At 33.8% G+C, this 72,089-nt stretch overlaps 1 protein-coding gene across 1 annotated transcript; it reads left to right on the forward strand.

Annotated features, from left to right (window-relative positions):
- Positions 1-20,164: 20,164 nt before the first annotated feature.
- LOC149175883 (respiratory burst oxidase homolog protein A-like) lies at positions 20,165-32,361 on the forward strand. Its single transcript, XM_089419778.1, has 15 exons — positions 20,165-21,279; positions 24,184-24,346; positions 24,447-24,495; positions 24,838-24,951; positions 26,131-26,550; positions 26,809-27,192; positions 27,710-27,805; positions 27,891-28,006; positions 28,181-28,289; positions 29,193-29,308; positions 29,416-29,578; positions 29,677-29,874; positions 29,995-30,123; positions 31,094-31,172; positions 31,909-32,361. The coding sequence occupies exons 1-15, from the start codon at positions 20,595-20,597 to the stop codon at positions 32,028-32,030; spliced, it is 2,943 nt and encodes a 980-aa protein (XP_089275904.1). The 5' UTR covers positions 20,165-20,594; the 3' UTR covers positions 32,031-32,361.
- Positions 32,362-72,089: the final 39,728 nt, after the last annotated feature.

Below are 72,089 nucleotides of genomic sequence, written 5' to 3' on the forward strand. Positions count from 1 at the left end.
GTATAATGTTAAAAGATGGAACCTCGTTCTCTTCCTAGTGGTCCAAAATTTAAGATAGACTAGTAGATATCTGGGGCTAAGGTTTTTGCATGCCTCAATCCTCAATTGGTGTTACATTTTGGACTTTATAGAATGTTATTGAAAGTACACATATGGATAGTCCCATATGTGTGAGTAATGGGGGTTGATTTAGCATACACTTAGTATCACATTGGTCAACAAAGTAGGTTTCTTTGTAGGAGGTATAACTTATGCATACGAGCTTCAATTTAGGTGATTTTTGCATCATTGGAAAGGTCTTACTGTGTAGAATAACATTAAGAGATTGTGGCTATTTTTGTGAAGTTTTCACCACCAAAACCACCATTTGATGCCTCAAATGGCGTTGGAGTGTTATAGACCCCAAAATTTGAAACTAGAACCTAGCACTAAAATGATTCCTACAAGCCAATTCCTCCGAATTTTCTACCTCGAAAGTGCTAAGATAGATGAAAAATTATATAATGATTCATTATAGATCAAGAGGCAATAAGATTTTGTAAAAGGAAAATGTGCATGTTCTTGAATACGTCATTATCATTTCTTTGACCATCAATTTCACCCAAATATCCAAACAAGAAGCATAAAAGCTATAATGTAAAAAATACGACACAATCTAATAAACAATTTACACCAACAAAAATAGATCCAAATAAGTTATCTCCACTAAAAGAAACATACGAATAATGGTAAGTGGCATGACACTATTCATATATCCAATCACAATGAATCATACATTATTACTTGCTCTTGAATATTTAGCAAAGATTTGTATTCCTTGATCCTATAGTGTTATTCCTATTATAATTCACATAGGTTCAACTTAATAATCAAGAACAAGTAAAATGGTGGAAAGGAAAATGTTCATTCTATCAACAATCTTTGCATTTTAGTGTTAACAATAAGAGTAAAAAATAATTTAATCTCATTAAACACCATTTAGTGAGTAAAGTTACCTACCCAACTCCACCCAAAACCCTACAAAATTGTATGGATTTTGTGTCACACATCACGTTTTAAGTAAATTTATTGTGTTTTATCTCAATGATGAATTAATTTTTAGTAGGACATAGAAATAACAACTTCAACATGATGCCAATACAAATTCGTTTAAATACCAAATCTAAAACTTCGTTAGAATACAAAATAAAAATGAGGAAAGGTTTTCACCTTGAGGGGTTTGATTCTTATCGACACTTGACAGATCCAAAGTTTAGATGGATCTAAGCTAGTTAATTGTTGAATTCAACTTTTGATTTTTTAACTTTTAATCATCTTCAACTTTTATCTTTTTATCTTTTAGTCAACTTCTATCGTATTAGCATAACAAACGTTTATTACATAACAGATCTCCCTCACATTGTGTTGTAAAATGCACCTCTCAAAAAATACTCACTTCATGTATATGCCCTTCTTAAAACTTAAACAACAACAAATGTCATCATCACATTTATTTATTATTATTTATTTCACATAAATGTGTTTCTCAAAGAAATCTATCAGATACTCCCCTTATTCTAAGGATAATACTCTTCGAAACTTAAGAACAAAACAACAATTAATTCACTACTCACAAACATGTCACAAAGTAAAATTTTAATCAAAATGGAGAAAAAAACATAACTTTCTTTTTAACCACTCAAATTGCACCCAATTAACAAATATCATCATCACATATATTTAACATACATCCATTTATTAAAAATACATGCACCCTATTGTCTTTAGGTTATATATATATATATAATTAATTTCATCAAACATTATCAAATACCCAACAAGTGATACCAACTTCATAGACTCACAATGTAAAAAGTGTCACTCCTATCAAATCAAGTATCCTTAAGACTAATTAGAAACCATTATAACTATTTAATGATTCTAATTAGATAACGACAAACAAATGGGCAGTGGGCTTGAATGATTTTGAAAAGCTTTGATCTTAACAGTTAAGGTTAGAATGAATGTTAAGTTGATATTGTAGGGTCAATGTGTAGATCTTTGGGACGTGACCACGATATGGTTCCAAACTTTAGTTGGTGCCATTTATTGCACTGATGAAAAATAATGTAATGCCCAAACGTTGACCTCTATGGGTCTTCTCTATATTTATTCATCGAATCTTAAAAATGTTTAGTCTTGTCTATATCTACAAAAGCGTAGTTCTAGAAGAACGTAGTTGATCGTGGGGCCCTTGCATTCTTAATGTCTAAGTATCAATGCAACTCAAGTAATAGGTTGGAAAATTTCTATATATGAACAGTGAGAATCCTCACACGAGTAGTTTGTAGTTATATATAAAAATAAAATATCAAAAATAAAATGAAAAATAATCTATTTGATTACGTATTTTAAGATGTAATGCTTTATATTTCTACAATAAAGAAGATTATACAAAATGGGGTTTTGAAATCTTAATTCATTATTTCTTAAGGATGTGTATTATTGATTTAATAGTGATTGATTTATGATTTTTAGTGAAAGATGTGTCAAAATTATAAATTTATAAAATAAAAAATAAATTTATCTTTATAATAGTAGTAAATTTATTTAAATATATAAATATTTATTTTCTAATATTATTTCAAGATATTTTTATCATTTTGAGTAAAGTTTTGATGTGAATTAAATTGTCATGACTCTAAAGAATTATGTTTTAGTCCAGATCCTTAGACATCTTCTGGTTGTGTGACACTAATGATCTTTCTCCCCAAGTGTTTTGCATGACCTGGTTTTACTTAATCTTGACTACACCTTCATTGTTTTTATTTAAGTGGGATGAATATTACTTAACCAAATATTACATCATATGCACATACACAAAATCACCCAATACAAAATGTAACAATAGATCATATGGGTGACTCTCTCACCTAACACCTAAACAATAGAATAAGTGTACGATAATGAAAAGAATTTCAATATCATCCCACCAACTTATAATAATCGCAACCCATGCCAAAATATACAACAAGGCCTTTCTAGGCCAAACATCAAAATTCTAGCCTAAACACCAAATTTTGTTTCACTTGGCTGAATAACATATTTTGATACAACTGAATGCTAAATTTTTGTTGCCATAAGTCGACTCTCACCATGTGTCGATCCAACGATCACCAAACTTTGATTCAATGTCAGACACCAAAATATACCACCAACAAGTGCCTTTAACTGACTTGTGTTGTGGAGTAGGCACACTACGTACAAACTATCAAATGAGAACAATGTCCACACATCCACCTGTTTGGCATGACATGGTCTGTAGGCGTTCCAACCCTCAGTTCATTCGAAACTCCGATTATGTGCGAAGATCAATTGTGATATGTAACCTACAATCCATCTTTCTCTCCATCGATCTACCTTAACTTGTTCTAACTCTCAGCTACTTATATGGGGAAAAGTGCGGCTAACCAACTAACACATTGGTTTAGTCAATTGCGTCCCTCCACATATCAATGCTTCACAACCATAAGCCAACCCAATTAATCTCAAGGCATGATCATTTATTTTCCAACTAAGGCTTCGCTTGGTTGTGATGTGTCCATGCCAACCTGCCAACTGATTCATCTCTATGATACATCTCCATGCTCATGCACATGTCTAAGGGGCTAATGTGTCCCATATCTTTCCACATGTTGCTTTCCTGAACATGTCATCATGTAGGTATGAACCAATCATGTAATGGAGTCGGTCGCAACTCCTTGTCGCATAAATCATCTCGTCACATGATGGTAGAAACCCAAAATTTGGGCATTCTGCACCACATTGTCTTTTGCAAGGGCCTGACTACTCATCTATGTGCACCCATGCTATGCAATTTACTTGTTGCATATCAACATGACACTTTGTGAATTTATTATGTGGACCAAGTGCCTTGGACACTTGTCTCAACTGGGGAAGAAACATGTGATATCGTATGTTTCTTGGGCGCATGCTAGTCGAGGCCCTAGGGGCATTACATCATCCAACATTCCAAGTCATTTCCATCATCGACAATCTTGGTTCCACTCCATCATGATGCTTTTCCTTGAACTCAAAAATATTATGCACCCACTTCCACAATTATTTCGTCATCTGCCAACCATTCTCTTCTATCGGAGCATCCTTGCATTTGAAAAAATCCTCATGTCATCAATTATTTTCAATCTTGGTGATAATATGTTCCAAGATATCCTCAACCTCCATCTCTAGTAAATTAATAATCAAATCTAATGCATTAACTAAACTTGAGTCATCTATTTTTGTATGGCATGGTATCAATTGGCTAATATTGAGGGCAAGATGATGATCTTTGAAGTGAAATGGTAGTTCCAACATATAAGAAACTTCCACAATCCTCTTAAGTACTCTAAACAGGTCCTCAAACCTCCAAATGAAAAAGTGATCTAGCCATCCCTAATGGTGGCATAAATTGATCCTTTCTCAACTTGATGAGAACCAAGTCCCCAACATTGAATTTTGCATCATCTCTCTCACAATCCACCAATTTCTTCATCGTATAAACTACACTCATAAATGAACTCGAGCCAACTCTATCCTCTCCTTCCAAATCTTTGTGAATCCTAGGGCCAATGGACTCCTCCCATAATAACCCTGCATCACAAGGTGTGGTACCATCAGGATTTCCCATTGATTAGCTCAAATGGAATATATCCTATCATGTAAATGTTTTGCAAGTTATTAATGAATTGTGTTGCATCCAAAAGATCCAACCAATCCTCCTAATCAACTCTCACAAAGTGCCTCAAATAGTCCTCCAATAACCCATTGATGCACTCTGTCTTCCTGTTCATATGTAGATGAAAGTTAAAATTGTGCAACAATGATGCCTTGACAAGATTGAACAAATACGTCAAAAAATTCCTAGTTTTAACCTCATACCTTTTTTTGACACAACGCTCAAAGGAATACCCCAATGCTTCACAACATGTGTGAAAAATAAGTTTTCCAACTCCTATACTCCACAAGATTCCTTCACTAGAAAGAAGACCACATACTTGGAAAAATGGTTGATCACAACCATAATTCCATTGCACCCCTGTGATAATGGTAGTTGTGTAATGATGTCCATAGAGATACTAACCCAAAATATCTCTATAATCAATAAGGGTTGTTAGAGACCCACTTGCATCCTAGTGTCATGCTTTTCTTGTTGACACACGATACAAGTCTAGACATACTCAACATATTTCTTGATACATACCCAAAAGTATCATGTCTCTAGAAACCCCAATGTTCTCTATTATTCTAGGTGGACATCCCAAGACATGTCATGACATTACTTTTCAAGAGCTCCTTCCAAAGACTACCTATCCTGGGAACATAAATGTGCTCACCAAAATACAAGAGGTCATCATGTACAAGAAAACCTCCTTCTCTTTCCTTCCTTGACCTACTTCATAATTTTCCTCGCTATTAGATTTGCATGCAATTCATCTCAAATCTTATTCAGAAACTCCCATCTAATTTGAATTTGACTCCTATGTGATTCATGCAACTCCTCCTCCTCAAGTGCAACAAGATTTTCCTTTCTACTCAAGGAATTTTCTATAGCATTAAATTGACCTGGCCTATACTTGATGTTCATGTCAAACTTGACCAGAAAATCATATCACTGTGATTACTTTAGCAATAAATTCAGTCAAGTCTCAGAATATCTCATAGCAATGTTATCTATCTTAAACACAAATGGATTTCGAAACAAGTAATTCACCCATGCTCATAAGAAATGCACAACAATGATCATCTCCTTCTTGTCAATTAGGTATCTCCTCTCTTGATCTTGTAACTTCCTACTCTCAAAAGCTACCAAGTCTCCTTCTCGTGTCAAAAATCCCCTAATGGAAAAATCTAAAACATTTGTATGTACCTTAAATGGTTACTCAAAATCTGGTAGCTTTAATACAAGTGTTGAGACAATACTGCATTTTAACTCCTCAAATGAAAGTCTTCTCTTCTCTGATGGAATCACAATTACTGATACACCAAGACTTGCAGGTGTTAGTAAATGTACGCATCGCCATAGTTAGCGAATCCTCGACGGGTAGTTAAACACATGTCCTAAAACACACGAGGAGTGTTGGATTATCTAATGCCTAAGAATCTCCCACCTAACATGAGCAGGGGGTGTTTCAAACTCGAGACCTTTGACTCTGATACCATTTGATGGAATCACAATTATCATTACACCAAAACTCACAATTGTTAATAAACAGACACATCGATAGAGTTAATAGATCTTTTAGAAGTGATTAAGCACATGTTGTGAAACACATAGGGAGTGTTGGATTATCCAATGCTCGACATTCTCTACCCAACTCCATGCCCTCTCATTCTTCAATAAATCTGTGAGAGGGGTTGCAATCTTGGAATAACCTTCTATAATCTTCTTGCAGTAGTTTCCCAACAAAAACCCTCACATCATGCACATTTTGCGGCTATTCCCAATCCTCAATTGCTCCGACCTTTATGGGATCCATGTGGATACATCCATCACCTATCACATGCCCAAAGAATGGTATCTCCTCCTACTAAAAAAGACACTTGGGCTTTTTAAAGTATAATTGATGCTTTCTCATTCCCTTAAAGACCTCTACCAAGTTATTTTATTTCTCTTCCATGTTCTTTTTATACACAATGATATCATCAATATATGTTGATACAAACTTGTTCAAGAAGGGATGAAGCACACCATTCATCAATGCGCAAAAGGTATTAGGTGCATTACATAGGGAAAAAAGAATCACTAGGAACTCAAAACTCCCATACCTTGTCACTATGGTCATCTTCATCTCATCTTCCTCTGCAATGTGAACCTAATAATACTCCCATATCAAGTCCAAATTTATGAACAACTTAGCTTTTGCTTATCTATCAAAACAATCTGATGGAAGTGGAAGAGATATATATTCTTCATTATTTTCTTGTTTAAGGCTTTGTAGTAAAGGCACATCCTTAACACTTCTATGTCCTTTTTTTGGAATATGATAGGGGCACCATATGGGGATCTCGAAGGACATACAGAATTTGCATCAATTAGCTCTATCAATTGACATCTCAACTCCTCCAATTATGGTCCCAACAATTGATAAGGAGATATTGTTAGTGGTTGTAGTATCCATTCAAGATATATAAAATGGTCAATGATATGCCTCAACAACACTTTTGGAAATACCTTTGGAATCTGTTTTGCATACTCATCCAACATGTTAGAAACTATAATGGAATCAACATCCTCTTCAACCTCTATAATCACTAAAGTAGATAATTGTGTATCTAGTTGTCATGCCACTCTCTTCATGCTCAATTTAGATACCATTAACACCTTTCCTCCAGGACTTCATGTTGTTTTGCACAAAAAACATGTATAAGAAACTCATACAACCATAGTATCAAAATGATTTGGTTCCTCTTGAGAAACTCTTTGTTAGGCCCCCATACTACTAGTGTAACCCCTTATTATTATTAGTACAACCCCCTTATTATATTGATGTACCCATGTAGTGCCCATATTGTTAGTATTGTGCCCCATAAAAGCCCACTATTGTTATTATTGTGCCCTTACATTATTATTGTTATGTCGGCTCTGATTATATTATGACCCCTTAGACTCCTATATATAGAAAGGAGGTCTTTTCATTTGTATCATCCAAGAATCATTCATTTGTGTAATGTAAAGGAGGTTGCCCCCTCGAAGAGGCTGAATTCTAAAGCGTTCATCTATCTTTTCCATCTTTTTGTGAGGTGGTTTCATAACATTTGGTATCAGAGCTTTGGATTCTAGGGTTTTGCTACTCCAAATAGGTCATCATCGAATTTTCACTATAACTCTTTTTCTGTGACATTTCAGAACCGAACAAAAAAACCCATTTGAGACGAAATCGCGTTGAACCTTGGATCCGAATTTCAGAGCTTTTGGCGCTATATTTGCGGAGATATGATATAAGGAAGTCGGTCTTTTTGTAGACCCTTGAATTACATTCCAAACAAGTGACCTTGGGAAAATCGTCATAACTTTTGTTTTGAACATCAGATTGCAATTTCGTAAGAAGTCGCAGAAAGGCGACGGACTGTAGTTTCCTGTGTATATTTTTTAGACTCGAAGGTCAAAACAGTGACACATGGCACTTCATACAATTTCGCTCTTCTGAAAAGGTATATAATCAGGTTATCTTGGGAGATTGTGCATAACTCTTTCTTGCAGAATCTAAAGTCGATCAGACTGGTGGCATTTGAAAGAGGACACAGAGGGCTACCGTAGGTCACAATTTCATAACTGGAAGAACCGAAATTACAGAGTTATAGTCATTTCAAGATCGAGCTCCTAAAATCAAGAAAAGGCGATATGACGAAGTTTGATGGTAAGGATCCGGTAAATTGGATACTTCACAAGAAGCAATATTTTGATCTACATGGTGTACCACTATTACAAAAGGTATGTATTGCATCTTCATATTTATAACCGCATCACTTTTTATGGTATAACGGGCTTTGTTCTCGTAAACAACTTGTTACATGGTCAATTCTCATGGAGGAAATGATAGCACATTATGAGGATACAAAGAGAAACACCTTCTTTAGAGCAACATCACAACAATTGGAAAGAGTAAAAGGCTTTTTTGACATAGTGGAAAGTAAAATTATGGCAACAAGGAAGTCTGCCTCTCACATCTATAAAGATGGAAGTGTTGTTTCTCCTAGCCTTCCACAACCTACCAGGGTTACACCACAACAATTGGAAGAAAAAAGAGAAAAAGGGCTTTATTACAATTGTGATAGCAAATGTACTAAAGGTCATAAGTGTGCTGAGAAGAAATTATTTTACATAGAGTATGAAGAGGAGGAAGAAAAGGATCAAGAAACATCAAAAGAAGAGGATATACGTCAGGACCCAACCCCAAAGAAAGAAGAAATCAATCAAACCATATCTTGTAAAGCATTGGCAAGAATTACCACTCCTCAAACTCTCAAGATAGAAGGACATATGAAGAAGAAAAAGCTGCAAGAAGCGAAAGATCACATCGAGAAATAAGAAATGAATCCAACCAATATCTTGTAATTCATTGGTCAGAATTACCACTCCTCAAACTATCAAGGTAGAAGGACATATCAAAAAGAAAAATGTTCAAGAAGTGAAAGATCACATCGAGCATCAAGAAATGAATCCGACCATATCTTGTAAAGGATTGGAAGAAATTACCACTCCTCAAACTCTAAATATAGAAGGACATATCAAGAAGAAAAAGGTTCAAGCAATGAAAGATCACATCGAGCATCAACAACAAGTTCTCCAACTTTTAAAGGATAATGCCATTTTGGTGCAAAATCGAATGAAACAATAGGTAGATCAACATCGTAGTGAAAAATGCTTTGATGTAGGTGATTGGGTATTTTTACTACTACATCTCAAGCAAGCTATCTATGAGAAGGAAATGTTGGCAATACTACATGCACTTAAAAAATGGTGACCTTACCGAATGGGAAGACACTTCAAGGTAAAAATGGATCATGATAGTCTTAAATACTTTTTAGAACAACTATTATCTTTAGAAGAACACAAAAAATGTGTCACAAATATGTTGGGTTATGACTTTGACATCATCTATAGAAAATGGAAGCAAAATTTTGCTGCAGATGCACTCTTAAGAAAGGATGAGGATGTGGAAGCATTGTTTTGTGTTATTTCTAATATCCAACCAGATTGGATAAATGAAGCAAGGGATGAATAGAAGAAGGATGAAGAAGTATGGCCACTTATTCAAAAGTTGCAAAAGATCCCAATTCTAACAATATTGCCAGAAATTGAAGAGGAAGGAAAAATCATATTGGAACTTGGAGCAGTCACAGAAACAAGAACCCAACAGCTACGAAATTGATCAATTTTAGAGTATCTCATCCAATGGAAGAATGTACCCGCTGAAGATTCCACATGGGAGGACAAGAATTTTATACAGAAGCATCAAGAACTACTCAAGTGTTGAGGACAACACTTTTTGAAGGAGAGGGGCATGTTAGGCCCCTATACTACTAGTGTAACCTCTTATTGTGCCCCATAGAAGCCCACTATTGTTATTATTATGCCCTTACATTATTATTGTTATGTCGGCTCTAATTATATTTTGACCCCTTAGGCTCCTATATATAGAAAGGTGGTCTTTCATTTGTATCATCCAAGAATTGTTCATTTTTGTGATGTAAAGAAGGTTGCCCCCTCGAAGAGGCTGAATTCTAAGGTGCTCATCTATCTTTTCTATCTTTTTGTGAGCTAGTTTCATAACACTCTTGTCCTAATATCACTCCAAGGTCATCCCTTTGCGTGACTATAAAATTTATGCATCCACTCCATTTACCCATATGTAAAAAAATTGTTAAGGCAATCCAATTGGCTTGACCTTCACCCTGTACTTTACAACTTTTAGCGCAACCTTACTTGTGTTTACATTGAATCCTAATTCCTATGGTACACCCATCCCCATGAAATTATGTGATGCACCTATGCCCATAAAACACAACCATGCATGTCTCTATCGTGTTTTCCTCCCAAGGCCCCTATTCTCATGTGTGATGAATCAAATGAACAACGACAACCATGATCCAACATACTTCTCTAATCGCACATATTTCTAGACTCTATGTAATTCTCCACTCATATAGACATTTGACTATGATACCACCTTTCACAACTCTATAGAATTACATCTTGGCCTAAGCCCTCAAGCATCCTCTCGCCCTATGGCACCAATACTCTTTTTCCCCTAGTGTTTTTCATAGGAAAAATTCATTTAATACAATGTGCAACTATAGATCATGTGGGCGAATCTCTTTCCTTACACACAAACAATATAATACATATATGATAATGACAAGAATTGCAATATTAGTCAACTAACTTACAACAATAACTACTTGTGCCGAAATATACAACAAGGCCCTTCTTGTCCAAACACCAAATTCTAGCCCAAATATTGAATTTTGGTTCCCCTGATTGAACACTAAATTTTTGTCCAATCAAACACCAAATTTTGGTTGCCACAAGTCAACTATCACCATGTGCTAGTTTGGCAATCACCAAACTTTATTTCACTTTGAAACACCAAAATCTATCACTAGCATGCCCCTTTAACTAAAACCTACACTGTGCAGTAGGCACACTGCATACAAAATGTCAAACAAGAACAAGTCCTGCTCATTCACTCATTTGGTAGAACACAATTTGGTTCATCTGAAGCTCCAATTTTGTGTGAAGTTTGGTTAGGATCAGTGATTTGTAATCTCTCTTGCTCTCAGTCGATCTGGTCAACTCATTCCAACTCTTGACTACTTATATGGGGAGGGGCATGGCTAACCAATCAATGCATCAATTCAGTTGATCACATCTCTTTGCATCCAATGTTTCATGACTTTAAGTTGGCCCAACTAATCTCTGTGTGTGCACACTCATCTACTAGTCAATGCCTCATTTGGCTGCAACGCACCCATGCCAACTTGCTAGCCAACTCATCTTTGTGACATATCTCCATACTTGTGCACATGTCTAAGGGGACAACGTGTCCCACATCATTCCATATGCTACTCATCCAAATACACCATCGCATAGGCATAAACCATTTGTGCCATGGAGTTGGTTGCACCTCCTTGCCACACAACTTGTCTCATCACACAATAGTGTACACCAAAATTTAGGCATTCCATGCCACATTGTTTGGTGCAAGGGCTCGATCACTCATTTAGGTTCCCATGCAATGTTACTTGTCCATTGTGTCTTAACATGGTGCCCTTGAATGTCTCATGTGGACTGAGTGCCTTGGCCATCCATCTTGGCTGGGGAAACAACATGTGATATCACACACTTCTTAGGTGCACATCGGCCTCGAACGTTAAAAATGTTGCATGAACCTTGCCAAACAATGTAAAACTCTCTATTTTCCACCATTAAATTAAATTCCTTTAAATTTATCCAAAAATATTTTAAAATAAAATAATCTAAATTATTTTCTTTAAATATTGTAAAATCAGTTTTTTTTTTTTTTCCATAATATTTTTTATTATTTTACATTAAAAAATTATTATTTTTATAACAAAATATATTAATGCTAATATTTTTTACAAATGTATCCAATATTTACCTAAGAAAAACATTATTTAATAAATATTATTTGAATTTTTAATATAAACATCAAACATATATTTATTAAGAATGAGATAACAATTTAATGTTTAAATTTTTTAAGAAAAAATATATATATATATATATATATATATATTTCAAAATTTTTATTATATATATACACACTTCTAATTAAATTAGAGATGATTTACTTTTAATATAATATAATAAAATATTATTTTAAATTTCTATTATAAAATTAATATATTAATAAATATTTTAAACCCAAATGCGGGTGTCACTGCTGAGCATTTATGAGGATTTACTCCTCGCAAGTAGCTGTCCCTGCACCTGGCTCGCGGACGCGGATCCCACAATCCCATAACATGCGATATGAATTCGCCAGGGTACAGAATAATGGTCACACAATTGGTATTCAATGCGCGCTCGGCTCCAAAGACTATGCGCGGTGATTTATCCATGGCCTGGTGTCTGGTTTATGCAATTGCCCTCGGCTCTTTCTACCTCCGCCCGCTATTCTTCCCGCACCCCTGCTTCGTTCAGGCTGATTGGAAGCTCATCTGGATTCTAAGTCTGGCCTGGTCCGCCTGCGCTTAGCCCTTTCCCCTTCGGCTCTGCCATTTTCCCTTCCTTGGTCTCGCTAATAATTCCAAAATGGCTCGTCGTCGTGGAGTCTCTCGCCGTGGAGGCACCACTGGTAATCGAGGCCAAGCCTCTCATTCTGCTCCCCAGAACATTGTCCCTATCGCTTCTGCCTCCCCGTCCTCTCCGCCTTCTGGCCATGCTAGGCCTCTCCCGCACAACTCCTTTCAAACAACCCACTTCACATTCCATAGCAGGCTCAATAAGCCCGTGCTGTCAGCCAGCATCACTGTAATCCTTGCTGAGGAGGAGGATACGCCCAGCAGCTCGGCCCACACCACCACGTCTCAGTCTCAGGATGATAGTGTCCTTCAGGGGGAGATGGTTGGGGTTGTTTTCAACGACGACAACATGCAAGAAGATGGCATTGTACCTGAAGCTCCTCAACCTCCGGCAGACTCCAATCAATGCGAGGTGCTTGCATGTGAGCCGGTTCATCCTCCAGGCAGCATTTTGAATTTGGTAATTCCTCCAGATGGCGGTATCGCGGGAGATGCAGATAATGAGGTCGTCACGTGGATTGCCTCTTCCAGCCAGGTGGACAAGGATGCTCTCGACTCTCCTAAACATGTTTAATGATTCTAGTTCAATGCCTACTATTGGCATTCTCGCCTCTGCTCTGTTTCATTTTATGTTATGCGTCTATGTTATGCGTCTCTGGGTACTGTTCTTGTTTCAGTTCTTATTTTTGTATCGGTGCGAGCCAATATAGTCTGATGAGCAGTAACAAATCATGGCTCAGTAAGCCTTATTTTTGCTTTAATTTTGTATATGGCGGTTACGACAGAATGCTTATCAGCAAAGCCATAGTCGGCGATAGTACTGTAGTGTTAGACATAGAACTGGTTCACTTTCTTGTCTGTCAGGGACTTACAAATAATGTTTCAAGGTCTCTCAATCCTGGAAGGGCGGATAGAAGGATCTGTATGTATCAGAATCTCTGGTTGAGGGCTGGCTTCTGCCTCCTCTGAGGTCTTGACCTCTTTGTACATATTCTTTCTCTTTTTTAATAGAAATAGTCTTTACGCCAAAAAAACAAAACTAAAAAATTTAATAACTTATTCATATTTTAAAAAATAATTTTATCATAACATAATATATTATTTAGTTATTATAATTAAAATTACTTTAATAATAAATTAATCCAATATAAAATGATGAAAACAAATCTATTTCAAAATATAAAAGTTCAAAAATTATATAACAATAATAATTGACTTTATACATGAATTAATTGCATGTCGAAAATGATCTATTTTCTCATTATCCTTTTAGGAATAATAATGAGGTATATAAATTTATGATTTAGCTGCAAATCCATAATGTTGCGTGGACGAGCCTATGGAAGTTAGAGGTGATTTAACTTTAAATGGTTTTCAATGATATTGATCTTTAAACTAAATAATTATATTTTATTTAGTTATTATAATTATAATTATTTTTTAAAATTTTATTGATAACTTATAAAATTACATAATTGAAAGATGGGGAAACTAAAATAATGAGAAACCAAAGTGTAATGTAATTTTAAAGTTAAATAAAATATATTGGAGTATAGTGTTTATGAGATATTGATAGCTTGTGACCAAAATTTATTACAAAAATTTGTTATAATGGTCATAGAAAAAAATACAGCGTCTTTTAATATAAAAATAAAGGGAGAAAGGTTTTTGATTTTACTATTTGTTTTTAGAGGTTGAGCCCAGAGTAAAAGCCATTTCAATATGAGCTAAATGTTTCTTTATTTCAACCAATTGCATTTGAATTCTCTCAAGTTTCATTAAAATTTTATTCCACACATCCTGCATTCCAAGGGAATCTTGCTAAGAAGCACCTTCAAGTGCTAATATAGGTCTATCATGTCGAGGTACCAATTCTTTTTTGCATCATGTGTTACTAATATTCAACACCTAGGTCACAATCTCCTTCAACATTTCCTAGTCAAAGTGAGTCCAATGCTCATATAAGATCTTCCTCTAAGATATTGAGCTCAAGATGCACTGCTAGAAGAGTCTGGTTGTAATAGAGGCGAGCATAAGATTATGTGTGAAACCAAGCTCTTGCACCACCTGAAGAACATTGCCTCCACCACTCCTATGACATCTTGCACGCTGGTGGCTCATGGTGATAGAGGGAAGGAAGCAATGTGAAAGGTTAACAAACTAGAGAACCGAGGAGCCAAGAGTATGTAGTTAGGAGAAATATTTGATACCTCCTAAGCCAACTAATAGATTTGAAACCTCTCCCTTAGAGCTTAGATTCCATTTAGTGAACAATTGAGAGAATGAGAGGAAAGAGCAAAAGATTGTCCATAATAGAAATAGAAAAAAACTAATTTTAAAACATAACAAAAAAAACATAAAATCTAGAGAACAACCATCAACCCATCACAAGTGAATTGGCTAAAACTAAAACCTTCCCATACTATAAAATAACGAGAAGCCATAAAACTTAATGTATTTATGAATCAATGTTAATAATATATATATATATATATATATTATTTATTTATTTATTTATTTTTTTCAAATAAACCATTTCCACTATATAGGTATGTATGTCCTTTGATAACAATGGTCAATGCTCAACCACCTCCATCTTTTCATTAATCACCTCATTGGAGAAATTATAATTACTTTTATAATAGATTAATCTAATATAAAATTGTATCTCACAATATATAAAAGTTTTGAAAATTTTATGATCTTTAAAATTTAAGAATACTAATTAACTTTATAATAAGAAAAATTATCTTATATACTTTTCATTATCCTTCTAAAAACAATATTGAAGTTTATAAGTATATGATTTATGTGCAAGTCCATTCATCAAATTTTTGAGTGGACGTGGATGAGCTGATGCCTCAAAAATTTTCAGTGGGCGTGGATGAGCCGATGCAAGTTATATGTGATTTTTAATTTTTAATTTTAAATAGTTTAGAATGATATTGATGCTCCAATGAATATAGATGAAGTTAAATTAATAATTAATTATAAATGTAAATATAATTAAATTAAAATTTTAAGTTATTAATAGTGGTAGTGATAATAAGTTTGTCTTATGGATTAATTACATGGTATAGAATTGGTTGACTTTTCGAACCAATTAATATGGTTTATTCTCAAAACAAATGGTGAAAAAAATCAGTGTTAACAAAAATTTAAATAACATATTTGTGTCTTGAATTAGCCATTAGAAACTGGCCATTATAAACCAGCTATTAGAAAAGGGTTAAAGATAGTTAACGAAAACATAATATTTAAAAAAATTATTAAGAATTAGTTAAGGGAAAATAATATTAAATTATATATTAATTATTTAAATATAATATCAAATTTATTGGGTATCAAATTAGAGTTTATAATAATATAATATGTTGTAAAACTAAAATAAAGTGATAATAGAATATTAAAAATTAAAAATTAATTTAATTTTTTTTATATGTTTAAATATTTTTATTATAAAGTAATAGAAAATTAAAAATTAAAAAATTAAAAATTAATTTAATTTAATTTAATTGTTTTTATATAATTCTATTTTTATGTTTAAAGAATTTTAATAAAAGTAATTTTAAATTATTATAGTTTTGATAAGTAAAAAAGTTTAAAAAATAATATTGTAAGATTTATTATCAAACTGTGATTTAATGTCCTTATACATATTATAATATATATTTTGAAATTATGATTTAATGTGAGTGTAAGCATGACAATATAAGAGAGTATTTTTTATTTTCAACCTTCTTAGTGTCACAAGGATGATAAATTCTTTTGAGCCATGATATTTTAGGAATAGTCCACCCTCTTTTTCACTAAAAATCTTGTGAGAATTTATCCTTATTTTGGAACTGTTGATTTTCTTCCTTATACTATTCACAACAAAGAAACACTTTTGATCCTATGGATTTGGGTCTCTCACTTTCTTATAATATCTTAATTTTAGTTGGTTATTGCATTACTATATTTTCCTAAATTTAAATGCGAGTATGCTTAGTAACGTTATTATATTGCAAAGTGGTCTCTTTCTTTATAACCAATGATCTAGCCAAGACTTGGCATCCTTATGCCAACTTGGTTGGAGTTGCAAATGATTTTGATTGGATTTTGGATCAATCTTAGGTAGCCTCTTGTCTTCCATGTCGTTTATCTTAGTTTGGTTCATTAAATACCTAGCCATAACCATGCTTTTGATGGAGAAAAGACTAAACACTTTTGATTTTATTATTATCTTTTATCCATTAATCTTTAAAGATGTTGCTACTTTAAATTTCATAACCATATGAAATAAAAAGAATGATGAGAATCTCAAAAAGAAGTTTCTTCTTATCTCCTAGATAAATATGAGCTATTATATACTTGTTTTCAAATTTATATTAAATTTTCCACTTTCTTGCTAAATGAGTTTATCTCTAATGGTTAAGAGGAATGATTGTATCTTCCCAACTACAAGTGATATGTTAAAACTTAAACTCATATCAAGTATATTGTTAGAATGGTTGGATGATCTTAAACTTAAACCTTAATTATTGTTATAATGGTATATCCTTTTAAATAAAAAAGCCAAAAATCCAAAACAAACAAACAAACATTTCCTAATCTTAAATTGATTTATACAACTTTTCAAAATAAATAAATAAAATATTTAAGTTTTTATTGATTATTTTTAAATAATTTTTTATAAAAATTTTAAAATTTAAAATATTATTTAAGTTTTTATAGAATTCTATTTTTATGTTAAAATAAATTTTTGAAAAGCTTTTAAAAATTAAAAAAATAATAAAGTTTTTACAGAATATTATTTTTAAGTTGAAATAATTTGAAGAAAAGTATTTTAAATTATTATAGCTTTGACGAGTGGAAAAGTTAGGAAGATTGATAGTATAAGATATATTTTAAAATTGTGATTTGATGTATGTGTGCACATGACAATATTTTCAAACTGTGATTTAATGTGGGTGTAAGAATGACAATTTAAGAAAAAATGCTTTTCATTTTCAACTCTTTTAGTATCACAAAAATGACAAATTCTTTTGACCCATGACATTTTAGGAATCATCCAACCTCTTTCACTAGGGAGCTTGTGAAAGTTTATACTTATTTCAACAATAATGATTTTTTTCCTTTACACTTGTCAAAACAAAGAAATACTTTTGATCATCTCCATTAGATTTGATCACTTCCTTGTAATTTCTTAATTTTAATTATTTATTGCATCACAAATTTTTCTTAAATTTAGATGCAATAATATGCTTAGTATTATTGTTACTTTGAAAGTTGTCTCTTCCTTTATACTCCATTGATCTATCCAATACTAACATCCTTATGCCAACTTGGCTTCCATGAATAATCGCAGGAAGCCTCTTGTATTCCATGATGTTTACTTTGATCTTCCATATGAAATACTTAGTCATAGCCATACTTTATTGGGGCAAAAGACCAATTTTTTTTGGATTATCTTTATCTTTTTGCATTATTCTTATGGATGTTGCAACTTCAACCTTCATAACCATATAAAATAAAAAAAATGACAAGAATCTCAAAAATAAATTTCATCTCTTATCTCATAAATATAGATTCCTAATATACAGTTGTTTTCAAACTTATAATAAACCTTCCATTTTTTTGTTAATTGGGTTTATCTTTGGTAATTGAGAAGAATTATTGTCATCATCTCAAGTACAAATGACATCTTTAGCCAAATACAATTTTAAGGGCTAAAATTATTAGAAATTTGAATATTTTTACAAAATATCACTAAAATTTTTAGAGATTCATATTATGGACTAGTAAGATTCAATATTGTTATAAATTTCAGGAATAGCACAGTGTAATGTATGTGATGATGAGAACTCCAAAGAGAGCATTGTCTTTGATGATGGATAGAGTTCCAGTTCCCATCCGAAACGTTGGACGAATGACATATATTACACATTGTTATTGCTGAAATCTATAACAATATAAATCACTGTGAAAGTCTCCAATCACACACAAAATTTAATATTTCTAAACTTTAAGATAAATTTCCATAATATATTGTTGTAATGATTCAAACTTAAACATTAAACCTTAGACTTATCTACTAGCTATAAAATCAAATATTTAAATAAATTTAAAAAAAACGAAAAACAAACCAACTAACAAAATTGTTATAATAAAAAAGACATTTCCCAAAATATAAAATTGTTAGAAGAATTACCAGGCTGACTTAGCAATTGCAAACCACATTTCTTCCCAATATAAAATGGTAACCAAACCCTCCCAAAATAAATTACAATTAAAAAATAAGCAACCCTGGAGTTTTAGGTAGAACCAGTAGCGAAGACAGGTCATGGTTTTGAATCATTATGCCATGCTTCCTACGAAAGTGTCACTAAATTCAAATGTTATTTTTTTAGTCCCTGTGCACAATAGCAGCAATTTTAAACGGTGGAGCATTATCCCATTACATGTTCAAGGGTATCCCATGGAATTTGATTCGCAGGCTGAGAATATAATATAATCTACCTTGACACATATAATATACCTAATATTTAGTATTTAGCAGACAATTATTGGTTTGATATTGAGCACGTCATACATGTGTCATGCATCACATGTTCTAGAATTTACTCCCATGATTGAAATCTGGCCGACACTGTTGAAGATATTTTTTTCTTTCTGGTTTTTCTTATGATTTGGTAGGTTGGATAAATGTAGGTGTGGGATGAGAACTGCCCCTTGAATATTTCGTAGGTTGGGAGAGTTCGTGGAATTGCTTTCAGAGAAAATATAAAAAGAAAACGACAGGGTCTTCTCACTATTCGTCTGTAACAATCAGAATCAAATCATCAGTTTAAAAGTGTAAATTAGTTTTTTTGCTTGATGTTTAGTTTCGGGTTTAGTGTTATAGGTAATGGGAGAGGTTGAAGATGGAAGTCATTTTGGAGATTAAATTGAATTAAGTTTGTCAATTGCATGAAGTTTAATCTGGGCATAGGGTCATAGGTCATCACGAAAGTTTGAAGATGAAAGTCACTTTGGTGGAATTAAGAGGTTTAGTCCCTGTTATAGGGTCATAAATTATGAGAAAGATTGAAGATAGAAATCACTTTGAGGAAATTAAACTTTCCAAAATACATCTAACTTTAACGAAACTTCACAAAATTCTAATAATAAGCATCCCATTATAGATGAATCAAGTCTTTTTCATCCCATACAATTACTAACCCCAACCTCTAATCAACTTTGACACCCCACAAGTAAAAAAAACAACAACAACACAAACTGTCTGTCGTTTACACCTTTGAATTCCAACGGTAAAATATATGAAAGGGCCTTCGTTGTTGCCTTGCTTTGCTGTTTTCTGTGTAAGGTAGCGCCGGCTATAAGCGCATGAGATGCGAAGCAAGCAATCAATCTCCACCTTACACGACTAGCCCATGTAACCGAATCTCAACAACTACTGCAATATTAACATATTCAGGGTGGGCAATGCCAGGGGAGGGAAGCGAATTTATTTTTCTGCAAGTAATTGGGTAACGAATTAGTCCAGACATAATTATATTCAGGAAATTGACTGGGAATTTCAGAGAGAAAAGGAACAAGAATTCAAAGTTCAGCATGAATTCCTTCAGCCTCTGGTTTTCAACAACAAATTCTCACCAACCTGCAGGGGTGTGGGGCTTCTGTATCGATTTACCGAATTGGGTACTTTGAGATTCTTGAATTGTCGTTTGTTTCGGCACCGGATTTGAAGCTTTCTCTGCAAGTTTGTTCCTTGTGTTTGTCTGGATTTTGGGAAATTTACTATGAGGACGCCCAGTATTGCGAGCGAGAAGGATTTGAGTGGACACCATGAAAGAAAATGGAGCTCTGGAGCAAGCAGCTCTAGGAGATCCAGCCTTGGGGCCAGGAGTATGGACATGTCTGGTGAGAATGGGATTTTTCCTGTGTTTGGCATGGACCCAAGAAATGATAATGATGAGGAATTGGTGGAGGTCACTCTGGATGTTCATGACAATTCTATTTTCCTACGCAGCGTAGCCCCTGCAGGCCAAGAAGCCGCTGACTCTGCAATGCTGGCCATTGATGGCCTGGAGCGGAAAAGCTCCAGGAATTCGAGTGTTAGCAGGAGTGCTTCCAGCAGGCTGAGGGACTTCAAGGCCGAGGCTTCTTCCAGGGCGAGGAAGCTTTCTCAGGATTTTCTGGCTGAACTGAAACGTTTGTCTTGGAATCATTCATCCTCGCAGCGTTCTTTAAGGCAGCAGAATGCAGGCAATGAGGATCTTCTGGCTGCCAGGAATGTCAGGAAACAGAGGGCTCAGCTTGACAGGACTAGATCCGGAGCTCAGCAGGCTCTCAAGGGCCTTCGGTTTATCAGTAAAGCGACAGGAAAGTCTGATGGGGATGAGCTGTGGATGGAAGTGGCTGCCCAGTTCCATCGACTCGCCAAAGATGGTTTTCTCTCGCGCTCCGACTTCGCTCAATGCATTGGTAATTGCTTTTCCATAGATACTGTCTGCTCCATTTTTGCATTGTTGAATAGTTATGCATGTTTTTCAGGGGAGGGGAGAAAATTACTTTTTCAGAGATACTGTTTGTTCCAATTTTTGGTTAGTTGCAGAGTTCTGTACGTTTTCCTGGAAAAGGGTGAAATTAATTTTACACATCAATTTCGTGCTTTAAGTTAATGATTGGCTTACTGTCTTTACTATTCTACTATTTTTTTGTACCAGAAAGTGATTCAAGGGACAGAATGTAAAGATAATAAGCCAAATTTCGGTCACTAAAGTTAATGATTGATTTACTGTCTTTACTATTTTCTCCTCCTTTGCACCAGAAAGTGATATTCAAAGGACAGAATAAAAGCAATAAGCTAAATATTAATCACTATGCAATAAGCTAATGGTTAGATTACTATCTTTATATCAAAGAACAAAATCCAAATGCAATAAACCAAATATTAACACCATATAATAAGCCAATGATTAGCTTAAGTCTTTACAGTTTCTCATTTAGATCAGAATAAAATAATATTCAATATACAAAATAAAAAACAATACACCTATTATTAATTTAATGCATAGTGTTTAATATTTACGAATAATTTTTACATATAACCAAAAAAAAATTGTTTTTTAAATAAATTTTCACAATAAAAAAGACATTAAATGCCATTAATTACTGTGACAGACATAAAGTCACTGTGAAACAACAAGGTACAATATGGGATGTCACTGATAACCATGACACTTATTATTATTATTATTTTTTTTAGTTTTTACTCTAATAATGTAGTTTCAAAGTGTGGTTCAAGTTTTTACAGTAATAGTTTTTTTTATCTATTTTTTGTGCATCAGCAAGGTGCATTAAATGTCAAGGTGCATTGAATTATGAGTCAAGAAGGCAACAGTATAGTATTTTATCCATAATTTTGGTAATCTCGCAGGTGCATTAGCTGTCACTGAGAGCCTTTATGAGCCTTTCAATTAATGATTGAGATTTTGCTCTGGAAATTACAGAATTAATTATTCTATTACTCTTGGAATACTTTGCCTTGTCTGCATCTCTACTCGTTAAAAAATTACATAGCTAATTAATATGTTATTTACTCTGGTAAATTAGGATCAATTAGTTTGATCAACTCGTTTTTCCCTCTCCTCAGCAAGCGGATTTAGGTGAGTTTCATCCATCTCTCAGAAACTTTATAATTAACGTGGTGCATAGATTACTTAGAACTCATAAAACCATGAGATGTTGGGTAAATATTATAAGTTTGAATATACAAACATTTCATAAAGCTGATTTCAGGGTTTTATTTTACTCTAAATTTATGTGGATTGCAGATTCACACACGTACAATGGTATATAAAAAGTCAAAATACCCATTAGTGATCTGAAATAATTTTATTTTTACTATAAATTTATAACGATGACAGATTTTGACATTAAAAAGAAATAAAATCAAATAAAAAAATACTAGTTAGATATCTAAAATTTATAATCAAAATAAATATGTCACAACCTATTAACAATTTTTAATCAAAATAAATGATGTGATAATTTTTGAGGGGTGGATAATTTTTGAGAGGTGGATTAAGTGGTGAATGGATTACTTAGAATGGATAAAACCATGAAATGTTGGATACATATTATAAATTTAATATACAAACATTTCATACAGATACAGTTCATTTGAGGGTTTAATTTTACTCTAAACTTATGTGGATTGCAGATTCACACAACTGCAATTGGTATAAAGCAAAGTCAAAATACCAATTAGTTGTTTGAAATAGTTTAATTCTACTCAACTTATTGGGATGACCGATTTTGACCTTAAAAAGATATAAAGTCAAATAAAAAAAATACCAGCTAGATATCTAAAATTTATAATCAAAATAAGTATCATAGACAATTTTTGAGGGGTGGATAATTCTTATAGACAGATTTATGCATTTTACCCATCAAATCCACTTTTGCTACCCATCAAATCCACTTTTGTTTTCACTGGTTGATTGGCATCAATTAGTTTGAGTAACTAATCTTTTCAACTTGGAGACACATACATCTTATTTGTCAAATCCATCGCTGAATTTTATATTTGAAATTTTTGCAATAAAAAACAAGTCTCATCACCAACTCTGGCCTCCTCCTCAGCTTTCTGTGGAGTATTGTTGTCTAATTAGTATTAAATTTGAAATTGTATTATAAGTTCAACCATGGTTAGAGATTTTTCTGAACTATAAATAATATTTCGGGGAGGAGAAAAAGTGTCTAAACTTTTAAGAAATGGTTAAATAAATAGTATTTTGTGTAGGAAATGTTATTATAGAATTCATTGATAGTAAATTCTTCTCTTTATTAGAGATTTTAGTGTGGAAGTTTTATAAGTTTGTGTGATAGAGGAATTATCAACTTTAGTAGATTGTTCTTAAAGTTTAATATATTATAATTTATATAAATAAAATATTAATAAAGTTGATTTAAATAAATATTTAGTATTTGTTTGGGTTAGGTTTAGTACAATTATTTTAGATTTGTTTTTTAGTTTTAATGAGTAATATAATTTTAGTTGAAATTATTATTATTATATTATAAGAGAGCTTTTATGTCTGTGTAGAATTCGCAGCCCAAAAATGAAAACATCTAAAATAACAAAAAATAAACTCAAAAATAAAAATATCTTAAATAACCATAAATAATCTCAAAAATAAAAACATCTAAAATTTAAACTCTTCTCAATAAATTATGTTTTTTTTTAATAACATTTAATTTTAATGTTATATGTGAAACTAAATTCTCACTTCACTATTTATGTTCAATCTCTGATCTAAAATGTTTGTTACATGATCGTTATATATATGAGGGGAAATTTATGTGGACGCATTGTGTGTTTAGGGATGAAGGATTCGAAGGAATTCGCGGGAGAGTTATTCGATGCATTAGGTCGCAGAAGATACCGCTGTAAGATCGACCGAATAACTCTGGATGAGCTGCGCGAGTTCTGGCTGGAGATGTCGGTCCAAAGTTTTGATTCTCGACTCCAACTATTCTTTGACATGTAAGTAGTTGCTGGCGCTCCAATTTTAGGCAAAGGCCGGTGTTGAGTATACTCGCTACTGTATTTTCTCAGTTTACTTCATTGAATTTTGCACTTTCAGGGTAGATAAGAACGCTGACGGAAGAGTGACAGAAGAGGAAGTTAAAGAGGTAAGCGTTTAACCTTGGTGTACAGGTTTTCTGTTGCGCATCTTTATGTACATAAGATCGATTGAACTCGCTGGGGATTCTAGAATATTGTCGAAAATATCTTAAATTAGATGGTTAGAAGATTAATTGTTTAACTTTGTTTCATATAATTTCTAAATATTCTCAAAATTTATAATGGACCTAAATTCAACATTTTCTTTCATACTAGATTCCGAAGAATAACTTCTAAATATTCTCAAAATTTACGATTAACCTAAGCTCAGCATTTTCTTTCATGCTTGATTCCTGAGAATTAGTGCAATCACAACATTTCTATGACTTCTTTCGATTGCATTTGAATAGCTTATCATGTTGAGCGCTTCTGCGAACAAATTATCGAAACTCAAAGAACAGGCAGAGGAGTATGCCGCATTGATCATGGAGGAGCTTGATCCAGAGAATTTTGGATACATTGAGGTAATTGCCACTACTTTTCTCAGACATAGAATTTCCATAGCTCAGCTGCCATTTCCTTAAAGTTATTTGCCCCCCTTATTATATAAAATCAACACTCAAGTTTTGAAATTTTAAGAAAACATTGAAGTTTTGAACTTTCAAGAGGAAAGAATACTAGATATAGTGAAGCTAAAGTGACAATAATGCTGGTTAGGTGATGAGTATAATGGCAAATTCTGGAAATATCTCAAAATCTGTATCATGTTAAATATTTTTCTTTTATCGTCAGATTTTAAGATGTGCCACATAAATCCTGCAATCCTTATAAGTTCAACAGTGAAATAAAAATGATTTATCATAAAAATCACACTTATCATATTTATTTAAACTTTAAATATATCTTCCTGTTTTGCAAAAAAATATCAAATTACCAGTAAATTGGTTTTCAAATACTGACTATGTGGCTAATACTTCTTCCTGCTATATTTTCGAAAAATTATTTCAACTTATAATATATTTATTTATATTTTAACATACGATTTATATAGTTAATTTTAATAATTTAAATTTTTTATGTTAAATACTATTTTATTTTCTGTATTTAAACATTAAAACATATATTATATAAAAAGTACATACATGGATATTAGAGGATAGTTATATATACATATATTTTTATTGATATATAACGTAATAAGATAGGTGTTCTAAGAGTTAGTTTTATTGATTTGTTTGAGTTATATTGATTGAGTTATTTTTGGTTGAAAAGTTAGGATTTTAATGTTTTTTCAGGTATTGAAGGTCAGTATAGATTTCGAAGTTCAAAAAAAACAAATAATGAATTTTTTTTTTTCCATAAAAATGTTTATGAGTAAAAATATTCCTTTATTTTCGTATCGAGCATTGCAATATTTTAATCCTATTTAATTATTAAAATGTCTTATAACACATATTTTCAGGTATTTTATTTTCAATTGCTCAGGTTCTCCTTATTATAAAATTGAACTTTTTAAGTTTCCTCATGTAGAACATTTTATTTAAAAACAAAATAAATGATTATATTTTGCGCTCTCTTTTCACGACCATACGATGAAACTTACCCTGAATTAACATTATTTTTTTTCTCATAATGTCTGAGAAGTGGACTTCATACTCTTGGAATTGTGACTAAATTTGGAAATTTCTCTTGAAACCTTACAGTTATGGCAATTGGAAACCTTGCTGTTGCAAAGAGACACTTACATGAATTACAGTCAAGCTCTGAGCTGCAGCAGCCAAGTTGTGAGCCAAAATTTTGGGCCAAAGAAGGAAAATGTAATTCAGAAGGCAGCTACCAAAATCAGGATCTTCATGGATGAGAATTGGCAAAGAGTGTGGGTTGTTTTCCTCTGGACCACGGCAATGATCGTAATTTTCACATGGAAATTCTTTCAATACAAAGACAAGGCAGCTTTTCATGTTATGGGCTACTGTCTATTGATTGCTAAAGGTTCTGCCGAGACTCTGAAACTCAACATGGCGCTCATATTGCTTCCAGTCTGTCGGAACACAATTACTTGGCTCCGGTCTACTAAGCTTGGATTGTTCGTTCCCTTCGATGATAATATAAATTTTCATAAGGTTTGTAATTTGGGAATATTGTAAAATTTTATAAACAGGGTTTGATTTCACAATTATTCCTCAAATTCCGAAAAAATTGCAATCAAAATAAAGATATCCTAGCTGAGCACTAATAATATGAGGATGAAATGTTAAGCTTTTAAGGGATTCGGTAGTCATATATTTTTCTTTAACCACAAAGATCTTCGAATCCGAATTGCAGAGGGCCTGCTTTCTCTGTGTGCTATTAATTCAATTTTTCATGGTTAACTTTTACAGACTATTTCAGCGGCCATTGTGATAGGAGTGATACTACATGCCGTCAACCATTTAGCTTGCGATTTCCCTCGTGTAACCCACGCCTCTGAATCAGAATTCGCAATTATAGCGCAGTACTTCAATTACAAAAAGCCGACATATGCAGATATGGTCAAAGGACCAGAAGGTATAACTGGGATCTGCATGGTTGTTCTGATGGCAACTGCATTCACACTTGCAACTCGATGGTTCAGAAGAAATGTTGTTAAGCTTCCGCGACCTTTCAACAGATTGACAGGGTTCAACGCCTTCTGGTATTCACACCATCTTCTGGTGATTGTATACATTCTGCTCATCGTCCATGGGATCAGGGTCTACCTAGAGCACATATGGTACAAGAAAACAGTGAGTTTGAGCATTTATTCATCTTTAACAGTGAATTTATTGAAAATTTAAATTTGGAAATTTTCTTTTTTTTTTAAAGTACTTTCCTGTAATCTATTTTAACCAGCATGGAAATTGTTTTAATCAGCCATTTTCATATAGATGGTAAATTCTGGGAATAATATGGAATTTGATGGAGGGTAGAGTTCAAACAATTAACTTTAACTTTTCTTCTGTCCATTACATTCAGAAATATTTTCAGAATCTGCAATTCAATTAAATTTAATATTAAATATAAATATAAAGATCAGTCATACTTATTTAGATTGTAAAATTTGAAATTGAAAATAATCTGAAATTTAATAGACAAAATAAAGGTTAAACAATATACTTGACTTCTGTTCATCAAATTCAAAAATATTTCCATTTCCAAAATCTACTATTCAATTAAATTCGGTACTAGATATTAAATTCAGTATTTTTAAATTTTTTTCCTAACCTTACTTTATTTATTACATCTGTATGAACATATGAACAGACATGGATGTATCTTGCTGTACCATTGTTACTCTATGCGGGTGAGAGGACGCTCAGAGCTTTGAGGTCTGGATATTACTCTGTACAAATATTGAAGGTAGGCAAATTCAGATTCAAGTAAATATTGTTTTCTGACTTTCCATGAAGGAGAAAAAATTATTGATATGTTTATGATTGGCCAGTTCTCAATATATCCTGGAAACGTTTTGAGCGTTATAATGACCAAGCCACAAGGATTTAAGTACAAGAGTGGACAATATATATTTCTGAAATGTCCTGCAGTTTCACCTTTTGAGTGGTGAGTGATTTAACATATTTGTGTCATGATTCTAACATGATAGATACTAATTCATTTAGATTCTAAATGATCTTACCTGATATTTGTGTCATGATTCTAACATGATAGATACTGAATTTTAATTCTAATTTAGATTCTAAATGCTTTATTCATATTCTTCATCTTTTCCAACAGGCATCCATTTTCCATCACTTCAGCTCCCGGGGATGATTACATTAGTGTTCATATTAGGACGTCGGGCGATTGGACAGAAGAATTAAAACGTGTTTTTGCTGCAGCTGATGTAAGATTTATTTAATAATAATAATTAAAATTAGTTGGAAATGATTATGTTTGTTTCGATTTTCCTTCCCTTTTGCTTCTCCTTATATTTTTATTACTTCATTTTGGTTAAGGGTGTGTATCTGAAAGTACCAAACACAGTCATGTTTTAAAACTTTGATGATTGGACCTAAATGGTGATATAACATGATGGAAATTGCATAAGTGGACAAAAAGATATTTTTACTATATTGTTGTAATTATTTAGAAATCCAGTTGGTCTTGATGGTAGATTTAGACATTCAATTGAGTAAATTTAAAGTGATTTTGCTCCCTGCATCTTGAATACAACACATTTGCATACATATAATATTTCCATTATCTGATACCACATAGCTGAATTATATATCAGCAATTTTATTTTTGAATGCAAGCTTCTGTGTGATTAGAATTATTGCATACATATAAAGATATTCCCATTATCTGATACCACAAAGATGAATTATATATTAACAATTTTATTATTTGAATGTAAGCTTATGTGTGATTAAAATTATTTAAAGATCTGTTTTCTGGATTTATTACATAAATGCATTAATTATGTGATTAATTGCAAAATTAACTAATGTGATTTATCATTAAATATTAGTGGGTTATAAATTTTTTAATTAATACATTTATATTCTTAAAAATATATATATAAACAATAATATTTTAATTTTTTATGAAATCAATCCTATAATTTTAATTCTGTGATTAATTGCAAAATCAACTAATGTGATTTATCATTAATATTATAAACTTTCTAATTAATACATTTATATTCTAAAAAGAAAATATATAAACAATAATTTTTTTTTGATGAAATAAATCATAAATGTGGATTGGATTGGCCAAATTTAGAAATTTATATTTTGTAATGCAGGCAAGTGAGCCTCCTGCAATTAGCAAGACACAGGCCGAGACAACTGAGAAGAGCCTCTTGCCTCCTGCCATTAGCAAGACACAGGCCGAGACAACTGAGAAGAGCATAGGCAAAAGGTAACCAAATTTTGAATAAACCCAAAACTTAGTAAGTTTTATAAGACGAACTGTTCAAGGTAGGTCTTTATTCATGGCTGAAAAATTGCAAATTGATTCTCTTACAGTCTGCCAAGGCTCTTCGTCGATGGGCCCTATGGAGCTCCAGCACAGGATTACGCAAAATATGATGTACTACTCCTTGTTGGTCTCGGTATTGGAGCTACCCCTTTCATTAGCATATTGAAGGATTTGCTCATGAACATCAAGCTGATAGAAGATAACAGGATGGTAAGAATGAAAATTTCACTATCCATAGATTGAAAGATTTTGAAATAGGTAGTAACATGCCTGTGCATGTTGAACTGGACTGATATTTTTCCATGCAGGAATCCAATTCTGATAGCAGCAAGTCCTTCACTGAGAGCCCCAGCAAAGGCAAGCATGATTATCCCATAACAAGTCCCAAGAAGAAGAAGAAGTCCATGCAAACCACCAATGCATATTTCTATTGGGTTACAAGAGAGCAAGGCTCATTCGATTGGTTCAAGGGAGTCATGAACGAAGTGGCCGAGATGGATCAAAAGGTAAGACCAGCTTGAGTGTTTTCCCACGACGTAAATAAAAACATTCCATTTTATGAATGATACAGGAAAATGACGAGATCTATGGTAAGGGATAATGAAGATAATTATCCAATTTTGCAGAGGGTCATAGAAATGCATAATTATTTGACGAGCGTTTATGAGGAAGGAGATGCTCGATCTACCTTGATCACCATGGTACAGGCCTTGAATCACGCTAAGAATGGGGTAGACATTGTGTCTGGAACAAGGGTATGTTTGTTAAATATCTGAGTAGAAATTACGTGCTTTATAGTCTTTGAAAACAATTAAAGAATACTGTTAGGATTGAGATAGAATTAGGTAAATTTATTTGAACTTTTTCATTTAATTCTGGGATCAATTTTGTTCTAAATTAATTTCACTCCCATCCATCATAAACAAGCAGGTGAAAATAGATGTGAAAATAGTAAATAATATATTTATTTTATTTGAAGTTTAAATTATTTCAATAGGTTTCAATTTTTTTTGGTGAATGAGTAATTTTTTGGAGTAACATGGGTTAGGCTTAATATTAATGGTTGCTGTCATTATAACATTAAGAAATCTTTTAAGTTAGATATACTAGGAATTTATGACAAGAGCCAAGAGCCTACTTCTTGGACCTGGCTTACCAAAAATTTATGACTTAATAAGCTTTAGATATACTAGGAATTTGTGACTTAGTAAGAGCCTAAAGCCTACTCTTGAACCTGATTTACCAAGAACTTAGCAATAGAAAAAAATGTACAACTTAAACCTTATCAAAATGGGATATCATCCATTATGTCAACCACTCAGTTATCTCACTAAAAAAACTTGCAAATTTGGAAATTTATTAAAATTATATAATATGTAAATAAATAAAATAAATTGAAATAATTTTGTAGAACAATCTGCATTGCAAAATGTGTATATTCAATTGAATACCTAAAATCAAATCAGCAATTAATATATTAACTTTGCTCCGTGCTTTTTGTTGAATGTTCAAAACTGCAATCACATAGATTCAGAAAAACAATTCCTCCCTGCATCCAAATAGACTAAAAAAATTCTCCATCCTTTTGTTGAATGTTCAAACCTGCATTCCACTGTAACACCCAATTTTTATATTGATTTTTCAGTCAAATGGATTTCAAATTATCATAAATGTTACCAGAATAATTTTATATGGCTTCATCTTATGATTAAGTGATGTTACCAGGTTCGAACCCATTTTGCAAGGCCAAATTGGAGGAAGGTTTTCTCAAGGGTTTCTTCAAAGCATCCTTACGCCACCGTGGGTAAGTTCATTTATAATTATTTTGTGCACTGCATACTGGATGCTTCTTCTCACAAGAATTATATTAGTGTAATTGCTAGAAATGGAAGACTATATATTTTTGTTATGTTCATCATAACTTTGTCCGAATGGGATTGTTGTGATCTTCCTGAACAAATTAAATTCAGAATGAATTGAAGTTTATTAATGTCCAGACAAAAGAATAAAACAAGTGCAAAATTCTCCATGTATTTCCAATCCATGTTTAATATATCGGGTGGGAAAAGTTGAATCTTTCTGCACAGTAACAGAGATGAATCTCACTACATCAATGTAAAAAGTTTTCACAATCAGTAATCATATTGTTGATGATTTTTTTTAAATGTATATTGAATAGTTTTTTTTTTTTATAATATTTAAAGTGGACATTCTGCTCTTCATCATCAAAAACACATAAAAATATAATCATCAGAATGTATAAGTTTTTAGAATGTATAAGTTTTCACAATTAGTAATTATATTGTTAATGTAAATTAGATAAAACTTCTAGTAAACACTTTACCCATCATCAAAAACGAAAAACCCTTATATATCTCTCATTATAAATAGAAGATTTTTATTAATAAAACATTAAATATAAATGTTGGAAGTTTTGAAAATTCTACACAATTTACATCAACAACAATATAATCTTCATTCATGAATTGCAAGTTTAGATTGAGAAAGGTATGATCTAACTCCTGAATGAAATTGAGCAGGTGTATTTTACTGTGGAGCCCCTTCATTGGCGCAGGAATTGAGCAAGCTCTCGCAGGAGTACAGTCACGATACATCCAAAGCCACAGCCACTAGATTCGAGTTTCATAAAGAGCACTTCTAAATGACTACTCTTCTATTTTGTAAATCATTTTTTTTTTCACAAAACTAAACCATGAACACAGAACAGTTTTCCATATTCAAAGGTTTTGTAGACCTAAATTGCAATATTATTTTTACAATATAGGAACGTTCCCACTCAGGTCCACCTGTCACCTTGAAATTAAGTATACAGGTAGCTGACGGGCCGAGGCGAGTGAACTCGGCATTATGCCATTTGTTTAAGATATTCATAATAACAATGAAAGCCATTGTAATTTGTCCACTTTCCCAGGGGGCCTTGATAATTTGCAGTATGGAAATAATAAAGAAAATACTATATACATTGTACTTTACATCCTTGTAAGCCTTATGAAACCTCTGCAGTATGGAAATAATAAAGAAAATACTATATACATTGTACTTTACATCCTTGTAAGCCTTATGAAACCTCTGGCTAATTATAACATGGTGACCAAGTATAGACCATATACTTCATTTATGGACTGTGAACTACGTTGTTTATTCAATTCTATGACCTCGAATCTAGAAACATTCAGTAAATGACAAAGGAACTGCACTTTTTTGTCACCTCGAATCTTTATTATTTTTCATATCAGTAATTGATGGGGATGCCCATCTTTCTCTAAGGGCTGCCATGGGGACCGGGACCGGTATCAGTTTCCGTAAACATCTCACCAAATCCTTCATTTGTCGTCCCTCTCTTTACGGAGACCAAAAAGCCTTAGTATCAAATCAATATTATAGCATAAATTTATCTTTAAATTTATTTTGAGTCTTCTTTGTCGTACATATTTTGTCCATGGGAAATAAATAATCGTATCCTTAAAAAAAAAAGACAGTCACCAGTAATCGGGCATTGCCCTTTTGAATACCAAACCCAAATTCATCAGGAATTGGGTGAGATGAAACGCCATATATATATATATATATTCCAATGGGTGGAGATTTGAATTTGTTATATATTTTAATGAAGGTTTTAATAAAATATCTATTTATTATTAATTTAAAATTCTTTTATGGTTGTGTTAAAAATGAAAATATATTTTCAAAAACATATTTATTAAAAAAATATTTATTTATACTGTAATTCAAATGTTTTAAGATTTTCCATATATATATATATCTATTTAATTAAATTTATATAAAATATATTAAAATTATTTTCCATATATATCTATTTAATTAAATTTATATAAAATATATTAAAATTATTTGGATTATAAATTTATACATTATAAACAAATTAGTGACAAAAAAGAGTTTTCATGTTAACCCTCACCAATATAAAATTTCACCCCATATTATATATATCATTCACATGTAAAAATAAAATTTTAACGTATCATATATATATATAATTGTCATATACAAAAGAAATTGAAGATTAAATAAGTATATTTATTTTTAAATCAATAAAATTTTTAACCCTCAGTAAGAATTCTCTCAAGTTTTTCACTTCTTTTTCACTTTAAATTTGTATTTTTATATACAGCTAAATCTTTTGAATTTTTTTCATTTCATTTTCATTTTTAATTTTTATTGCTGTATAAGGCCAATACATTGAAGAGTAAATTGGCATAAATTCATTATATTTGTGTAGTATCTATTAAGAGTTTTAATAAAATAAATTTCTCTTAAATTTTAATTATTATTTTTAATTTTTGTATTTGTGTGGGAATTAGACTATATAATTTTTAGGTGAGATTGTGATTTTTTGTTATTTAAAATGAGTTTTAAATGTATAAATAAATTCAGTGTCTTAAAAATTGTTGAAAATTAAGATTACACAACTAAAACTTGCTATTCTAAAAAATGTCCATTAAATTTCAAACAAAATTGACAAAAAAAAAATATCCAAAAAATAATGAAATATCTATGAATTAAACAAGGTTATTATTTAATAATGTGACAAATACTAAAATTTAGATCAACATCTACTAAATTTCAAACAAAATTAACCAAAAAAATAACAAAAAATAATCAAATATCTATCCATTAAACAAGACTATTATTTAATAATTTATTGTTTGTTTGGGTAGAAGTTCACAGTACAGATTAACATCAGATTTATTTAAAAAGACACATGCTGAATTCTGGGGTTGGTCAATTTAACTTTGCCTATGCTTCACGGTGAAGTTCAAACCAAGGACAACCATCCATGAAAATAAAACAAAACTTTGACATTTTGCATATGTTAGGTCGGCATAACATTACATTAAAGAAAGCGAAGGAACAACGTCAATATTGCCAACAAAACACATCAGGGCGACGACAAAACAATCCGTAACCCACACTCTATATTCCCCGTACCCATCGGCGTGGGAAATGCAGCGCCATAAAACAAAAATAAAAAGCGCAGTCAACCTCGGTAAAGATTTGAGGCCGTCCTATCTTCTCGTTGACTTAGACCATCTCTTTGTTCTTGAGGAATAAGTCTGGAAGTTAGGAACTGTGCAGTGGAACCTACCATGGTTGGAATTTTAAAACAAGTTTGGAAGTTGGAGTTGGAATTATCTGTTTGTTCTTGAGGAATAAGTCTCGAAGTTGGAACTGTGCAGTGGAACCTACTGGAATTTCAAAACAAGTTTGGAAGTTGGAGTGGAATTGTGTAGTGGAATTTATCAGAGTTGGAATTTCAAAATGGATTTTTAGAAAATTATTTTGTAAATTGTTAAATTTATTTGACAGATTTGCCGGTTAAATTTCATTTCTGACCTCACAATGCAGGGAGGGTATTGATAGTAGCTTGCTGTAAATTTAACGTTTATGAATAGGAATAATGGTTAAAAGCATGTGTTTCCTCCTAAAAAATCACAGGTTCAAGACCAGAAAAATAAAATATATATACCCCTAGACTTGAGAGTTAAAGATATCATTTATCAAAAAAAAAATTCATACACCAATTTAATATTTATCTTTAAATATTTAAACTTCAACTATAAAAATATACAAATATTTAAATGGCGGTCAAACTTACTGCATCTATTATAACATTTAATGTTCATCTTCCACCATTCAAATATCTGAAATTTTCTAACAATTATTTCTTTAAAGAACTTGACCACCAAACCCAGAAATTTCAATGAACTTCTGTCGTAAGCTTTCACCAAATATTATTCATAGCCCGCCTTAAAGTTATCATAAATGATAACTTATTGTTGAGGATATCTAAATTACGTGGGCGAAACGTACTCAAGAAATCTTATTTCTTATATTCATATGATATATCCCATGATAAGTATTAAATGTTAAATTAGTTTTATAAAGTGATGCATATGCCATTGTTATTACAAGTTTCTTAAAGAAGAGAATATTTAATTGGATTTCTAAATATAAAATATATATGATTATGTTATATATGTAATAGAAGAGAATATTTAATTGTATTTTTAAATATATTTATATGATTAGGTTAAGTTAGTAATTACTATGTGAAAATTCAGAGAATTAAAAAGGAGAAGAGAATGATTATTTATATATATATATATATATTTTTTGTTTGTGTGTTAAGTTCATATATATAAAGTTAGTAATTATTATATTATATAAAAATTTAATCTTGAAAAATGAGAATTAATATTAAAATTAAATTGTGAGATTTCAATTTTAATTTTAATATAATGATGATCAATTTTGAATTTAAGAATGTGTATTTTGGGTAGTTGAACAAAATTGTTGTGATATTTTTTATTTATATTCAAGTATTGTAGTTCATATGGTTGTAATTATGGAATATAGTACATATGTTACGTTTTTAAGTGAGTTTATATTTGGGCTGGTTAGGTACTAGCAACCTTTTTCTTGCTTTGGGGTGAGGAGGGAGGCCAATTCTTTTTCCCCAATGCTCAAAAATTTAGAAATTCAGGTTATTTGTAGTGGTTGTGTAGAATCAATGTTATTATCAACACCCAAGTTCAAATCCATGCCTTGATAAATTATGAATATTATTGTAGTGACTTTTGAATATTGTTATATTGACTTCTAGTTTTAAAACTCTTAAGTGAATATACTTACAATCTTTTAATATAATCATAATTCCAACTTTTCATTTTTTTTAAGTTGTTTAATTTTATGCTTTTATTTTTTCCAATAATTAAATTTCTTGAGATTGTACCATTTTCTTTTTACTCTATAAGAGTTTTTATGTTTTCATTTTCCCCTTCTTTTAGAAGAATGTTCAATGAGAAATATATTGTAAAAATACAAAATTCTTAAGATTGTAGAATTTTCTTTTTACTCTATAAGAGCTTTTATCTTTTCATTTTTTCCATTCTTTTAAAAGAATGTTCAATGAGAAATATATTGTAGAAATATAAAACAACTAATTTATATTCTTGCAAAAAAAAAAAAAACTACTAAATTTTCTAAAAATATTTTCGATTTTTTTTTAAGAATACTTTTAAAAAAATTAGTTACTAAAAATAAAACCATAAAACATTTTACTCACTCTCCATTTTGGAAAAACATACACTAGTATAAGATATAGCTGAAGGCTTTATAAATATAAAGAAAAAAAACTATTACAACATGAAGAATGCTTTACCAATGTACACATTTACCTGATTAACCATGTATATAAAGGTTATGTGTTAATTTTAACTTGAGAAAAAAAAAAAAAAAGAATTACACATCTTATTGTAACATGGACCATTTTGTTGAATAAAATTTTCTTATATATTAATTTCTCCATCTAATTAGAATATGAACTTATTAGACTTGGAATAATCTCAAATACCTAGGAAATTGGTAGGTGGGAGCCATGTGGCATGAATGTAATTTAATTTGAGAAAAAAGAAAAGAAAAGGAATTACACATCTTATTGTAAAATTGACCATTTTGTTGGATAGAATTTGCTTATATATTAATTTCCCCATCTAGTTAGAATATGAACTTATTAGAGTTGGAATAATCTCAAATCTCTAGGAAATTGGTGGGCAACTAGCAACCTAGTACGAATATAATTTTTTAAATTTATTAATAGTCAATGCAACCTAACAAACTTTGTAACACACTACAACCATTCATAAGCATTAAGAGTAAACATATGCTAAGCATATTCTCTTGAGAATCAATCTAAACCGTCAATTAAAAAAATAAAATAAAAATCAACAAATCCTCATACACTTTAAGTTAGTAATAAAAACATTTCTAAAAAATTTCAATTTTAAATTATTATTTCCATATATATATACTTTTTTATTTTTTGTAATTATTGCAACATGAAGAATACCTTACCAAGGTACCCATTTACCTGATTAACCATGTATATAAAAGTTATGTGTTAACTTTAACTTGAGGGAAAAAAAAGAATTACACATCTTAATGTAAATTTATTAAAAGTCAATGCAACCTAAGAAACTTTTTAACACACTACAACTGTTCATAAAATTAAGATTAAACATACAACTGTTCATAAGAATTAAGAGTAAACATATGGTGAGCATATTATCTTGAGAATCAATCTAGGTCGTCAATTAAAAAATAAAAAAATCAACAAATCCTATACACTTTAAGTTGAAATAAAAACCTTTTACAAAAATTTTAATTTTAAATTATTATTTTCATATATATGACAATTTTGGTTTCTTGTAATTACCAAATTGTAAAAACATAGCTCCTAATAAAAATAATATGCAGGGAAATAAACTGAAAGCCAAAACCATGACTACAGTACCGGTCTGTTCTGATATGGCTTTAACTGTGCCTTATCATTGTAACTTGACTAAGTGATCAGTACTAATCAGACCTGTATGCCCTTTTTGTCTAAGTTAACCATCATGAGCACTACTCATTGGTGTTTGACCGCTTTGTTTCACTTAACAATCATGAAAATGAGGATCCAAACTGGGTGGCTCTGGAAAGAATTTCCACATCGAAAGAAAAAGTCAATCCTTCCACTTTTTCAACTTACTCCACATCAAAATTCATTGATCTCACTTACTCCGAATCAAATTCATAAATGGAATTCAAATAAATACACAGACCAGAAGACAAATATTTGACCCATTCTACTGCTCCTTATCATATTCACCAACATACTCTCATAGCTATCTGTACACTGTATCATATTTCACTGTCTGTACTACATACATATGCTAGCGCGATCCAAATTATAAAAATTCTACATATATTGTATTTAATTGCCTAGATTTGAAGTCTCTATTGAAAAAATAGTGCTGAGAATATCATATATATATAAAAGGAGTGGCATAATAGGACTCTTCACGATTGATATTCCACCAAAAGTCAAGCGAGTATAGTTAATGTGGTGGGTTCGAAAAGTTAAGCCAGTGTAGTTTATGTGGTGGGTACGGTAGGTTGTTTTTTCTTCACCATCATAGATTTTATAGTGTTTGGGATGCTCGAGGGGCTTCTTTTTGGGAAATTTCGAGGGGCTCTTTAAGTTGGGGGATGGGAAATTTTTGAAACGTTTTCTTTTTATTTCTGAGAAATTCATGGAAATTCTTTGGCAACGAAATGTGGGCAAGGGTATGAGAAAGAATGCTTCTCCCTATTTTTTTTCGAATATTTTTTATAAATATTAAAACTTAAAAAAATTACAAATTTAAATATATGAAAAAAAAAATATTAAAACTTAAAACTGCTTTTTTTTCAATGAATAAATAAATTAATTAAATTACACTAAAATTTAAAACTTAAAAAATAAAATAAAAACAATAATAAAAATAAAAAACTTAAAGTATATAAAAACTTAAGACTTAATATTTATTAATATTATTTAATATTTTTTTGAAGATTTTTCTAATATTTCATTACTGAGTGGTTTCTATGTTTATTTTAGTTTAGTATTCTATGGATATTTTAGATTTCAATATATTGTCAATGCCATTATGATATGAATTTACTTTTTATAGTTTTTGAAAATTTGATGGGCATTGCATGATTTCAATTTCAATTGTCAAATGATGAATTTATTAATTTAATTTAGATGTACCTTGCATCATGCCAAATGATGAATTTAGAAGGAACATTGCATACTCAATTTAGTAATTTACTTTTAGATTTACAATGCACAAATGTCAAATGATAATTCGTAAATGATAACAGCCTAATAAATAATGATGATCATATTTAGTCTTTAGATCACGTCAAATGATGAATTTAGAAGGAACATTGCATAATGTCAAATGATGGATTCAATTTAGTAATTTACTTTTAGATTCACAATGCAGAAATATCAAATGATAATTCATAAATGATAATAGTCTAATAAGTAATGATGATCATATTTAGTCTTTAGATCACGTCAAATGATGAATTTAGAAGGAGCATTGCATAATGTCAAATGATGGATTTAATTTAGTAATTTACTTTTAGATTTACAATGCAGAAATGTCAAATAATAATAGTCTAATAAGTAATGATGATCATATTTAGTCTTTATATATACATTTCATAAATATTTTATGAGAATGAATATGATATGCTTTTAGATGTTATTCTAAAACCACATTAAAAAAATAAATAAATAAAAACATTCCACCCCAATACACGTAATGTCATTGGGCGACGTAACCTGTACTTCCTGTCACCTTTCATGGCTTCACGGACATTGGAAGGCAATGGGGGCATTTAGTACACACAGTTGTTAAGAGGACGGTGGTATAACAATAGAAAATGAGATTTAGTCCGTGATGTTTTGGACTATCCACGGAGTTGTTTGTTGGAAAGTTTTTTCTGCAACTCCATGGAGTTAGGTAGTCTCCCCCCTCATGAAACTTGCATCGCAATCAACATAAAGGTAGCGATATGTTTCAAGCTTTTAATTCATGAAACTTGCATCGCAATCAACATAAAGGTAGCGATATGTTTCAAGCTTTTAAATAATGAGATTATGTTGAGGTACGTTGACACTTGTGTTAAGAATTCCCACACTTTCTTTCGCTACCTAACAATGGGGTTGGGCAGCCTACTCACACACAGAAAAAATGGATAAGAATCAACTCAGTCACACACTTCTTGTTACATTGTCAACTTCCAAATTCAAACTCTCCTGACTTTTTACAAGGCAATACATGAAATATTACCCTGCACTACCAACCAAACTAACATGGCAACTTATTACTCTCACGTTTCAGTATATTTTCAGTCATATGTAACAAGTGCCTTGATAGCCAAGTTATTGGGATGTTACATTTAGTTTTAAAGTAACTGTGGAGGGTAGGTAAAATGATCTTATAGGGCTGCTGAGGTATAGAGAAGTATTTAAATGCAGCAGGTTTATAAATGCTAAACCAAATTCATTTTAATAACAGATACTTCAGTTTTGCTAAATCTATTTCATTTTAATAAGAGATAACGAAGAATGGTTAATTGTTGTTGTTTTTTTAATAAATTTATTTATTTTCTAAATTTAAAGTTTTATTTAAGAAGATTTATTTAAGTAGATTGGATGTAATGGTGAAAAGCTAGATTCTATGTTATTAAGGTTTTATTTTATGTTGTTAAGATCATTAAGATATAATGGTACTGTTAATTGTTGTTGTTTTTTTAATAAATGTATTTATTTTCTAAATTTAAAGTGTTTTTTAAAAAATATTTATCCAAGTGGATTAGATTTAATGGCAAAAAGCTAGAATCTATGTTATTAAGATTATGTTCTATGTTATTAAGATTTAATGGTTTAAATTAAAGTTATAAATGCACTTTAATTTAGCGGTTGTGGAATGTATCTTTATATTTAATTATATTAAATGGTCTTATGAGGTATGTATATATATATAGGTGGATTAAACTACACTCCATGCCTTTCAAAATTTAAATAAGTGGATCCTAATCCATTTTATAGTCTTCAAAATTTTAATGTGCTAGAGGCATTAGTCCACCTATATCCACTTGTTCAAAACCCTTGATTGATTTTGGTTATTAATTCTCCATGCATAATTTGGAAAACCCACTCCCATGTCTTTCAAAATTTAAATAAGCAAATCAAAACCCATCTACATGTTTTTTTTTCAAAACCTTTTATTGATTTTGGTTATCAATTCTCCGTGCATGATTTAGAAAACCCACTCCATGTTTTTCAAAATTTAAATAATCAAATCAAAACCCATTTTCATGTCTTTTTATTCAAATCTCTGTTTTAACTCTATACTTATATTTGCTAAAACTACACATCCCTATATCTTTCAAAATTTAAACAAGCCTATAAAAGCCCACCCATTTTTCTTCCCAAAATTTACAATCCACTTATTCAAATCTCTTGTTTAACTCTATTATATAGGACAAATAGATGAGATTCTACCTAGTTACCACTTAACATATTAATATTAAAAAATTCCATTTTAAATTAAGAAAATCATTTTCCAATAATCAATAAAAATAATTTTTAAAATTCATAAATGTTAGAATTTAATAATGATTTTTAAAAAATGTTTAAAATTTTAAATTTTAATTTTAATTAAATTTGTAGTTTATCATAATTGATAATTAAGAAAATTTTATCAAAATTTTAATTATGACAATAGACATGTCTATTTTAGAATAAGGTTTACATAATTTTAATTTAATTATCCATAAGTATTAATCTTTATAGAATATTTTTAATAGTATACATAAATCAAATGGTGAAATTTATTTTCAAAGTAGTTATGCATTTTTTTGCTCTTTTAATTAAATTCATTAATTAAAAAAATTTAATATAAAGGAATTTCATATGGAATGAATTATGTGTTTTTTGAGCATGTGATATTAATAAACAATGGTATTCTTGTTGCATTTTTTTTAAAGTATATTTAACTTATATATGAGTTTTTATCAATAATAATAATACAAATTTATTTTTTAACAATTTGATGTATTTGATATGTGATGAAGTGTGTGTTTTGATACTTATTATGGATTGATGTCTATAAATATTTAAGGGTGAATTAAATTAATTTTATTAAATATAATTATATAATATTAATATTCAAAATCCCCAAGGGATATCTCACTTGTTCGAGTTCTTGCTAATTACCTTGCTAATTGGGAAGTAATGACATCAAATCTCCTTCAAGCCCTTGCGTTAGGCTCAACATATTAAGTTGGCGTGTAAATCCCTTCGAGTGGCTGATAGATCTCTTCATATAAATCTCTAATCCCTTCATGTAGATCTCCGAAAATTATTACATATAAATATAATATTAAGAAAAAAAATATCTAACCTTTAATATATAGCAAAATAATTTATGAAAATCATATATCTAAATTCATCAAATATTTAAAAACAATTTATATATTTTAACCTACAATATTTTTAATATTATATATATTTTAAAAATTATAATAAAATAAAGTAAGATTTATCACGTGAAGTCCTTGACTTTTTGCTAAAACCGAAAACGAAAAGCCATGACATCGTGCCAATTAAAATAGATTGTTATATGGATTCTTACTAAGTAGCTGGTTGGGAGTAGTTGGGCCATTGTTTGTTTTTAAATATTTTTGTATTATGTGGCTAATTATTCAAATTAATAAAAAAATTATATATTCCGATGAGTTAGTGAATTGGGAATCTAAATTTCATAGTGATTTTTTTAGATAATTTTTTTTTTTTGTAAATTACATTACATATTTCTATAACCATTAAATGTGTTTCATAATTTTTGATGAATGTTTTGATTTATACAAGTTAATATATATTTTAGAGATGCATAATTCAAAGAATGAACCTAAAAAAAATAATTAAATAGAATGTTAAAGAATTAAACAAAAGAATTAATAAAATATTATTTAATGAAAATTTATTAATAACTAAAGTTTTTTCTTTATTAATGAGTTAGTCATATATATATATATATATATATATATATATATATATATAAAAGTAATAGTGAGGTTATATCATGGTTATGATAAAAAATAACATCTAAATATAACAGTGAATTGAACTAATGACTTGACACCTTATCCCATCACTCTATCCAAAATGTAATAAGATAAGGTGTTAAATCATTAGTTCAATTCACCATTATATTTGGATGTTATTTTTGGACATAACCATAATATAACTTCACTATTACTTAAGATATATATATAATTTAAAACAATTAAACTTTAAAAATAAAAAAAATAAAGTAAAATATTACATTACAGAATTTTTAACTCGGAAAAAAGTCTTGGATTATGTATTTAAAGAGGATGATATAGAGTATTTATATAGTAAGTTTACTATTAAGATACAAAATATTTAGGGAGAATAATATAGAGTATTTAGAGATATATAAAGAGATAATGAGTGTAATATGTTTATAATAATGAAATAAGTTTACTATGTAATTAAAATGAAATGATATAATAATAAAGATGTATTTTACATCCAATTTAGGAATATTCATGAGAAGTATAAATGGACATGAGGATCTTTATATTGTAGACGTGTTTTATTATAGAATTTTATAGCAAGCATGGTTTGTGAAGTGATTCCTTCAATAAAGAGTATTTGATAATGTTATTTTATTTAAAGAGTTCTTCTCTCTATATTATTATGTACTATGTCATGAAAGTTTAGACATATCCTTTGAGTTTAAAGACAATTTTTTTTTTAATATTTATTTTGTCATATTTCTATTAAGGTTTATTACAAGCGATATAAGAGTTCTTTCTTGGCCATGAAGTAGAAGAAATTTGATGCACAATGTAGGAGATTTTTTGGGCACAAAGTAGGTCCAAGTTTTTTTAATTGATTTTTTATAAAAAAAGAATGATATCATTCCAATTCATTAAAAAAAAATCTATGTAATATTTGGCGAATCTCGCCCAATATCTAAATTCCTTTTGAAAAAACTCCCTAATTAAACAAAACATCTAAAATGGAGTCTAACAAATGAAGATATTGTTGATTTAAAATCAGTGTTTAAAGGTTTTTCATGACAATCACAAATTTCATAAATTGAAAATATTTTGAATACATAGATTTTAATCAAATTAGTGTTAGTAAATCCACAGAAGTCATGGTATAATAGCCAATCCAAAAGGTATAACATAAGCTATGATCATTTACATTTTTGGCCTTGACCCTAACTATATAAATGAGCTTCATTGAAAAGTACTTAATTTTCTTTTAAAAATTAGTTCTATTTTTTGGTCTCACAAAGATGATTTATTTGTTTTACTTGTAAACATGATGGTCATATTATTGAATAATACAAAAAGAAAAAAATTAATATGGGGAAATTCATGAAGATGTTAGGTAAGCCTAATTTAAGAGGCAATGTAAATATTTATGGAATTCACTCTAGTATAATAAAACACATTAGGGGAATTTTTATGTCTAAAATAGGTCCCCAAAGAAAATAATGAAATTATATAAGATTTATGAGTTTTTAAAGAAAAAAACAAAATTAATTTTTTTAATCGTATTTTTTTGCTTATTTCCTTGTAAGTCTACTCAAATGTCAAATGTAGGCACCCATTAGATGTAGAACTAACTTTTCACTCAATGAGTACCGACTTTGTATACTTTTGAGTATACCACCCAAAAAAATGAAAATACAAGAGAAAAACATGTTTCTACAAAAATTTGAAAATACATGAGAAAAACATGTTTCTTTCAAGAAACATGTTTTCCCCTGTATTTTAAATTTTTCATTGTGGGTCTACTAAAAAATATGCAAAGTGAACTCTTTGGATGCAAAATTAAATTCCACATCCAATAGGTGTATAGAATTGACACTTGAGTAAAATTGTAAGGATTATGATAATACAATTACAAATAAGAATTTTCTTATTTTCCTTCCAAAAATATTTACCCCTGGGGATGACATCATCCTCTTTCTTATTGGTTCTTTTAAAATTGATTATGTTGGTACATTTTGTGTTTGGAGACCGATTTTTGACATCAAAATTCTTCTAATGAAGGATATTTCATATGAAAAATATGAAAACATATTTTTAGATAAGTTCTATCAAGTTGTGGAGAAGGATAAGAACAACATTGTGGAATTAGTTTTATGTGACAACTTCATAATATAAATTCATGGATGTTTTCAACAAGAATCGACCATTGTTTCAATTAACCCTAGTTGTAAGCATAATGTCATTAATGTTAGTTTGACTAAAAGATTGTAAGTCCCCACAAATAAAATTCAAAGCACATAGCTGATCGAGAGTGAAATTTTCAAAATTTTAAATGTTTGATGATTACAATGGATAAATATGTTGAATTTATATTTTTATACTATAGATATGGATGTCTTAGACATTGTTTTGAGATATCCTTGGATGGTATTTAGTTGATACAATCAATATGAAAGTGAAAAACAAGTTTTTTGAAACTTTTTAGAAGAAAAGGAAAATCACATTGTTGAATATATCTCTTACTAAGTAAGGAAGGCCTAAGGGGATATTTTAAGAAGTCCTTGCATGAAAAAAATTGTAATACCTCATGCCAATTTAGATGGAGTCTAAGGTTGAACTAAAAGAAGAGCCCACATAAGAGATTGAATAAAAGCTAAAGGGAGGGCATAAAAAGGAATAATAAGCTAAGGAACTACTTGTTGAAGAACCAAAGAAATAATAATGAATAGTCGAGAATTTTTTATAGTGCCACCCCCACCGTTTAGAGAAACAACAATCATGAAGGTAAGGATTTAAGCATCAACAATATCACTACATATTAACATGCAGTCGGAAAGGAAATCAACATCGAGCACATGGAAGAACACAAATCAATGCATGGAGATATCATAGTAACATGATGAAGACATGTATCTAAGTAGAAATTAGAATCAAGGTTGAGGAAGAAAGACCACAGTTGGATCCCATGTCTACATTTCATTAAGATGGATGGATGTTTGAGAATGCTACCAATTGATCACATTGATTAGTAAGTCATATTATATGGCCCCTTTCCAAGTTTTGAATATGAAAGATGCCAATGGGGTTGGAATGTAATGTGCTTAAGGAGGATAATATGGGGTACTTGTGATTCAGATTAGATAATCATACAATTTGTCATTTATATCGGTATATGGGTGAAAAAAAAAATGGAGGAATCAACTTGCAAATCCATTTTAGTAGTAGGTCCTAGGTTGGAAAATTGGGGTTGAAAACTGTCTGACATCTTTTGGAGCCCTTTTGAGACATTAAATGATATTTTTATTTGGTTGAAAATATTATGTGTAAGAAGATATAATATTTTACATGCAGAGACCTTTCTAATGGTACAAAATCATTTCAATTGAATATCATATGAGAAAGGTATATCTCCTGCAAGTTAGATTGTTGATCACCATGATACAAGTGGATGCCATATCAATCTCCCTGACTCTCACATGTGGGACTAGCCTCATCTAGAATTTCATGAATATCATATAAAGTCTAAAACCTTGTCTGTAATAGAGGGTTGAAGAAGTCAAAGCCATAACACTACATGACTAATGGGATATGTTAAATATTGGGTTGCTAGGGAAAGAAGGGTTTAATTTCTTTAGCATTTTACTTGTTCCATAATGAAGAAAAACATCTACAAGTGTTATTTTGAGATAATAATAAAGGTGGAAGATGATTTCATAGTAGCCTTTCAGGCCATAGTGTCAAAATGTAACTCCATAGTGAGTTCCCATTCCTTTATATGTACATTTTGATAACTAAAACAAAGAGAGTAGAGCATAGACCTCACCTTCTAGTTGGATTTCTCTCATATTGGTTTCCTAAGATATATCTTGTTTTCATTTATGTTAATGGTGTGTTTTTTTTCTTATTCTTTCATTTTCATATTTTAGCTATCCTTAAATTCAATCCTTAATCTAGATATAACAAATCTGAGATATAATAAAATAAACCTACATTATCTAAGATTCTAGAATATTATAACATCTATTGGGATTAACTATTCCAATTGAATATACAAGGAAGCTTACAGATCATATTGGTATCATATCATATGTCTTTTCATTATTTGTGGGAAGTTGTAGGTTTTAGGCATGGGATTAAGGAAAAATTCATATAACCCTAGCCATGACAGACGAGTCTATTCACAACAACTCTTAAGGTATAGAAAAATAGATATTTGTGAGGTTGGAAGAGAAAGTTGCTAACAACTCTCATAATATTTCCCACGTCATGGCATCTCTAATAAGAAATATTAGACCATTCAAGGAGGTTGGAGGTTATAACTTAGAGATTGGATCATAGGGGAATTGGGAGAAAAATGAAAAACCAAAAAGAAGTTAAGGAATGTTAAGCCCTATACACTGCAACAAATACCTGTGATTAGCTTCCTCTTTAGCTCCCTTTTTTGCTTCCACCAACTATTTTAGAGTATTTTTCTCAAAAAATTTTAAAAATACAACACTATTTATCGGGATGACATTATTTTTGACATTTTTTTCACTGATCACAGCCAGTCAGTGCTACATAGCGTCGATGTAAATGCCAAGTTCAACCTCTTCTTTAGCTCCTGATGTAGCTTCATGTATAACTTCCTGTGTAATGTCCTATTTTGCTCCTCGTTATGGCATTGTTTTTAGCATCCACTTTAACTTCCTTTTTATCTTTTATTTTAGCTTCTTATGTAACGTCTTATTTTTCTCCTCATTATGGCATTGTTTTTAGCGTCCACTTTAGCTTCCTTTTTAGTTTCATGTTTAACGTCCTATTTTTCTCCTCGTTATGGCATTGTTTTTGTGTGCACTTTACCTTTATTTTTAGCTACACATGAAATATTGTACAACATTGATCCAATCACTTTCCTTGTACAATCCTACATCATCATAATGGTAAGCCAAGGAAGGTATGTTGATTGTCATTTACTTGTAGGATTTGGATTTAAGGAATGATATGAATTTTTTAGTTACACATGCCGAGGATGGCTTTTGCAATTAATTTGGGGGGAGGAGTGTATTATATCTATCATATGATACACTATGAATGTACCCCAGTTCGATAATTACTGTTAAGATGATGCACAATACACTTATCCTAATTCAACAATTACCCATTGTCATCATTACTCTTGCTGTCATTTTTGAGCAGTAATAGTTTGTAAAACAACCATGGAAGGAGTGATAGTTTGTCATGAACTAGAATCCATTGATGCACTACTGCACCATCTAAAATCTCTAGAAATATTTAAGAATATAGGGTGGTTAGTCTCCTTTGATAAGCTGTAGAGTTTCAGTGAACATATTGTTATGGAATTCATACAAGCTCTACAGGAGCAACATTCAAAGGTTAGAGGGGGTTTTGTGGAGTGTGAGATTGAAGAGATGAGAGTTCCTGAGGCCGCCCGTGCGCAACCCTAGCTGTTGTTGCAGCTCTTAGAGACACAGGCCTACTTCACCTCAGCGGCCTCCAGCTACTGAGGATCGACTTCTTCTGGATTAGAGAGATCGCGCACCTCCTTGTAGCAAGAAATTCGCTGCTGCCCTTAGCGGCCTCCTGCTGCTGAGGCTCAGGAAAATGGATCCACCAGAGAACGAAGATAATCATTTAGTCCACCATTAGGAATAAGAAGAAACATCCAAAGCAATGGGACTGGCTAAGAACAGACTAGCAATCTCAAAGTTTGTTAAAAGAATGGAAGAAATAACAGAGATATCTCTACCTCCGGCCCTCCCATGAAAAGCATCTCTTTCCCTGGCAAAATGAGGATTAGTAAGGTAGTTATGGGGCTATGGCCATCATCGAGGACTGTCAAAAATGGGTAGAAAGAAACTGGTCAACTTCAATAAACGGGAAGATCTCGATTAGGTTTTGTGGCAGAGGATATTATACCTTTCACTTCGAGACCAAGGAGGATCAAGACTTGATTTTCAGGAATGGTCTGTATTTCATGGATACGAGGGGGTTGTATTTGAACATATGGACCCCGGACTTTGATCCAGAAATGGATGTCCCAAGCACTGTACCTGTTTGGGTTAGATTGTTGCACCTCCCTCTCCACTTCTGGGGAGACGACTCAGTTAAAGCCATAGGAAATGCAATGGGGAAGTACATCGATCGATGCGAGCCAAATGAAAATATGCATGCATGCACCCGAATATGTGTCAAAGAAGATCTAGGGAGAGCCTCCTGGAAGCTATCAAAATCAAAGTGGATGAGTGGACGCACATATAGTAGCTGGACTACAAGCAGATTCCATTAAAATGCAAGGTATGTCATGAATACAGTCATTTCGAAAATAGATGTACAAAAAAAAAGAAAATGAAAGTGAAAAAACGGAGGATCTGGAAAATAAATGGGAACAGGTTAAGAAGAAAAAAACTGCAAACAAGCAACCAATCCACTCTTCTTCGCAACCCTCAACATCCATAGAAGCCCAACCTATCTCACCGAATACAGACCTTGCAACTGCAAACCCATTCGATCCATTGGATTTTTTGCTCCCCCATCTCCCTGTTCCAAATCTAGATATAGATCTAGATCTACAACTCCTCATTCCCCTAACCATTCTCCCCACTTCCCTAGAATCTCAAATCCCCTCCTCTTTCTGCCCCCCTCAGTAGACAGAATCGTAACCAGAAAGCAAGCAAAGGAAGCACTCCCTAATACTGAAAATAAAAAAAAGTGGGAAGGAGGACAAACAAGGAACTAAGGGATGAAGTAGCAGCAAAAGAAATGGCTCTAGGAACGCAACAACCTATGGCCACTTTTCTAAGGAAGAGCACAGGGAACAATGAGAGAAGTCAACCCAAGGGGAGGGCACCGTGTACCACCAAGTAGGTAAATAATGATAATAGTCTCCTGGAATTGTAGAGGAATGGGGTCAACCATTAAGGAAAATGCAACAAGAGATATATTAATAAATGAAAACCCAGATACTCTAATGATCTAGGAGACAAAGGCAGGCTATCAAGACATCGAAAATCTCAAAAAAAAGCTTAGGAAGTATGAAGGGGAAGCCATGCAGGCAATAGGAGCATCCGGAGGCATATGCACAATATGGAAAAAAGGAATATGGGAATTGATTCAAAAGAAAACAGATCAGCATTGGATAATAATGGACCTCGAGAAAATCAATACAAGGGAGAGGTACAGGGTCATAAACATCTATGTCCCCAATCACTATAAGGATAAAGAATAGTGCTGGGCTTCTTTGAAGGAAATATTACAGGAAAGTCAAGCAAGGAAGGTGATTTTAGGAGGAGATTTAAATTTGGTAATAAGTATTGAGGAAAAATTTGGAGGAAATTATCAAACGGAACCCTCTAGGAACTCTCTAAAGAAATTATGGAGCAACATAACCTTCTTGACATTCCCCAAAATGACGGGAAATACACCTGGAACAACAAAATAGTAGGTAAAAGTAATATCAAAGAAAGGTTGGATAGGATATTAATTCAAGAAAGTATAGCAGCAAAATACAGTTCTATAAAATAAAAAATTATCTACACCTCTGCTTCAAATCATAAACCAATTTTAATAGCTCTGGGTAAGCTGTAGAACCAGGGTCCGCTCCCCTTCAGATACAACTCAACCTGGGATAGCAACATGGAAATCAGCATGTTAGTTAAAATAGTATGGGAACCAAGAGTAGTAGGTTCACCCCACTACATATGGGAGACAAAAATTAAAAATTTAAGAGCCAAGTTAAAAGAATGGGCAAGAACAAAGGAGAAAGAGGGCAAAGAGGAAAGTAGGCAGGACTATTTAAAAGAGAGAGAAATCTTTTGGGAAATCTATAGGAAAAGAAGGAAAGAAGAAGAAGAGGCTAGATTTAAGTCTAGGAGTTTATGGCTCAAGGTAGGAGATAGGAACACGTCTTTTTTCCATAATTCTATGAAGATTAGAAGAGCCAGAAATCCGATAGAAAAGATCCAAGTGGAAAATCAAGAAATTAAAGGAGTAGAATAAATAAAAAAAGTAGCCCACAAGCATTTCAAATATCTACTGACAACCACAAATGAAACGGCTGAGTATGAAGAAATTTTGCAGCACAAAAAAAGAAAATAGAGAGAAAAAACGCAGATTTGTGTAAAGAGCCAACAGAGGAAGAAATAGTGGAGACCATATGGAGTCTACACTCGGATAAAGCACCAGGGCCAGATGGTTTCACCATAGCTTTCTTCAGAAGTCACTGGTATACAATAAGAAAGGACTTCATAAGAATGGTGAAAAACACATTAAAAAAAAAAGATGGGAGGCAATACAAAATCCTCCTATCTGGTGCTTGTCCCAAAAGAGGCAAATCCCATTACTTTCAATAGATTTAGGCCCATCTCTCTATGTAATTCATCTTATAAGATAATAACCAAATTAGTGGCAAACAGAATCAAGAAAGTGTTTCCTCAAATCATATCTGAAAACCAAGGAGGGTTTGTGCCAAACCGGAAAATCACTGATAATGTCATAATTGTCCAGGAAGCTGTCCATTCTAGTATCCAAAAGCAACAGAAAGGCATGATAGTTAAACTAGACATGGAAAATGCCTTTGATAGGGTTAACCGCCCTTATCTCATGGCTGTCCTCCAGAAACTTGGCTTCTCAAAATAAATAATAGGTGTGATTCAGGCATGCATCTCCACTCCATGGATAACCCCTCGCATAAATGGAAAACCTAGCAATTTCTTCCAAAACACAAGAGGTCTTAGGCAAGGTTGTTCTCTTTCCCCTTTTCTTTACATAATAATGGCAAAGACTTTAAGAAGAGATCTAGAAGCCCAGAGGAAAGAAAGAGCTGTAACAGGGATAAGAATAGAAAAAGGAATAAAAACCATAAATCACTCCTTGTTTGTGGACGATACTCTGCTACTGGGAGGAGCATAAACAATAATAGCCAGAAGATTTAAAAAAACATTGGATAAATTCCTACATGTGTCAAGTGGTTTATTAAACAACACTAAATGCAGGATTTATGGCTAGAATGTTCCTCCTAGAATTATGCAAAGGATACCCCAAATCATGGAAATCCCAGCACAAGAAAGATGGAGCCATTTCCTCTACCTGGGACTCCCAATCTCCAAAGAGAGCATGAAAGCCGAAATATGGACAAAACAGATCGAAAAAATGTAAGCTAAGATAAAAAATTGGGGAATGATGTGGTTAAATATGGCTGGAAGGGTGACTCTAATTAAAGCTCTTCTTGTAGCACTGCCGATTTATCAATATGCTATAATCATGGAACCAACAAGTGCCCATAAATAGATGGAGTTAATTACAAGAAGCTTTCTATGGCAAGGTGGGAAGCAGGAAAACAAGAAGTTTAGCCTGGTCAAGTGGGATCAAGTAGTGTTACCATATGAAAAGGGAGGGCTATCTATTCGACTATTTGGACTAATGAATTGCAGCTCTTGGTATGGAAATAGTGTGGAGACTCATAATAGGTAAAGAAAGCTGGTGCAAAAAAAATCATAATTAATAAATACATGGATGGATCCAAAGAAAAGTTGTTGAAAGGAATCAACCCAATCAGACAAAGTTCCCAAATATGGAAGGTAGTCAAAAAAGTAATTCCATTAATGATAAGCCACATCTCAAAAATGCTAGGTAACGGGAAAACCATTTTGATATGGGAGGACAAGGTCATGGGGAAAGATCAAATCCAAAATCTCTCGAAATTTGAAGGCATTCAAGAATGGCTAAAAGAAAATGGATACAACACTATCCATTCAATCTCTCTATGGAACCAGAAGGAGTGGTAGGAGTGGAAAATTCCAGCCATTCCAGTAAACCTAGAAGGACAATGGAAAAAAATCAAACAAAATTTAAAAGGGGCAGCTCCTACCCACTATGATGAGGAAGACAGCTACCTATGGGATCCAAACAATGGGAAGTACACAGTTAAATCTGGATATAATACCCTCCAAGAGCAGATTGATCACTGGGAATGGGACCCCTGGAAACTAACTTGGAAGTTAGAAAGCCTGCCAAAAAAAAAAATTTTCATATGGACCTTGTTAAAAGGGAAGATTTTGACTGCAGAAAATTAAAAAGAAAGGGGCATTCAAAGGCCATTAAGATGCCCCTTATGCAGGCAAGCAGAAGAAAACATACAACATTTATTCCAAGAGTGTGAATTCTCAAAGGAATGCTGGAAGCAGCTAATACAACCATTGGAAATTAGCTTAAGCTTTGAAAAACCATTGCCGGAATTTCTCGGAAACTTTGAGAAAGCTTACCCTTATGAAACAAAGAAGAAAGCCACGATTATAAGAATATGGAAATGTATACCAACAGTTTTATGTTGGCAAATTTGGTTGGCTCGAAACAAGAGCATTTTCAAAAATCAAAACCCAAGAATTGAGAAAACACAATCCAAAACTTGGGGAATGACTTCCGAAATTCTCAACGCAAAAGGAACTACACCAACAGACTATAGCATTCTCCAACAAGAGGAAAGGGATTGGCTCAGCAAGGCCATAATAGACAATAATGGGCAAAAAGGTCAGAGAAAAGAAAATACAAAAGGAAAATGGAAATTAAGAATGATGGAAGAGGAGTTGGAAAGATGGAAGAAAACTTAGAATATACACTGTATGTATTGTGACAGAGCCTCAAAGAATAATCTCGGAAAAGCAGGAGTGGATGGAACAATTTATGATCCAAATGGGGAAAAAATAACCACCTACGAGTGGGGATTGGGAAAAATGTCAAGTAATCAGGTGGAATCATACAGTTTACTGATGGGAACAAGGCTAATTAAAAAAAAAAAGGAATTCAAAATCCTACCATAATAGGAGACTCAGCCATCGTAATCGAGATTATGGCTCTAAACAGGAACCCCAACAACAAGTTTATGAGCCAAATCATTCAAAGAACTAGAAGGAATTTAGCAAGATTTGGAAATTCAACCTTCAAACACATCTTGAGGATGCATAATAAGTAAGTGGATCATCATGCAAGTCAGGCTGTGGAGAAGGAAGAAGGAATCATCAAAGAGAATCAGGAGGAATACTATCTCAGCGTGCCATAACTCCCATTGAAAAATGACAAGAATGAAGTTTTGGTATACAATAGGACAGCGCAGAAGAAGTAAAGAGAAACATAAAGGAAGAGGATGTACAGTGCAACAAGGAATCAGCAACCATTAGGAAATTAAAAAAAACTCGGATAGTTAAAGGAAAAATCATGACAGCGAGGAACAGCACATGAAAGATGTCAGTGATGGCAGCTTGGATCAAAAATTTCAGGAGAAAAGCAGAGGCACTAGGGAAAATCAAGGCAGACTGAAGGAACAATAGAAGAAGGAACAACAAAAAGATGAAGGAACAGTAGTAGAAGGAACAACAACAGAAGGAACAATGCCAGAAGGAACACCAACCAAAAGGAACAACAGTAGAAGGAACAACAGCTGAAGGAACAACAAGTCGAAGGAACAGCAAGCCGAAGGAACAACAGCATAAGGAATAGCAAGAAGATGAAGGAACAATAGTAGAAGGAACAACAATCAGAAGGAACAGCGATAGAAGGAGTAGCTCCAAAAGGAACAACAACCAAAAGGAACATCAGCAGAAAGAACAATAGTCGAAGGAACAACAGGCCGTAAGAACAACAGAGCAAAGGAACAGCAGACTGAAGGAACAGCAACAAGGAACACTAAGCAAAATGAACAACAGAAGAAAGAACAACAACTAGAAAAAGGAACATCAGCATAAGGAACAACAAACGAAAGAAAAACAGACCAAAGGAATAGTAGGTTGATGGAACAATAGCAAGGGATAGCAAGCAGAACGAATAACAACACAAGGAACAACAAACTTAAGGAACAACAAAATGAAAAACATATAGAAAAGGCCACAGAATATACTCTCCCAGTTTACAAACCATAAATTTATGTGAAATATGCTATGTAAATTTGTTTTCTTAGTGGGTCAATATGTAAAACAGTACTCTAGAATAGCTAAAAAAATCTGAAGTTTTGATATCCTGTAGAAAGGTCTGCATGCCTATTTAATCACTCAGTCTATCATATCAGAACAATGGAATGTAAAGGGAGCTTGCTCCAAAAACGTTTTTGATAATATAACAACTATTTGATCTTGTTAAAAAAAACATTTAAAGGTTAGAGGATTCGAAATTGTTGTTACGAAGGACATAATTTCCAGGGTGACATGTTTACCTCATATAAGTGCTCATTGGTATTCTAGGAAAATAATAGTTCCAACAACTAGGGCAACATTTTTACAGCGAGGAGAGGAAGTAAGGAGCAAGGGAAGAGGTGTTGATAGAACATCCCTTCCTCACCCTTGGGATGATGTGGATTTTCTTACTCAGAAGTTCATTACTTGTGAGGGACACTTTGGGGTAATTTTCAATTATTATTTTCAGTCATTGACACATCTTTGTTATGGACATTTGTTAAATTTTCCCTATTATTTACTAAAATATTTACAACATATGGTAGAGGCGGTGCGTATGGAAAAACGTGTAAAGGCCTACTTAACCAACCATGTGCTCATCAAGTTAATCATAATTCATTCACTGCAATAGCAAGGAAGCACATGGACTAGTTTATTGGCAAAGTCACATCCACAAACCACTGAAAGAAAGGAAAGTAAAAGTGAAGAACAAGAGGTAAATGTTGAAACAACACTAGAGGATAGAGCAGTTACACCTCCCATAAAAATTATAGAAGCTACACTTAATAAACAAAGAAGAACGGTTACATCTCCTAGACCATGTTGCAAAAAACCTAAGAGATGGAGTTCCATAAGAACGTCTATTAGTACATATGTTGAAGGAAAAAGAGCATGCACTAAGAAACTATGGATATATCAAGTGCATAATCAGAGGAAAATTATTATGGATTCCATATTGAGGAAGAAGGCCTTGAGGCAGAGACTGCTAAAACAAGGGTACCTGGAACAATGTTAGCTGAAGTAGGGGTTCCTGAAACAGAAATGCTTGGGGAATCTAAGGAAGTATCTAAAAAATCTACTCCTGTACAAACTGTGGTGAAAAATAGGAAATAAAAGAAGCCATTGGGTGGAAAGAATCCCAAGAAGAGAGTGTTAGTAACTATTACACCATCAAGAACCCCAATATATGAGGAATGTACTAATACAATTGAACCAAAGGAGTCCGAGGGACAAAAAAATGAAGAGAAAGAAGAAGAATTTATAAAAGAAAATACCCCGACACTTGAAGTTCATATTGTTCCACCTGAATCAAAGGAACTTGAGGAACAATAGAAAGGGGAGGAGCTCAAAAAGGAATAGTAAGATGTCTTTTTACCAGGTAAGTCTGAAACTGACCTCGTTATTTAGAAAATTAATAAATTGAGGGATGAAAATGAGAATTTAAGGAAACAACTTACCATGGTTGAAGGACAACTTCAATCTAGAAAATTAAATGGATTAGAAACCTTGGTAGAAGTAGTAGAACTAATTTCACTTAGGTTATGTAATAGATGTAAGCTAGTGCTAGAGGAAGTAGATTGTGAAAGGCCAACCACTATTTCAGTTGGAATTCAAGTTGGAGATGTTATCACTCTGATATTTCTTTTGAGGTATGAAGAAAGAAAAACCAAAGGTAACCACATACCACTTTTGGAGATCACGACCTAGCCAACCTGATGCTTAGAGAGGGCTCTCTCTTTATAGTTTAAATTTGTTTTAATTATGATGATTTTAGGCTAGTTATTGCTTGCACTTGGGTTTTGTTTCGAAAATTTGGTGGTGGGATCACTTTACTTAGATGAACAAAGGTTTGGCTTCTACCATTGGGCTATGGAGTTGGATGTCTGACAAACAAGATTGGATTCAGTTCTAAAACAGTGTCTATAGGGTAAGATAGATAAGTTGTTGCAGATCTCAAAGGCTAAATGGTGAATGGCTTCAAATCAGATCTAGGGAGCAATTAAGTGTTCCCTAGGCCAGACTTTGGAAGGAATGAGAGAAGTCGACCGAGATGGGAGAGAAATTAGGGGTATTCTAATCCGAGTATCAGAAGAAAACATGTAAATAAATAACTATGAAAAACAAAGTGTAATTAAACAAATTCTGAGTGATATTTCCAGTTAATTCATTTAGATTTTAGAACACATTTAAGATTATGGAAACACATAAGAAAGGTAACACAACCACACAAAGAAAGTACTTCACTACAAATGGCTCATCTCATGAATCCTGTAACGAAATGCTTTTATCACTTACTCTAGTTCGTTGACTTGAAAATGGTACATTCACCCTCAGGTTCACGATCACAATAACTCTACAAATATAAAATAATCCACCCTAATACTTCGAATTTTGAAGTATTTATACAAAAGGAATTACAAAATATCTGAAACGTTATTCAAAACTAATCTAGGAAAAAGGAAATATCTTCTTGTAAGAAGATAGAGACAACTATTGAACTATTTCATGCTGTTCCTTTTATTTTGGTTCTACTGGATGTAGACTTTGATTTTTAGCCCTCTATGCTGCTAGGTTGTTTGGCTTTCACGCTGGAAGCCCTGTTTTTCTTTAACATTTCACCTGATACTCTTTCATATGATACACTTTAACCCTAATGACTTGTCAATATCATTTTACCCTGACGTTTCACTTTTTACTATACATTTATAATTTACTGTGTTTTTACTACAGTAAATCATTTAGTTTTTCCCATATTTCTTCATCTGGTAATTGGATATTGATAATTTTTCTGTATATTTCATCTGCCTCCATATATTTGGCAAAAGTGGGCTTATTAATAAACAAGTGTTTTACCTCATGCTAGAGGTGAAACAAGTTTTCAAATGTTTGGTACAAGACTTTGCCTATTGGCATTCCCTTCATAGATGTAGTCATCACCTGTTCTTTGGCTACTTCCCTGATCTTCTTGTTGTAATCTGCCTGTGTCATTAACTTGTCATTTATAACTAAGGGATTAGGTAATCCATTTTCTTTCAACAATTCAAACTTAGCCATGAACCTGTCAATAGCTAGCTGCATGTTTTGACACTTATCTTCTAAATTCAACATTAAGTTCCTCTTGGTGAGGACTCTCCTAACTTCTAAAATGGTACCTGTCCTATCAGGTATCTCAAGCTCTTGTAGTTGACATTTATTTTTGGAGTTGAGGAAGTGAATGATTCTTGCTAATTCCTCTGGCATATCCCCTAGTTCTTTTTTCACCCTTTCAATGGCTTCTGTTGCCTGCTTGATCAAATCAATCTGCTCAAATATGACCTGGATGGATGGCCATATATCATTGACTGAGTGAATGATATTCGCCCACAGTTGCTCTTTAGCCTTTCCTATTGTCTTAGTCAAGCTCAATTCTTTCTCCAGGCCTTTTATCTTCTCATTCATCCTTGCAGTCTTTTTTTGCTCTTCTTTTGCATAATTTGGGCTAGTTTTAATCTGTCTCAAGGCTGCTAACCTTCTCCTTGAGTTTTTTCATTTCATTAGTCTTGTCACATGGAATAAGTCGATCTTGCGGACAAGATAGACCTTCCTAGGATCTAAAGAAGACCTAATGACAAGCAAACCAATCACACACTATCTTCCTCTAAATATGCTTTTATAAACAAAGGCAAACAAGTGTTTTAGGCCTACCTTAGGTCCAACAAAAGTTTGTGGAAGCCTCACTCTTTCGATCCAAATGAGCTCCCTTGTCGTGAATCTACAAACACAAACAAGCAAACAAATTAAATAGCACCTGAAAAGCCAATATCATAAAACATATTTAACATGAAAGTCAAGCAATTCATGAAACAAATGACATGAGACAATTTGTTGAGAAAAATGAGTTTGATTGTATTAATTCAAATCAAGAAGAACTTTACAACCTGTGCCTTGACGCTGTACAAGCTCCTCCCAGGGTCCAGCAAGAAGTCTCCTCTACTTTGACAAATTTCACTCTCTTCCCAATGAATCCAAAAAGGTATGTGATCTCTCCTCTCAAACCTAACTAGGAAGTCTTAATTTCACTAGCATTTACCCTAAAAAACATTCAGCTTCTAACCTCCCCAGCAACTAGCCCAATGCCTGAATTTATAGTGCAATGGAGGGAAGTTACTAGGTCCTCCTTCAAAGGGATAAAGCCCTCCTTCAAAGGGATAGCTCCTCTCATCAAGGGATTAGCTCCTTCTCTTTTGGGATGCATGAACCACCTAAGAGCGGCCAATCCACGTCAAAATTCCTTCTAGAATCATCTAGAATTAACCCAAAGTGAGTTTTTTAGAATAAACTTGTGCCTTTTTGACTTTCACAGGGGTCCGCACCCACACCTTTAGGGACAGAGCGGGTAGGTCCGCAGTTTTTGTAAATAGAAGGTGCGGGACCGCAGGTAACAGTGAGAGAAAGTGCAGAACCAGAGTTTTATTGATTTTCAATGTCTTTATCTCAATTTCAAAGCTTGACTTGAAGAGCTGAGGTCTGAGACTTGCTTAGGATGACAGTACAAGTGATGATAGACCCATATTGACTGCAAATAATCATGGTGACGATATTTTTGTGTAACAGATTGCCCCTTAAAGTGCGAAGTCTGTAGTAGATGAGGATTTCATTTATGAAGAGTGAAGTACTTTATCATTTCAAGGATCATCTTGTGGAGAGCCCGGTTGGAACCTCTAAAAACATTCAATGCAAGATATATATATGAGATCATATCATCGCTGAGGTAGGCATTCCCATACTCAGATCAAAACTGACTTAGAAAACTAACTACTGCTCTGATACAGGAATGATCTTGTAATACATCACAAGTATAGACTCATGTGGACACAGTATGGACGCAGCCATCTGTTTATGAATAGTCCATTATATAATGAATACAAAATTCCTCGCAGCCTAGATTGTGGAAACTAGATCCAGGGTCTTCATTTCTACTTCCCGAAATAGTACGATTCTATCCATGCGAATGAATGTGTTGATGTCAAACATGGTAGAAACCACTTGATTAGTAGACAATGATGTAAACTGTTAACAAGTGTGAGAGAAACCACCAGTGATGTCAATGGCTCTCAAAGTACCCAGTATAATCCATGAGATGTGAATAAATGTGTTGATGTCGAACCTGTCACGGAATCCTTTGATCGAAGGTCAATGATGCAATTTATCGTCAAAGGCGAGAAACCTGCCATTGAGGCATGCAGATCCCAAGGTACTGATGATTTCTAGATCATCTTTCTAGATAATGAGCTGAAGTCGATAGAAAGCGATCCATCGCAGGCAAGCCCACCACACGAAATCATAGATCAAGTTGAAGAAATTTAGTTGCAAGGACTGACTCAGGGATGGTCAAGATGGATGACAGATATTTTGCAGATGAATGGCTTATTGGCAGTGACCTCTTGAACACATAATGACACAATAGATGGCTTAGCGACAATTGACCCAAAATTAATACCCAGAAACAGGCTGAAGACTTTCAACGTGGTTTGATCAACTGTTAGGCAAAGGATTTCCCAACCCAGGTGAATAAAAGTGTCGTGTTCAAGAGTGGTTACAAAGTATGAAAAACAGGCTCATTTTTCTCTCTTTTCCCCCACCATTTCCGGCAAGTACCTCTTTATTTTTGACAAGCTTTGAGGAGGATAACATTTTCTTGATTATAAGCTCATCCTTCGGATGAGTCCAACTTAGTTTAAATTCGAACCCTAAGAAGGAGTGGTTCGTTCCTGTTTGTAATTGAACAGGCCCTTTACTGTAAAATTTTAACGAGTTCAGTATAGGAGAAACTTGGCGTTTTTAAATTTTAGAGAGTCTGAAAAAATTAAGAAGACTCCAGGGTTGACCTTTTTCGTAAATTTGTGTCTCCCAAGCCCGAAAAAGTATAAAATAATACTTGAGAGAATCGCTTGATCTTTACGACCAAGGAGTACTTTTCGTAATTAGTGCCCCTGATCCGAAAAAGTAAAAAAACGATCAACGACACGTCATTTTATAACCAATATCGAATTTGAAATGACAAAAATCCGGCAATCTTTTCATGTTTTTACGGTCAGAAAAGAGCTGTAATTGGACCGTCTTTTAGTTCCGTTTTAACGAGTTTAAAAGAAAAACTCGGCAATATTTTCATGTTTCAGGAGTCAAAAAAGAGCTTAGAGGTGACTCTAAATGTTTTTCGTCGAAAATGATAGATTTCACCTAAATAATCCGTTATCCTGAACAAAAACGCAAACATTACTCATACCTGTTTGAAATGAATGAAAATGTTGCAAAAACACCTTTCCAAAGTGAAACATAAACAAATTTGCAATTTATTTACTCAAAAAACTTATAAAAAGGGCTTTCGTCAATTAATTTTTACCGTTTGAGTTTTGGGTGAGAAAATAGTGCTTTTGTTCAGAAAACTTCCCGTGAAGATTGTGGAAAATCCAATCGTCGGAATCGAACGCCGTCTTCTCCAGGTAATCCACATCATCCCACTCTTCATTTTTAACCATTTCATTTTTTGTTTTAGGCTTTTATTTCATTTTTTTGGAGGGTTTTTAGGCTTAAAACCCGCGCGCGGGGGCCCGCAGGTGCAACACTGCCATCCCGCGGACCCCGACTTTTTCTCAATGGGGAAAAAGTCAGGGGTCCGCACCTTCCATGTAGGCAAGGTGCGGACCCATGCACTGTGTCTAACCCAGAGGGTGCGGACCCCGCCGCAAGGGTTTTTAACCCAAAAATTCTCAAGTTTGGCCCAAACAAATTAATTTCTAGCATTTTAATTTATCTTTTTACTTGATGCAGAGAGTACATCATGCTAGATTGGCCTGAACGAGAGCATGAGGACGTGGATCTAGCCGCGTTCAACCACCAACCTTCGATTGATGCATTGAAGGCCTACGGCTTGTACAAATTCTGGGCCATACCTGGGATGAGGGCCCAGGTGGATTTCTTATAGTGGCTGGTTGACAGATGGAGCATACAGGACCAGTGCTTCTTCATTAGTGGCCACCAGCTCGAAATCGAACCGGTAGATATATATTTCTTGACTGGTTTGCCTAAGAGAGGCAAAGACTTGACTTTATTCGGGGCTAGGCCATGTGGCTAGTCTATCGATAGCCTCCGGCTAGAGTTCTGCAACAGCCAGGCTAGAGACAAAGGGATAGACATAAAAACCATATCCCTTCCTGAACTCATGGTGATCGCGTTTACTATCACCAAACTTTGCGGGAGTGCTGCATTACATGTTGCCACCGGATCCCAGATGCGGATGGCAGTTGACTGCTTTCGAGGCACCATCTTCAACTTGTGCGATGCTGTGTTGGCCAATGTGAAAGGCCAACTGACCAGAGCCAAGAATGGACAACTAAAGACCTTTAGTTATGGGGCTTTGGTTGTGAGCTTTGGTCTAGAGAGGGTTCCCATGTTGATCCCGCAGCACCTTACTGTTGGATTTGGGCTTCCTCGAGAGCCCAAACTGATGTGATGGGTTGCAGTTATGGCCCGTCATCTGGACGAGGGGACAGAGGTTTTTCGATTCAAACCTGAGTATTTCCAGTGGTTGGAAAACCAGGTTTTTTCTATTTAGGACTTCCCTTACGCTAGGGTAGATTTTCGTGGTGACCCAGACATGGCTCTTCCACCAGGAGAGCAATGGGATGACTTAGGTAAAATCATTTTCAACATTTTTTCTATTTTAATATTTTTTATTATTTTTCTATCGTCCCAAAACTGATAGTAAAAGTTTCAAATGCAGATGTGGATCCACAGTGACCAGCCGCTCTCCGGCCTTACGAGAGGAAATAACTAGTTGTAGCCACGCCAGCCCCACAGGACAAATCAACAGAGGTTTTGGCCGAGTTGGAGGGTCATCTAGAGCGCTTGACAGGAGATATTCTGAAGACCACCATAGATGACATTCCTTGTCGACTTCAGCGCTATGTGATTGGGGTCCCAGGACCTTTTAGGAGGTTCCTTTGTAAGGTGGCCCGTGCAGTGGTTTCTTATTGAGATCATCACCAGTGATAGGATGATCGCTTATTGTGGGCACATATGACATTTTTGTTTTTTGTACTTATCATTTTTGCCGATCATAAGGTGTTTTTCAACTTATGATCAAGGACGATGTATTTTTTGACACACTCCTATATATATATATATATATATCACTATTACCGGCTTATCTTGTAAATCATGTTATGGAATGGTTTTAAATTTACATGTATGATTATTGCAAATGTCTAGTTAACATTCGAGAAGCAATTGCATCTGCTAATGTATTTAAAGATCTTGGAATATGCTGATATTCAATATAATCAAATTCACGTTCCAAGAGATGCACTCTCAAAAATAATCTCAATAACACTAGATTTCTAATGGCATACACTCTATTAAGTTGTAATACAACGAGTTCAGAATCTAACCTCACTATCAAACTCCGAATCCTAAATGAAATAGGTTCAGATAATAACTCAATCACTGCACTATACTCAGCAATGTTGTTCGTTGTTTGACTGAGGCTTACCCCATGCATAGATACCAACTCGTCAGAGGGCGAATAGATAACCCAAGCTGCAGAAGAAATGTTCCGTGTATTACGACAAGCACCATCAACGAAACCAATGTATGTTTGGAGGGGCATCGACATCTGCAATATCAAGAGTAAAACCAAGATAAGCAGGAATAATGACGAAAAACACTCTCTAAGCTAAACACACTTTTTAAACGAAAACACACCAGCTAGAAAGAAAAACTATCCTAACTAAAAATCTCCATACCCATTCTTTAAGCATAATACCTCTTCAGGTAAAGACCATTTCTGGGTTTACCTAAAGAGTCCCCGTCAAAGTCTACCAATTCATAGGCCCCTTTTGCTAGCTTTTGCTTGACAACATAGGGACCATGCCACATAGGAACAAATTTTCCAGCGCCTAATTTATCATTAGCTTGATCATAAACTAAGACTAGATCTCCTTCCGAAAAATTTCGAGGGGTCACATTTCGATCATACTGAGCTTTCATACATTTTGCGTGAGTCTCGATCGCCAATGTAGCATCACATCAATTCTCATCTAATTGAGACAAGTATAACAAACGCTTTTCTTCTTCGAAAGTGGCTGGAAGTAACTCGATGGCCATTTGCAATGACGGGATTTCGCATTCAATGGGTAACACAACTTCCAGACCATAAACTAGTTGGAAAGGAGTGAACCCTGTTGATGTTTTTACTGAAGTTCGATACAGCCAAAGCACTGAAAATAGCATGTTATGCCAATTTGACCGATGAATCCCAATGATTCGTCAGATCATGATGACTAAGACTTTGTTGATGGATTCAACCAGACCATTAGCTTGTGGATAATAAGGACTTGAACTATCATGACGCAAACCAAGCTGGCCTGTAAGTTCGGTCATCATAACGTTTCGAAAATGACGCCCATGATCAGTGATAATCGCTTGTGGGACACCAAACCTAGCAATTATGTGATTGAACACGAAAATTGCAGCTGTCTTGCCGTCTGCCTCAAATGTAGGCATCGCCCCAACCCACTTGGTAAAATAATCTACCGCAAGGATGATATACGCATGCCCCCCGGCCGAGTGAGGGTTACATGTAATAAAATCGATACCCCATTTGGCAAAAGGACCAACAGCAATTATAGGGTGCAGAGGAGCAGGTGGAGCGCGCATCTTTCGATAAAAAATTTGGCAGTTGTGGCATTTTCGGACCACGGTAATACAATCTTTAAACAAAGACGGCCAGAAGTAGCCAGCGCGCAATATCTTTTGGGCTGTGGCATACCCAGACATATGACCGCCACACGCTCCAGAGTGACAGTCATTTAGAACCCTTTCAGCTTCCTCGTGAGTTAAATAATGTAGAAAAACAGATTCCGCCCCACGGCAATAAAGAGTATCTCCAATAATCCTGAATTGTTGGGACTGGAATCATATTTTCCGACGTTCTGACCTTAAAATTTCTAGCCGAAAGGATTGGGTCTGGAGATAAATGATCATATCCCCATACCATGGATCTAAAGTAGTGATTAGAAACAAGGATTCGTCTGCAATGGGCTCCTTCGCCACAGTTTCCGTATCAGTACACAGGAAATCACACATTAACTCCGCAAAAACTAAAGATTTCTTATACTTAGATTTCTCAAATTCCAAGTCGAACTCCTGCAGGATAACAATCCATTTAGAGTACTTTCCCCCTAGCAATTTCTTGGTCAAAATGTAGATCATAGGGTTGTAATTCGAAATTACTGTAGTTTTACGTAGTAAAATGTAGTGACAAAAACGTTGGACAACTTGAACAGCTGCCAATGCCAATTTCTCCACATGTGAGTATTTTAGCTCAGTTGGATTTAAAGTTCGACTAAGGTAATATATCACATGTTCAGTTCTGAATTCATCTTCCTGAACTAAGACCATTCCAATGGTGGAATGAGAGGCGGCGAGATATAAGAAGTAATCCTGGTTGTAGTTGGGAGGATGCAATAACGGTGCATGGGTCAACGCGTGTTTGAGTGCATTAAAAGATTTCTGAGCTATCTCATCCCAATAGAATGGAGTATTATATTTCAACAATCGGGTAAAACCCTTTGTAACCTCGGCGTAGTTAGGAATGAATCGTCGTAAAAAGTTTGCTTTCCCTTGCAAACTTTGGAGTTGGTGAAGACTCGAAGGAGGAGGCAATTTGAAAATAGCTTCGACCTTCGAGGGATCGACGCGAATACTGGCTTTTGAAACAACCAACCCCAACAATCGACCCGTTTCTATACAGAAAACACATTTGTGTGGATTCAACCGAATCCGATAATGCCTACACCTCATAAAGATTGCTCGTAAATGGACGAGGTGATCTGCTCGATGTAATGAATGAGCAGGGAAGTCATCGAGATAGGGTTGCACAATGTGCTTGATGTCATGAAACACATAAGACATGGCCCTCTGAAAAGTTGCTTCAACATTCTTGAGCCCAAAAGGTAATTTGGAATAAGAAAATGTCCCCCATGGACAAATGAAAGCCGTTTTTGGTTGATCGGCAGGTAGAATATTGATTTGATTGTATCCAGAAAAATCATCCATGAAGGAGAATATTTCGCTGCCGGCACAATCATCAATGATTTGATCGATATAGGGAGTTGGGTAATTGTCCTTTGGACAGGCTCAATTAATGTCCCTATAATCGATACATATTCTTATTGTCCCTTGCTTTTTGTTAACTGGAACAATATTCGATACCCAATCCGTTAACGGTATCAGAGAAATGAAACCTACTTTGAGTAATTTTTCAACTTCTGCTTTAATTGCAGCAGCTTTTCTTGGGTGAATCTTACGCAAACGTTGCCGGACGGGTTTAGTGTCTGAGTAAGTCTTTATTTCATGAACAACAATCGCGGGATCAATTCCTGGCATTTCCTCATAGGACCAGGCAAACACGTCGCGGAATTCCTGAAATAGGGCCTTATATATTTGAATTTAGTCATCTGTACACGAGGCACCTATATGAATGTTTTCAACAATTCCAGGTTTAACCGAAATGTCAATAGGAATAGTTTGAGAGATGTTTCCCAAATTTAACTCCGAATCAGGATGTTTCATTGGATTCTGAGGTTCCTTGACATATTCAGTCGTAAAAATTGATGAAAAATCATTTTCAAAACGATCATTCTCAGGTAAAAACAAAGATCTGTGATGGAGATCTTCCCATGGTAAATCATCTACACATAGGATTTCACGAATTTGCTCATCAGAGTGAACAAGTTCAGAAAATGTGATTGAATCCGAGCTTGATGTGAAAAATGTTTCTTCATGGACCACATTCATTAAGTCAATTTTGGTTGAAGATGGGTTGGTAAACGATTGCACGGCCTCATACGCAATTTCATATGGACTCAAAGGCATGACATCACCAAATGAGTCTATCTCAGATTCAGAAGGAACGATCCAAGGATCATCATGAACAATGGTGTCTGATGTAATCATATGAATGGTTGTGAATGAAGACGATGCGTTGATCGGAGGAAAAGGAAATGCTCCCAGTAAACCGGCATCTTTAACTAGTCCTACTCCAACATCCTTATATGGGATAGTCGTTTTACCGACATGCTGAATACTTTCAGAAGAGGCTGGGTCGGATGAAAAGTAAGCTAGCTGGTGTATTGTTACGATCTTTCCATTATGAGGAAAATTTATAACCCGAAAGACTGATGAAATGACAGCTGTCATAGCGTAAGACCAACTTTGACCCAAGAGAAGGTTGTAATCTAGAGGGGCATCAACCACCTCCACATCTAGATTAACGGTTTTTCCTTCAATCCCTATAGGAAAATCCTGTAGAATGCCAAAAGGATGAAACCCATGGCCATCAAAGGCCTTAAGAATCGTCGGGGATTGATTTAGCAAAGGAGAACCAAGCGATCTCCAACACTGTATCGACATAATACATGTTGAGGCTCCCTCATCAATCACAGTCTGATGAATAGGCCTGTTTTTGACTATCACTGGAATTTGGAAAGCCATTTGATGAGGTAAGCGTGGTGTACTATTTTCTAGATCGAAAATTATTAGGTTCGAGTCCTGAACGGCAACAGCTCCTATAGCCGACAAAAGTAATTTACGCTGTGCTGGACATGATTGCAACACTTCCAAAGCCGACATTGCTGAGGGTGAAACAGCTAAATCCTCAACAATGTTATAGTTCTAAGCCGCTCTCGCATGTGGATTGAAAGCTGACTTTCAAAGTATACCCTTGGCGGGCGGTTTGATTACCAAGTCTGGATTAGGTTTCTCGATCTGTAGTGGATCGGAATCGGGAGCTGAGGTTGATGGATTAGAATGAGAAGATTCTGCTTCTTTACCATCAACAAGACTTTTACTACCATAATCATGCGATCGAGTCGCAATCCTAACATGAGACATCATCAATATGGGTTCTTCATTGGCACTCGAGGAAGAACCTATCATCTTACTGTCTTGACTTGGAAAAGGATCCTTCAAAATAGCAGGCATTTTGGAACCTTTGACAATCTTCACAACCTCTGCACGATGAGGGCAGTCTCTTGTAAAATGTTCATCATCACAAATGAGACAATGATAACGAGGTTTGTGTTTTTCATCATTGGATTCCGATTTTTCAGGTTTCTCCTTTGAATTTTTGTCTGCTTTATTCTTCTTCTTCCCTTTCTTCTTCCCACCGGATTTTGATTTGGCTGTAGATGACTCTATAACGTGAATATCAGCGGAAATCTCTGCGGAAGAATCTCCTGTCAGGGAATCAGGCAAGGTTATGATAGGAGAAGAATTCTTGGAAGACTTCTTCTTACTCTTAGTGTTAACCGTACCAATCATACCATCGGCGGCATGAGATCCTGAAAGAGCTGCAGCAATTTGATTTTGCTTGGGAAGATCGGGGATTTTCTCGTGTAACGTACCTGACTGGGTGTAGACCAAGTCAAGGTACTGTGCTTGAGCAATTACTTGCTCCTCAGTAACAACTCCAACTTTAGCTACATCTTCAGTGATCTTTGGCAACAAAGACTTTACAAACCACTCAGCTAAAATCTGATCTGGAATAAAAACCTTCACTAAGCGCCGCCGATGTCTCCATTCATGAATATGATCTGAAATGTAAGTGGACGTCGATTTCTTTAACGAAGTTAACAATTCCGTGCCATTGTCATATCTGACCGGCAACTGAAAATGAGTTAAAAACGAGGTAGCTAACTGACTAAAATTATAAAAAGTGCCTCGCGGTAACTCAATGTACCACTTCACCGCAAGACCAATTAGAGTGCACTGGAAAAGTCTTAGACGGATTGAATCATCTGAAATGAAGTTAGACGCACACCAGAGGTGGTAAGTCATCACATGGTTTGACGGGTCCTCTCCAAATTTGCCTTCGAACTTAGGAATATCACTAGGCAACTTATTCGGCATTGGCGGCCAAAACGGAAGATAATTAATGGGATCGTTCATTAGGCGCGACAAGTTAGGCAATTCCAAAGTTGCGATAAACGGTAATTGATGATTAGGGTCCCTAAAACTCTGGGTCATGAGACCAGCCCCAGGAGGAGGATATCCTGGATAACTAGGAATAGGAATTGCATTTGGGATATTGTATCCTCCCGGAAAACCAGGATTAACCGGACCGTACTGGGGTTGCTGAGGTGTGTACCTAGGGTACGGTTGATACTGATAGACTGGCTGCTGCACAGCAGGACTGAATTGGTACTGTCCCTGGTATGGTTGATAAGTAAATTGTGGTTGAATTGTGACAACTGTACTAGAACCAGGTTGTCCTACAAGCATCTGAACCGAAGTTTGAATCGCAGATCCAGACGGAGGTAAAGATGTCTGAGGAGTAGATACAGGAATAGTAGAAACCAGAGCTGTCGATACTCCGAAAGTAGGTGGGGTAGATTGAACAGATGTTGCGGCAGTTGCAGCAGTTGTTTGAGGCGGAGTACGAGGCGTACTAGGCCCAGGCTGAGAAACTACTGAAGGTACATAAGTTTGAATATTAGACTGGATAGGTTGCTGGGGTGTACCAGAAACTAAGGGTTGTCCAGTTTGAGATGACAACTGTACATTTGGCTGCAACACTTGTTGAGTTTGTGATGGATCCCACTCTACATTCATTCCGGGGTACGGACCCATAACAAGTTGAGAATATTGAGGACCATAACCGGGTTGAGGGTAGGATTGATAATTCAAAGGTACATCTCTCATTCCTTGAACATATGATTGACTGGAGGGTGGTTGGAAACCTTGGTTCGAGTACTGACCTTGGGGTTGATACCCTTGAGGCATGTACTAATACTGGGGTTGACCTTGAGGTATAAATTGATACTGGGGTTGACCTTGGGGTACATATTGAGTCTGGGGTTGACCTTGAGGAACGTACTATCCCGTAGGTATGTACTGTCCTTGAGGTTGCCCCCCAGGCGATAATTGAGGCTGCCCCCCAGGCGGTAACTGGCCGCCTTGAGGTTGAGGATTGGGAATAGAACCTGACATCATGAGAATATTTTCTACGCTCAACGGCTTAGTACTGTTGCTTCCAGTTCATAACCCTTGTTCAATGGGTTGAGGAGATGCTCCCGAAAAAGTACCAGAAAGCGATTGATACCCAGAGGGAACAGAAGGACCACCGTACAAAAAGGATTCGGGCGATTGAGTAAACATGGACGACTGTCTTGACATATTTAATGGAGGATAATAACCTCTAGGTGTTGGGTGATAAGAAACACGAGGTGGTGAAAAACTTAACCCTGGGTTTTCTAAGAAATTAGTCAAAGAAAGATACCAAGCACTGCTCCTAGGTGGACTGTAAAAAATTGATTCACGCTCCCTTAGCTCAATAACAAGTTGATTTTCAGGGACAGGGATGCCTACTTCTTCTTCCGGAGTAGCAATTTCTTCGATAGCTATAAATTCAGAAGGAAGATATTGGGTGATTATTCTTTCTACCCTAGGTGAACTAGGACCACTAGAAGCTGGAGAAGCAAACCCCGATGTTGGAGTGGCATCAAATTCACTTTCAGGTTCGGATATTTCAGGTTCCTCACCTATATCACTAGTATATGAAAAGCTACCAGTAACTTCGGAAACAGACACTGATTGTGGATCATAATATGCTACTAAAGCTTGAAAATCAGGATGTACCACCAAAGAAGACTCTCCTTCTTCAGGTGACCCAACTCTACTGTCTCTAGGAGTTACGAGGACTTTCAACCCTTTAGGATGGCTCGGTGAAAACTCAAGAGGTTGGCCCCGAAGTCTACGGGACTTCCTTGGTAATTCAGCCACGGTTAAAAAATTTTAACTACTTCACACGCAAACAAATTAAAATCTCAATGAAAACCACCTAAAGCCTCTAAAGAACCAAAAAAATTTGAATCACACGCCTAAAGAATCTAGGAGATCAAACACACACAAACAGTAACTTTCCGTACTGAAAACACTAGTTAGTGATGAAATCCAACATCGCAGAGTTCAATACAGAAATGGCGGTTGGAACTGTTACCTCGGCAACCTTCTTAATGAATAGACTGGCACAAGTTCCTCCACTTAACCATCTCGAGTGAAGAGAACCCCCCAGAAAATCCGAGTCTAGCCGATGTTTGTTCCAGGTATAGTGGGATCTTCCCACCACTGTCACCTTAGGAAGAATCCTAAAGAATATGACCACTAAGGTTACCAACTGAAACAAATATACCTGGGGGAACAATCTACGATCCGATACGCACGCAAGGGCAGAGTAGCAAGCTCAATCCCTTTGAAGGCTCCTTGACATAATCCAAGGTTTACCAACAAGTGACCCCAGGCTCCTCGACAATGGTTAATCCGAGGTTTACCGTTTTTAATACGTGAATATCTGGTGTCATTCCCAATGAGGAAGGATTGATTCCCACACTGGTTCGGACACGATCTCGTGCTTCTCCTTTAAGTGGAGCTTTCCCAGAGCATAAAAGCAACAATTGGATTTCTTCCCTACCACAAGGTACATCTACTTGTTTGTTTTTACTGTCTTGGAGAGTTAATTACTCTCCTACTCCAAGACACTAGCCTAAGCTAAGTTGGTGTATCAGAGCCCTAGAAATAAAAATGTTACTAGATGAATTTTACTTTAAGCGTTATTTTTATTGGTTTTTTTTTAAGTCAAAAGGTGCGGAGATGAAACTCGTGGTATGAAGACTCGACTCAAAATCACTAAAAATGCACCTAAGATGATTTAAACAATCTTTTCCCTTCGATGAACTTCTAGCTAAGAAAGAGTTTGAGAATGCAAATACTTTGTAAACACAAATCTTTCTTAACAAACAAATTAAAAGAAGAGCTTTTGTCCTTTCCAATGCACTCAAAACGAGACAACTAGTTATTTTCACAAAAATTTTCCCTTTTCGTTTCAAAGCACTCAACCACTACAAAAAACAAACTTTTTCCAAAAGAGATTTTTTTTTATTTTTTATAAAACACTCAAAACTATGGAAATGACTAACTTTGAGATCTATAAATTATAAAAACCTATTTGAAGTCAAAGCCTACAAGATGTCTTTTTTAAGGATGTTTTACTTAGCTAGATGTAAACTAAGGACCAATTCATGCAGAATCACAAATCAGTCAAAAACAACCAATTTTGTTTTCTTTTTTAAAAATGAAAATCCAAACTTTTAAACACAAGCTTTTCGAAGTTTTGTAAAGAGAAAACACAAAGCAGATTCCTCAACAAGGTTAGATTTCATTAATGGTCAGACTCATAAGAAGACTGGTAGAAACCAGGGTGATCTGAGGTCCCTACAACT

Source organism: Pinus tabuliformis, chromosome 4_1, assembly GCF_031772625.1.
Source record: "Pinus tabuliformis cultivar Carrire ecotype Pingquan chromosome 4_1, CPIR1, whole genome shotgun sequence".
Classification (NCBI taxonomy): Eukaryota; Viridiplantae; Streptophyta; class Pinopsida; order Pinales; family Pinaceae; genus Pinus; species Pinus tabuliformis.

What these genes read in the sequence shown, in the direction of transcription:
- LOC149175883 (XM_089419778.1), top strand. Translation starts at nt 20,595, where the DNA reads ATGAGGACGCCCAGTATTGCGAGCGAGAAGGATTTGAGTGGACACCAT. An exon ending in GTGTTTTTGCTGCAGCTGAT is followed by an intron (nt 28,290 to 29,192) that starts GTAAGATTTATT and finishes TTTGTAATGCAG; the next exon opens with GCAAGTGAGCCTCCTGCAAT. An exon ending in TGGCCGAGATGGATCAAAAG is followed by an intron (nt 29,875 to 29,994) that starts GTAAGACCAGCT and finishes CCAATTTTGCAG; the next exon opens with AGGGTCATAGAAATGCATAA.